General features: G+C 45.1%; 1 protein-coding gene and 1 long non-coding RNA gene across 2 annotated transcripts; one reads left to right on the plus strand and one right to left on the minus strand.

Annotated features, from left to right (window-relative positions):
* Positions 1 to 17,173: 17,173 nt before the first annotated feature.
* On the minus strand, positions 17,174 to 23,554 carry LOC144166228 (uncharacterized). The gene is made up of 5 exons (XM_077695806.1): positions 23,531 to 23,554; positions 22,155 to 22,354; positions 19,276 to 19,371; positions 17,331 to 17,409; positions 17,174 to 17,242 (listed from the first exon to the last, which is right to left on the minus strand). Exons 1-5 carry the CDS (start codon positions 23,552 to 23,554, stop codon positions 17,201 to 17,203), a joined length of 441 nt encoding a protein of 146 aa, XP_077551932.1. The 3' UTR covers positions 17,174 to 17,200.
* A 10,589-nt stretch (positions 23,555 to 34,143) lies between these two features.
* On the plus strand, positions 34,144 to 39,848 carry LOC144166116 (uncharacterized). Its single transcript, XR_013321582.1, has 3 exons — positions 34,144 to 34,201; positions 34,749 to 34,814; positions 39,741 to 39,848. It is a non-coding gene; the product is annotated as an uncharacterized LOC144166116 (long non-coding RNA).
* The last annotated feature ends 32,241 nt before the right edge of the window (positions 39,849 to 72,089 follow it).

Here is a 72,089-nt window from a genome sequence, read left to right on the forward strand (position 1 = left end):
CTATCAGAGGGCCACCTTCCGGGTGATGGGAACAGTTTCTGGCACGTTTACCGACGGTTTGCCGAGCATTCGGCAGTTGACAGAGCGCAGAATGAACTCGAATGCTACGGCACGGCATTTTCTGATTTCACGTTTCTTTTCTTTTGTCTCCCTCGTACTATCATGTCCTCATTTGCCCTATACGTTTCCTGCGCCGCGTTTTCCAGATTGAGGGGTCATATTGTAGACGCCGTAAGATCACCGTGAACTGTTAATTTGCGGGAATTCTCGTCTGATTGACTCTTAGATGCGACTGCATCTTATTCACTCGCCTTGTCCCTGCATCCGGCGTCGGCGTTGTTGTCGGCGTCCGTCCCTCCCCTATTCTCCTCGCCGGATGAGCTGCGCTCTCCGCCGCTCACCCCCTCTCCTCCCCGGTAGCGAAAACTGTCTCGCGAGGGGCATTGGATTGGTTTCGAATAAATTGGCTTGGCTTGGCTTGGCTTGGCTTGGAATAAAGTGGATTGTGTTGCGTCATAGCCGCGGCAGGCGCACTGGCGCCGGCGCGTCCCCTCACCGTTATGCGCGTTATAAAACGCGGTGCCTGCGCCGCTTCGCTCCATCGTTCCAGCGCCGTTCCTCCGCTGTCCAACGCTGCAACGTGAACCCCCTATGCGTCGTCGTTTAAGATGATTTGGTATTTTGTTTCTGGTTTATAGCCGCCTTTCAAAAGAAAACTTTTTACTCCTCAACCTGAGGTAGCGTAATTTCGCAAAAAGGAGGAAGGCGTCGGTGAGCTTACGGCTCAGAAGTTATGGATGTTCGCGTGTTTCGAAATCGCGGAAAAAATGGGTTCTGAGAAAAGCAACAAAAGCGATTTCAAGCAAGAGCAGCGCAAACATAAGATGATCAGGAAAGCTAATATTCCCCACGATTGAAGCTACTTCCTTCTTGCGTCTTGCTCGGGTCAGATTTTGTTCGTGGGGTAGCTCGGCTTTTTTTCTAGCTTGCTTTGCAGTATCAGTGCTCTGAGGGGATGCCTCTTCGATCCGCAGCTGATCATTCGTTTTGGGTATTTGGTTTTTCGCTTTGTGAGTCTTTCCTTCCCCATACGTGGGCTGCCAGTAAGAAATCGTAAGCCACAGAGGTACGTACATGCCCCAGACAATCTAAAGCTCATTTGATGTGCTCACAAAAGCTCCAGAACGTAAACATTATCTGATCTGTTCTCGTGACTTAGACCCACTGCTGTGAATCAGCGGCTGAGGCGCTGTTCTGCAGGAACCAAGTACGCTAGTTCAATCTCCGCCGCGGTGGATACTTCTCTGATGGATGGGAAAAGCAAAAATGCCCGTATAAAAACTCTCAGCTAACATAATGATATCTGTTTGTTTGGAATTAATGAAGAGTCGTCCAATAAACCGCTCCTCATAGACCAGTTTTAGCTTCGGTGATTTAAACCTCAGAATAACAACACCAAATCTTAGTTAGGTGACCCAGTGTTCGTGATCGCGTCAATACCTATCAGAGGGCCACCTTCCGGGTGATGGGAACAGTTTCTGGCACGTTTACCGACGGTTTGCCGAGCATTCGGCAGTTGACAGAGCGCAGAATGAACTCGAATGCTACGGCACGGCATTTTCTGATTTCACGTTTCTTTTCTTTTGTCTCCCTCGTACTATCATGTCCTCATTTGCCCTATACGTTTCCTGCGCCGCGTTTTCCAGATTGAGGGGTCATATTGTAGACGCCGTAAGATCACCGTGAACTGTTAATTTGCGGGAATTCTCGTCTGATTGACTCTTAGATGCGACTGCATCTTATTCACTCGCCTTGTCCCTGCATCCGGCGTCGGCGTTGTTGTCGGCGTCCGTCCCTCCCCTATTCTCCTCGCCGGATGAGCTGCGCTCTCCGCCGCTCACCCCCTCTCCTCCCCGGTAGCGAAAACTGTCTCGCGAGGGGCATTGGATTGGTTTCGAATAAATTGGCTTGGCTTGGCTTGGCTTGGCTTGGAATAAAGTGGATTGTGGATAATTCTAGGGCTGCCATGAAAACTATGCGAAGTAGAGCGGACATGATACCGTAGGCCTGTATTTTCTATTCAACAACAATAGCCCTTGTGCGTGACGCCCTCTGTGGGATTCTGAGAGAAGACTTGACCTAACAGGAGCAGTTGCCGGGAACGCTTACGTCACACATTGGCAATCTCAGCCTGCGTAAAAGCAAAAACTTCGGCGCTCGCTTCACATAGGGACCACGCGCGCCACTACAGGCGCCACCGCCGCACGAAGGTCATCCAGCCGCCGCGCGTGCGGTGTATTGGCCAGCTCTTGGCGTGCAAACGCTCGCTGCTTTTGGTGTCTGCGAGCTGATTAAGCGTGTTTGTTTTTTGTAGTAGTTAGCGATGAATAGTCCAGTTATTGTGTTTATCACCTTGCTTCACTGCGGTTTTATTTTTCAAAGTAAGTTACCGTAGACTTCGGTCGCGAATGGCAACGGCTTCTGTCTGCTCTGGCACAAGCGCTGCGCCGTCGTGTTTACGGATATTTAAATCTATATTGCTTCTTTTCATAAAGCAAAGTTGTAAATACCACACATACGGTAGCTGCGTAGTCACGGACTGCTTGGGGCCTATCGATAATACAATAAAAAAACTGAAAGAAACCAAGTACGCATTGTTCAGACTAAGCTTGATGAATCCGATGATTGCTCTGGAATGCACAGAACGCTATAAGAGATAGTCCAATAGCATTGTCGTTTTGATGAGTGGGTACATACTTGAGAACATCTAAAAACGCTGCAGAAACGCGAAGATCAAAACAGGGTGAGATGTATGTTGCACAATGTGTCTGTCTGCTTCCACGCTTTGCAATCCTTGCAAAAACAGGAAGCGAAGAAAGAACAATGAAACTGATTTTATCACACGCAACAAAAAATTTCAATGTTACGAAGGGAGACAAAAGAGTGTGGTCCAGCGTACAAAAATTTATTTTTTCGCGCTTCGATGTGCAGCACACGGAAGAACTAGAATATTGTCCCGTAGCGAAGAACGACGCAAAGCTTTTCTGAACGCATCGACCTAGCGATCTCCTGCACTACAAAAGACAAGAAAGAAACACAAACGTCGAAGAAGCAGTCCGCAATGTGACGTGAACAGATGAACGTCGATAAAGTGCGTTGCGCGGCGTTTGCTATGCATGCATTACTCTTGGAACGTTATTAATTTCAGATCTATGGAAATAGGATCGAGAACATTGTCGAAGAAACAAAAAATGAAGGTAGCGACGGGGTGGCACACTTTCATATCAAACAATATTGCCCGACGGGACGTACGAGAAAAAGAGCAAGTGGGCGCTCCGGTTGAAACGCCAGATAAAAAACCGTAGTCGGCCACGCGCGGTTATAAAACAAACAAAACAACCCTAAGGGATAATTCGCGGAAATACGAAAAGTAAAAGCACAAGGACGTCCGAAAGCTTTTTTACACGTGAGCCTGAGCGCAAGGTATTATAAGTGTGCAAACAGGTAATGAAGCACGCTACAACCGGACTGACATGACAAAAATCCGGCTTTAAGTTAGCCTTGTACAATTGTAGGTCCACGATGCTCTCAAAAGGGTACATTGCTTTTTCCATTCTCATACACACTGCATTTCCACGCACTCGAAGCTGAAATCTCCGTTGCCTCCATGGAATGGCGCCCCTCCATTTCTCAGACAGCTGCCCGTCGCTCGGTCAACAGAACAAGGAAACATTTTCTGTGGTTCGTTTTACAAGGCACGACATCCGGGGACACAACCCTTGTTCGGCATCATCGTTGCACTACTTAAGTCGGATCACAAGAGCGCGATAACCCGTTACATTTTTTCCGCGCACAGAACAAACACAACTCGCCGCGGCTCCGCCGTTCGAGCCAGCGCAACGCTGGCCGAGCCACCGCGCGGCGGCCAAACGCAGCATATGAAGCTCTCCCATTGAGTTACGGAGCAGTTTTGTGATCAGTAAAGCATTGAAGGACTCTGGTAAAAGTCACGCGATGTTACGTAAGAACTTGCAAATGGCGGCCGCCGTCGCAGTGAAATGGGGCAAATATTTCATTGACCGTCGGCGCCATGAAATACCGCTTAATTTTTAGAAGGCGCGGGTTTGCAGGTCGCGCGGTTTTAAACTGTTTTCTAGCGAAAGGAGTAATAATTATGACTCTGTCCGAGTCAGCGATAGCGGAGCATAAAAATGACGTGTCGCCTTTTGGTTTTTTTGTTTGACAACAAAATAGCAATTATTTGTTTGGCCTAAGAGTAATGTAAGACGGCAGTACAAATCTCTACATTACAAAGAACCCACTCATGGCCTTCGTTCACACTCCTCCTAGTAGGCTGGAAAGTCACATGATTAAGTTCAAGAAAAAATATGAGAATGTTACTTTTTGATTTATTTTACATCTTATGTTCGAGTTTGACGAACGAGTTAAACGGCGGCATCGGTAAGCTCGGCTTTTATCATCAGGCGTAGTGTTTTGGTGTCCTTACCGTGTTGTACAACCGCTGGTAAAGTCCGTCTTTTTTCCGTGATCACGCCATAAAGTTGTAACAGAGCAACGAACAATATTGCTGCGTTGCTCACGGCCAGAAAGGCGATAACGCAGCAAAAGTTGCGTTGAAGGAGAGAGCTGAATTCTGTTGCAAATTACGATTGAAAGAGTTAATTATATATGGTAAAAGATTGTCGTGAGGTTCTTAAGCTTAAGACCTGTAAGGTTCTTAAATGACCCGTAAGCCTAAATGTCTTTCCCTGGCTTTCGGATCAACGTTACTTGATCGCTTGTAGTGCTGACGCTGATTTCAGCCTGACCAATTGTATTTTCCTTGCCAACCTCACCTGCAGTCTCTATTTATTATTTTTGGACATATTTCATAAGCAATATTTCAGTTCTTGGCTGTAGGCTAAGGGTCAATTACACGGCATGTCGTGATAGCTTTGCGTGCATCACTTCATTGATCACTTATGTTTTACCTACGCAAAAAACATGGGTAATTGACCGTAAATTGATGCAGTCAAGAATAAGGCTCCAGGAGAGCCTTCGCTTATGCTTGCCTAAGTCGTCACTTTCTGTTGGCAGCGATCCCATACCTCCGAGGACGCTTTGATGAGCATGGCTCATAGCGGAATGGCTAACCGCTACGGAAATGTGGAAAATGAGTAACGTAAAAAACTGGGTGTGTTCGTGCATGCTCGAATCAAAACAGCGCAAAAAAGAACAAGTACCGAGAAAGAATGACAAGGCTAAGGATAAGATGAGTGCAGTCTGTGTTGTCCTCTCTCTTTTATTGTATTTTTTGCGCTGTTTTGCACTGATAATCAAAAATGAGCCTAAAAACGCGGTCGTGTTAAAACACAAAAAAACAATTGAAATCCATGGCTATTGACAAGAAATGATTACTAAACAGTGTAATTGCTGGTCACAGCAAAAAAGAAAAATGGTGCACAGTAACACTGACTTTATAGAAAACCAAAGAAGATAAAGCAGCTTGTACGCGCCTTCAGCATTTAAATATAGCGCAGAATTATTTACAGAGACGCAGCCATCAATAATAGCGCACGGCTTTGCAGCACCTAAACAAAACAGCGTATGGTGTCATGAACAAAGTAATCACAGCTGTTTCCGCACTAATGAGACTGAGTTTAAATAAAGACGTTTCAAAACAGCTCTGTGATTGCCTGGAAACATTATACCATCGCCTATGACTGAATTCAGCTTGAGGAGTCAGTTTTTTATGGACTAGGACGAGCCAGAAACCCCTACTGCGACAATTATTTTTTGCAGGAACCGTCCAACAATTCCTTTAAAACGAGGGGAATTCCTGACGCAAGATCACACTTAATTAGTATATAGAGCGAACACAACTCCCCGTAGCCATAACAAATTTTTTAGGACTTCCGACTTGTCCCTGAAACGAACGCCAGACTCTGAAAAGTTTCTTTTCCTAGTTGGAGGTCATTGGCCGCACTTCTAAATTGTTACTTTCTTTAACACAATTCTACAAAAATACTTCGTCATCACATGCGAAGCCAAGCAAATATTTTCATTCCTTTCTGCCCACCCCCTACTGGTGACTTTTTCAATATATCACCAATTCATCACCAGTGAAACACGTATGCGATTGTAAATATCTGCAAAACTGCCTGCTTCTTGTATAAAGAGTTTTTGCTCACTTCTCTTTCTCTGTTGTTTGTTAGCCCGTGTTTAGAATGAAAGATATATTTGTATATAAAAAAGACGTTGTCAACGTTATGTCGCATGAGAATTGAATCGGACCAGTCGGCCTAAGAATGATGGAGGGTGCTGCATCCTTATAATAAGATATGCGCATCTTTCGTTGAAATTAATATTCAATAATGGCAATATTATCATTGTGATTATATATTATTAAATTTCTCGATTTTCGGGTCTCAAATTATTCGTTGCAATTGATATTACCTTTCCACGCGGTTTAACAGTCTCAAGAACGTACATGAAGGCGGAGGTAATTGATGTGCACCAACTACGGCCCCAGGACAATGACCATTCAGCGGCCCCCTTTAACGACTACTTCCACGGTGCACGTAATCATTACAGTCCAGCAAATCAACATGCAGTCATGCTCAATTTTGAATGTTCTTGGAGACGGCTTAATGATGGCAACATTCAAACATTAAATTCCTCTCGTAGTATTGCGATGTTCCCTTGGTTACAGAGATCATAGCCACCTTCCAGGCGTAAAGGCGACGCACAGCCGTACGGTCAATATAATTGCATCCCAAGCCTATGAGTACCTGTGGCACACTGCGATAGATTGATTTTATTGGTGTATCAACCCCAGCTGTGTGAACCTGGCTGGCTAAAAGTAGATGTAGTAATTGCGCGGTATCCCCCTGATAAGGAAAAATTTTATTGCACGTACGAAGGCCTTCGTATACACTTACAATCTGACAGTTGCAAAGATAATATGTAGGGTAGTAGCAAAGTAGGTCTCCGCAAAATGTCTTTTTTGGTTAGCGAAGAAAGCGAGAGTATTCACCCACTCCTAGTAGCAGAGAGGTAAAAAATAGCCGAAGGGCAGAAGGGCAACAATAAGAGCACACAATCGGCAATCGGACACCAATGCTCTTGGAATCCCTACATCAACACAAGTGCTGGAGGTCCTCATTCATGGGATTTAGAAACTCCTGGTTTGCCTCAACCTCGTTCTACTATCACATGGCCACTAGTTACGTTTAACTAAGCAAAGATGGTAATTTGCATGGTGGTATGGTTGATTTGGCCTGATATCTGACCCGCGGAAAATTTCAAGAATTTCATATTAACGTGCGCTGCATATTTGGACTTCGGACAGGGACAGGGAAAAAGACAAAACCATTCGACGGTGCGCAAACCAGCAAACTGGTTTATTGAGAGCTTTATCGTTATTTATAAGCATGCGAAGGTGACTCTACATTCATAGGGTAAACATGATATCTTCGTGCGCGTGCGCTGATGTGCAATTGGACTTTTATTTTATTATTTTTGTCTCTTTTCTGTGAGCGCTACTGTGGGCACGCTAATACATTTGTCAGGTTCCACAGACAGCATACTGAAAACCTCAATCATACCCGCCGCGGTGGCTCAGTGGCTAAGGCGTTGCGCTGCTGAGCACGAGGTCGCGGGTTCGATTCCCGGCCGCGGCGGCCGCTTTTCTGATGGAGGCGAAAAGCAAAAACGCCCGTGTGTACGAGATTTCGGCGCACGTTAAAGATCCCCAGGTGGTCAAAATTAATCCGGAGCCCTCCACTACGGCGCGCCTCATCGCCTGCGTTGCGTCGGCGCGTTAAACCCTACAATCAATCAAAACCTCAATCACTTCCCGAACCCAGCCGCCCTTGGAGCGTGACAGCACATTTGCTTGCTTCAGTTTGGGTTTACATCCGCATTTTGTGCAGTGTGCTGTAAAGTGGCCTGGCGATTATAATTGATTGCAAGCATTGTTGTGTTCCCGCAATCTTTCATTTAAACAACGGCCCGTTTGTCCAATGTAGGATGCGCCGCAGGGAGATGGAAATTTGTAAACAACTCCAACTGCGCAGTCGACGCATTTGTTGATGTTCTTTGGACCACAAGGCTCCTGCCCTTGTGCGTGTTGGTTTTCGCGAATTCACCTTTTTGCGCATTGCCTCAAGTTTTGAAGGTGCTGAAAACACCATTTCAACATTGTGCTTGCTTGCAACTTTTTTCAGTCTATGCGATACGTTATGTACTGGTCGTGCGATACGTTATGTACGTTAAACTGGTCGTGTCCGACAAGACAGGTGTCTTGCTTCTTATGGACAAAGAGCAATATAATCTGGAGGGCTTAGAGGCCATTCAGAATACCTTCAAAACAGCCGGGAAAGCTGCAGAAGAGCGTCGCAACGCGAACAGGTCGCGTGCAACTAATCTCCGCGAACACAATGGCTTGTAAAAGATGGCAAGGCAGCTGCAAGGATAAAAAAAGGCACACCTGAACCCATTCTTTGCCATTACGTCACACAAAGAAGGGAAGCCATTTCGAGTCATCGTTGAAAAAAGAGAAACTTGGCAGAATTATCTAGCTACGTACCTGCAGGGCATGTTCAAAACCCTCCATATAGATGACCCCTTCCTAGTGAACAACTCTGAAGAGGCCGTAAAGTTCCCTGCGGAAGACAAGCCTGTTATGTGCATGTCAGTGGACGTCAAAGATTTGTTCTGTGAGCTTCCACGGGAAGCCATCCTTGAAGAAATAAAAGACTCCATTGACAAGTTCGGAGCCTCAAACCTCCAGAAGCAGTGCGGCATGAGCGTCCGAAGTTTTTTGGAACTATTGAAGCTCTACCTGGAGTCACTTTTCATAGAATACAAAGGGAAAATATATTGCCAGAGAGAAGGCATATGTATTGGTTGTCCAAAAGCACCGGAGCTGAGCGACATCTACTTGGCAGGAGGGGTTCGCAGACTGGAGCCAGAGCTCAGCTCACTAGGTGTGTCTCGGTGCTTCCGGTACGTGGATGACTATCTAGTATGCTTCCCGCTTGCAGAGCATTCAAGGCAAGGGGAAGAAGAAGCTCCCAAAACGTTCGCAGCGGCACACAAAGGCCTACAACTTACCTCGGAAATAGCAAAGAAAAGTCGCCTCCAGTACCTAGACCTGAAACTCCGATTTCCAGATGACCATGCATGCATGCTAAGCGCCTCGGAAAGTTTGTTAGTGCAAACTGAACGCGTAAAGTCCACTGGATACACGAAGCAGGTGTTCGTCTGGGTAACAAAATAGGCAAAGTAAAAAAAATTCAGGCCAATCCACCATGTGAATGTGGTTTGAAAGCAAAGCTGTAAACGGCACCTACAACGATTACCCATGCGGCGTCACTTAAATTCTTTCACGTCGCTCTACAAATACTCAAACAAGAGAGAAGCGAAATGCACTTAAAAACACCCGTTGTTACCTCAAAGAGATATTCTTGGTAAAGAATAAATAAATGCATGATGTATGAACGGTGGTTCTTTGAAATCTATTGGTGTAGCATATGAGTGAAAACTCTTTTTTTATAAAAAAAGGAAGCTCAAACCTGGTGTTAAACGATCTCAGTTCTTCGTTTCTGCCGCCGCGGACGAAGGCGACGAGATCGGAGGCAGAGACGGCGGCGGCGGAGGAGAAGGGGAAGGAATAACTTCTATTCAGATTTCTGAACGGCACAGAGTGTGGCCCAGGGGAGTGGTTTGTTCTTCACCGAAGCCCATATGCAATGCGTGGCGCCTGTCCATCAGCTCAAGCTGGGTAGGCGGAGAGGGGCTGGACAGCAGCATCTCCCATTACTTTTGTTAGGTAGTAGACGAAAAGAGGGGAGGGTGCTCTGTGCACACCCGGCACACCCCCGTCATGTGGCGGAGTGTTCCTACTTCAGCAAAATTTATATTCAGCATCGTAGCGATTCGGGTGAATTAAGTGAAGACGCGTGGGGTTTGGGAAGGAGAGGGATTGTATGAGCCGTAGGGTAGTTTGTTGTTCTCTGAAAAGGTCAGAGTAAGGCGAATGTAGGGTCTGTCTCTGAAGGCGATGATGCTTTTATGCACCTGAACGAGACAAGCGGACGACTGTCCTCGTGCAGCTGCATAGCACGGGGGGCAAATGCGCAGGCTTGTTGGTGGGCGTACTCGGTGCCCTCCATTGAAGCTTTAAGCGGGTGTCCAGATGAGCTGAATGAAACCGTTTGGAGAGTGTGTTTCTAGCACACGCAGTGCAGGTCGGGACACCCAACCCGACTGGTAATTTTGGTAGGCTTGTTATAAATCGGTGCCCACCTTCCGAACCCCCGGTTGAGTCAGAGCCAAGGAGATAGCTGCCTCTTCTGCTGCCGTCATGTCTTGGGTATTGAGTGAGGCACACGCAAAGAGGTTGGTTCTGGAGATAGCCAGAATGATAGCGTACCGCTGTTCTCGTTGTTGGGAGACGTCCGTGTAGACGACTTCTTGATCGCCACCTAGAATGGGGTCGAGCGCTTGAGCCCGTCCTTGTCGGCGACCCCCATCGTGTGAGGGGTTCATATTTTTAAGCAAAGGGAGAATCTTTAGTTCTTGTCGCCAAGAGCCAAGGAGTGCATCAAGCGGAGTTACATTTTGTGCGTGCCAGCAAGAAGTATTTGAATGTGTTCCTTGATTGTGTCGTTTGGTGTGAGGAGGGACGACAAGGAGCTGTGATTTTTTACGTGAACCCTGAAGGCCACAGGCTTTAGTTCATTTGCGCACTAGAAGTGAGATGCTAGGTGTAGGAGTGAGCGTGCTTTAATTTTTGTAATTTCTAGCGCACACGCAAGGCGCGCGCAGGGCCGACTGACGTGCCGTGGGCGGAGCGCACAGCGGTGCGATAGGTCGCGTGACGCCATCATGTGACATTCAGCGAGAATGTAGGGGGCAAAGCAGTATATATGCGCTCGGTGAGTACACCACCTGCCTTCCCCGTCTCTGCGTGGGCTCGTAGCAAAATTGGTAAGACGATGGGCTCTCGCTTTGCTACTCTAGTAGTTCCAGGTTCGGCTCCTAGTGGCGTCAGTAAATTGTTTTATTTGTTTGGGGGAGTTTTCTGTTGACACCAGCGGTCGCGAAAGAACCCTTGTGGGGTAGAGGTAAAAAGCTTTGGTTTAAAAAATATATGCAAGCTAATAACAAAACAAAGAAACGATATTGTGTTCAAAGAGCATGAGAACGCTACATGAAAGTGATATTTTTTGCTGAAAGTCAACAAAAAAGGGAAAGAAATGACGAGACACATACTGAAGCATACAAATTGCAAATGGTGTCAGTTTAAAAAATGCACCTGTAAACAGAAAGTGATAATAAAAAGTAGATATGAGCTACTGCATACAATAGAACAGGAATAAACCCTGCAAGAAAAATATGCATCTCACTGTGGGTAATACCAATCATGGTATTACCCACAGTGAGATGCATATTGCATTAAAACGTTACACATCGGAGAAACATTGCTAGTTATTGAAGGCCCAAAAAGTTTGATGCATAATGCATTAAAACGGTACACATGGGAAAAAAGTAATGCTAGTTATTGAAGGCCCGAAAAATTGAAGAGTAGCAAAGAAGAGAAAGAATAAAAGGAATGCCCGCGAGGAAGTGTTTTGTAAGGCAGCATTGATTGGCGCTAGCTTGGGGATAACAAGATGGGCGACGTAAAGAAAACAAAACGTCACCAGAAGGACGCTGTCAATCTACACACTTCTTTTTTGGATGTACGGGTCATCTGTATATTTCTTTTTTTTGGCGATAGAATGCCTGTTGGCATAAAAATAACTTATTTGCAAATGTACATGGGCACCCGTCTCTCGAAGGAAGTCAAGAAGGGAGCGGGGATGGGGTCCCCAGAGCCACCGCTGAAGGTCTGGGGGCCTTCCAGGACGGAGGCCTGTGCCTCTTAGGTGTCGCTTTCTTGCTGAGGCCAGTTATGGACACGCCCATTAGAGATGGTCCGCATCAGCTTGTGCGGCCGCAGCTGTGCAGAAGGGGCAGGTGTCGTCGAACGGGGCATGGTAGCGTGGTGGCCACGCCCGGGTCACAGCAGGTGAAAGCGCCACTCCAACGCGAAGTCTGCGCAGCAAAACCTCTTCCCAGCGAGCAAGTCTACTCGGGAGGTCCGTTCCACACGGGCGATGAGGGCACGTGTGGCGCGACGCAGATTGTCCTTCCGATGGAGAAAGTTTTCTTCGGAGCGGTTGTTACATTGGCAGCGGCCGAGGAATATATGTCGGGTGACAAACCATATCCACTGCACTGTGATCGGGGAGCGTATTCCCCCTAACCCACACCAGCCTGAGAGGGCAGGGGTACGTGTCTAGTAGTGTGGATGTCCCTTGAAATGGTACAATTGTTCGATACTTGGCGTAAATCCCGTATCGGCGCGGTGGAGTCCGTATAAAGATGTAGGATGGATCCCATGGGGGCGCGCTGTAGGGCCGGCGTTAGTGCCTGTAGGCAATCCTGAATGGCTGTGAGCTCCGCCAGTACAGAGGGCAGGGTGCGGATGGTTTGGTAGCGGCAAGTTTGAGAGGCGTCAGGATAAAGGAGACATTGTATCGCCGTAGATAAAACGCCATCCTGGCCACCAGCGCTCACGAAGGCCTATATCGCCTCGTACTGGGTCGCAGCCGTCACTAGTGGTCCTCTAGCACATGCTTTTCCGGTAGTTCGAGTGTGCAGTCTAGTCAGTGGTCGGTCTCCTGGTGATACCGCCATGGCGGCCTGGTTACAGGGCGATCTGGTGAAGCAGGGAGGGAACAGCCCATATAGCTAGCCAAGGTCGCTGCTTCCGCAACAAAAGTACGTCTGTGTATACGGGCTGAGCGACGTTGTTCGACGAGTTCGTCAAGCGTGTTCAGCTGAGCCTCAGCTTGGAGCGATGTTATCGGGGTCATTGCAGGAATGCAGGTGATGGTGCGCATAGCGGCTCTGTTGATAGCCTCAAGTCGGGCCCACTTCGTCTGAGTCATGTACTGGAATTGGGCCTGATAAACCAATCGAGGCTGCAGTACTGACCTCACCAGGAGGCGAGCCATCTTAGAGCAGGAACCACCAGACTTCTGTGAGATGCGGCGAATCAGGGGAAGCATCTGCCCTGCTTTTTGTCGGGCAGATCGAAACCACATGGCAGCCTACCCAGACGCAGAGATTTCCAAACCTAGCACGCAAAGAGATGCAGCGGTGCGTACGGTTTGGCCGGAAAGGTGCAGAATGAGGGGAGAAATCGCTAGTTTGCGATGGCCCAAAGCACTGGCCACAGGCAGAATGGCTGTTTTATCTACTGAAAGTGTCAGTCCAGCGTATTGACACAATGTCTGCGTGTCTCTCAAGGCTTGTTGAAGGCACACGTTTTGGCGATGCAGGTCTGGGTGGACGGCCCATACCGTTATGTTCGCCGCGTAGACGAGGAAATGCAGGTCCGGTATAGAGTCCAGATGCGAGGCAAGCGGCAACATCATAATATTAAAGTGAAGGGGTGAAATAACTGACCCCTGAGATACTCCGCGAACTGGTGTGAAGTGGCCGTAGCTTGCCCCGCCGATTCGTACAGAGAAGGATATTCCAGTAAGAAAGGTCTCGATGAAAGCGCACACCTTGTCTGGTAGACAAAGACTTCGGAGGGTTTCCAGGATTGCCCCGTGGCTGACGTTGTCGTAGGCCTTGTGGATGTCTATAGCAAGGACTGTCCACACTTTGTGTGAACGACCTCCCAGTAGCTCCATTGACGACAGATGGCCCAGCCCATCCTCTGTACCCAGACGAGGAACCGATCTGGGCTGGGTGGTACCATTGGAAGGTGTCCAACCACCATTGAAGGCGGGCTGCCAGCATGCGCTCCAGAAGCTTGCAAAGCGTGGACGTCAAGGCGATTGGGCGGAAGTAGGGAAGATGGTTGGGTGACTTCCCTGGCTTCGGTATAGGCACAATGTGTGCGTGAAGCCACGACTCTTGTATTTTGGCAGTTAGCCAAACCTCGTTAATGTAGTTGAGGAGATGGCTAAGCGCTGGCTCATTGATGTTCTTGTACACCTCATATGTAATGCAATCCGGTCCCGGAGTAGTCCGAAGTTTTGCGTGGTCAATCGCAGCTAGGAACTCAGCCATTGTAAAAGCAGATTGAATTCCATGAGCCGCGTCGTTAGAGGGCGGTGAACCAACCCGATGTGACAGAGGAAACGGGCACGGGCTACTGCTTCCAGTTTTTTCAGCCAGCGCGGTAAAGTATTATATAAAGTTTGCAGACAGTAGGATGTACGGAAGGTGGGCACGTGGCATCGTTCAGTGTTTCTGCAAGTGTACACAGGCAAATTCGGGCAAAGGCAGGCCAGCTCAGATAAAGTTTTGCAATTACTCGCTAGTTGTTTCCTAAAGCTAAGAGCTAATGTTAAATTTTAAAGATCGAAAATTTTTGTAATGCAGTATTTCTGCAATACATGACCAGTGTGGACCGAGAAGCTGAAATTCCAAATGAAACGTAAGAATTTTTTCGCTGTACATGAAGTTTATTTTTATTGGCAATTGTAGTAGTTCCCCAAACTAGGTGAGCATAATTGAAATAAGATTCAAACAAAGATTTATAAAGCAGTAACTTACTTTAGGTGAAATGAAGTGACGATGTTTGCTAGGAATTCCTGCAATGCAAGACAGTTTTATAATTACAGAATTAACGTGGTTATCTCAAGTAAGGTGACTACTAAAGTGCACTCCTAACTTCAATCATTTCACGATTTCTATTGAGTCAGAACCAAATTTAAGATACTGCGAAAGAAGGATTTGTTTATTTCGGGGTCGAAACAGTATAGCTTTAGACTTATTTGCGTGTATTTTTATTCGGTTAGTAATTGACTGACATTGAATAGACTGCAAGACAGCGTTAGTTTCCCTTCCGATCTGGTCTGATCAGTCCAAGTAAAAGGTATGTTCATATCAACGGCATACGAAATGCACTTCGGTTGTTGAGATAAGCTTAAAATATCATTAATATATAGATTAAACAAGAAAGGTCCTATTATACTACCCTTTGGGAGGCCAGCTATTATACGCTTAACAGATTTTTTGTGGGTGTCAATGCAGGCATACTGTGTACGATTCGGTGAGTAAGAGGCGAGTAAAGAGTGACCGCAACCGCAGAAACCATACCTATCAAGTTTCGATAAAAGTATGCTGCGATTAATGCAATCCAATGCCTGAGAAAAATCTATGAACACGCCTAGAACAACTTTCTTTTTTTCGAAGGACCGTAATACGTATTCTTTTTGTTGAATAGTGCTAATTCCGTAGATTTGTGTGTTACAAAACCGAATTGATCATCAGAAAGCAATTTTTGAGTTTTAAAAAATGATAATAGCCGAATTTCACTTATTGCTTTTAACCCTTAGAAAATACCGGCAATATTGACATGGTCCGATAGCTTGACACACATCTCCTGTCTCCCTTTTTGAAGAGGGCGGACCCTTTTGCCTTTTGCATTTCGGTGGTAAAAACGCGTGAATTAAGGCAAATGTTAAAATGCCTCTAAGTATTGTGATTAATATATCAAAAACGTATTTCACCGGCTTTATCCTGGACGTCATCTGCAACCCGGCTTTGAGAATTTTTTTATGTTCATAAAAACGAAATAAAGTTCAGAGCTTGTCACTGGATTCATAAACATGCAATTACTCTTATAAAAATATGAATTTTTATTTAGCGGTGTAGCACACCCTATTGAAAATGTGGAGTTGATGGAATCCATCAAAAATCAACATGGTGGATTATGGTAATGGAATTAATGATGGCATGATGGCAGATGACTGCATGCTGGCAGGGTGATGGATGATGGCAGATGACTGCATGCTGGCAGGATGATGGATGACGGCATGCGTCGATAGCTGATGGCAATGGTAGCGTCGATTCTGGCAGCTCGGGTGACAGTATGACGGCAGATATGCGAAATTGCAAAAAATGATGACGACATGAAAAGGAAAGATGCTATGCAATGCTAATTAAAAACTGGTTTCATTTCTTGCGAATAAATTTATACTGTAGAAGGATCAACATTTGGGCGAGTTGGTACTGGTTATGTATCATCTTGACTAAACAGCGTAAAAAACGGGGACACTAGGAGAGAAAGACAACAGGACGACGCTGTACTCACAACTATTTTTTAATAAACTGCACCACGCATATATATACTATGTCCCCAAAACCCACGTGCGCTCACAACATGACGCACATCGAGATTATCACTACAAAGTAACACCAAACTCTAAGTCACGGCCTTATCTAGAAATAAGAATTCTTTTTCATGTAATGCTATCGACGGCTCACTTATGCAGATATCGCCTCTTTTTCTAATGTGAAATGCTTCGATACCTTCCCTAGTGGTCTGATTAGTGTGAACCGAAAGGATGGTGGTGTCATGAAAAGAAATGCTCTGTTAAGCACAGGTCCGCTCTAGTCGAGTGTAAAACGGGGGTGGTCTATCAAATTCCGTTTAATTGTGGCCACGTTTATGTTGGGCAAACCGGTTGTTGCATTAATATAAGATTATTAGAGCACAAAAACGCACTAAAAAAACAAGAAAGATTCACACGTCACCAGACACTGTTTCGAGCATGGGTGTTTTCCGCTTTTTCATGACACCACCATCCTTTCGGTTCACACTAATCAGACCACTAGGGAAGTTATCGAAGCATTTCACATTAGAAAAAGAGGCGATATCTGCATAAGTGAGCCGTCGATAGCATTACATGAAAAAGAATTCTTATTTCTAGATAAGGCCGTGACTTAGAGTTTGGTGTTACTTTGTAGCGATAATCTCGATGTGTGTCATGTTGTGAGCGCACGTGGGTTTTGGGGACATAGTATATATATGCGTGGTGCAGTTTATTAAAAAATAGTTGTGAGTACAGCGTCGTCCTGTTGTCTTTCTCTCCTAGTGTCCCCGTTTTTTACGCTGTTTAGTCAAGATGATACAGAATAAATTTATAAAATAAGATTTGCAGCAAATAAGTAAGCTTGCATATGCGTTTTGCTCTGTCCAGTCATGTCGTGATCATTTTTCTACTATCCTGCTACAATGATCTGAAAACTTAACCATTTTATGAGAGCTTAGATGTGTGTGCTGGGGTGCTTAAAAATATTACACAAAACAAACTTGGTTTTAACGTTGAATATATTATCATTAAATATCAAATATGGTGACTATCTTCGAACAGGTGGGCAGCTGAAAAGAAAAAAAAAACTGAGTTACACACTAAAGCTTGTACAATCCATATCAACTCAAAACAAATGTATATTCACATTTCACATACCTCCTTAAACATTCTGAGATGGTCACTCCGATGTGGTCCCTTGCTTCTGCCCTTCCTCTTTGCCATAAAAATAGAAAGCCTGCAGAAAAAGAACATTTTCAACAAATTAAGTAGAAACCATCCTGCTAGGACTCCCTTCAGGTCATGGAAGGGTGCTCTTGACCGGCACTGCTCTAAAAGGCATCGCATGGTGGCAATGCCTTTCCCGGGAAAGGATTTTAGTAAGATGCAAGCGTGCATGCATGCAACCGAGAATTTCAAGAGAACATGCGTTAGCAGCAGGTTGGAAAGAAGCAAAACACCCTCGTCTAGAAGAATTCTATGCTCAAAGCGCAGCCAGCGAATACCAGGCGCAAAAAAATGTAGCTTCAGGCGAGTGTGTTGAAGGTTAGGAACACGTTAAATTGAAAAGTGAAGAAGGCCAGATGACATTAACCTGGTGGGATGCATTGAAGCGACGAAAAGAAACGCACACAGTCTTGAGATGAAAGTGCAGACTAAACGAACGCTTGCAAAAACTTCAGCAAACTTGTGATGAATTTAGAGAAAGTTCAATACTATGAGGACAACCGAGCTGTGCAAGCACTAAGGGACAAAGCTTGCGGTCACTAAAAGAACCATACTGCAGCCTGATTACTGACGAAATGTCAATACAGGAAAAAGTAATTTATGGCTGCCAAGTCGACATATTTTCGGCCTTGATATAAGCTGTGAACCTTGAACCGGTGGTGCCACTGAATTAGCCTGCAGGCTCCTTTGGTTTGTCCTGCGGGGGCTTTCCACAGCTGACGTTATCCCCTTAGGGTATTTTTTTACTGGGAACAGGAAGCATGACCGGCTCCGTAACCTGAATTTTAGTGTGCTCAACTGTGTAAGAGGTTGGGTTCTTCATTACCCGTATTGTCACAGACAGCCACCAGACAAACAGCGCCATGTTCCTAGGCATGTCGGTTGACAACACACCACAACATCAGCATGTTTTGCTACATCCAGCGCGGCAAAATGACCCATCGTTCCTTTTATTTGACCAAACCACCTCATTAAGAACCTTAGAACAAATTTTCTAGAGAGAGAGAGGGGGATGTTTGACGGAATGCAGAAAGTTAGGGACGGTTTTGTTCTCAAGGCCCTCTTTAAGATCCAATAAAAGCTGTCACTTGTGAACCCAGTTTGGCTCCTAAGCTGATCACACATTGAGCCGAACCTGGAAAAAATTAAGCTGTCCCCGCCACCTTGATATTTTCGCCTGTCATCATCAGCAGCCCCAAGTTCCTTCAGAAAAAGCCCAAAGGTCACGAATACGCTACAGAATCGAAAATTTCAGTAAAACAAGCTGAATAGTGCAATCCCATGTTAAGGACCATGCATCTACTCCACGTAAATATGTGATTGCAGCCTGTTCAGCAAGGTGTCTCAAGTGAAGCATGAAGCGCAATAACACAACAGCCCAACCAAGAACTGTAGCGCGGATGGCTGATTGTGTGGCCACTTTCCGAATTGACGCCACCGCATCACCGATAGCGTGCACCACAGGCGACGCGGCGGAAGAAAAGAGCTATCGTTCTCACAGGCGGAGAGGAGCATTCGGTGGGCTGCACGAAAAGGGGGATATCAAGCAGCTGTGTCACTTCTAAATGTTGCATCATGTGCATCCTAGTTCTCTTTTTTACTAAGAACTCCCACCTTCATGCTTGTGTTTCAGCAGTCCAATGTACAATGGCAGCAAAGGTTCATGTTAAACAATACATAAAGACGTTAAATACAATACATCCAAATTCACTGATTCCAAACTCGGAGAGCAATGAATGCCGACCAGCATATATATACAGTGCTATTGGAAGACCAAAGCACTGCACTCTCGGTCAAATTAGGCAAGTTCTGTTAACTGAATTTCACAGTGCACGTCATAGCATTGCACTACAATTGTATAGAACTAGGTGCTCACCTATTGTAACCAACCTGAAAAACAGCCAGTGACATCTGATGAGAGGTCCATCCAGATAGGTCCATCCACCAAGTAGGGCATGCCAGCTGATCTCCACTGCAAGGTGTAACAGTCAGTAGCCTGCGAAATAGGAGTGAGTGGCAAACAACAAGCAAGTTGCGTTAGCCTTAATCCTTCAAAGTTCTAAAGGCGATATTAAGGTGTCGAGCAAGGTGTTCTTCACACTCCAAGCGAAAATATGAGAACGTTAAAATACCACATTACCTGGATGTAAGGATGGCCGAAGTGACTATCACAGCATAGTGACAATGTCAACGATCAAGCTTCTAACTCAATTCTCTCTTTGGAAGTAGATGCCGTTCATTATGACCAGTTCATGTATGCGTAAAAAGGTGCCGAGATGAGCTCTCTCATTGCTATAAGGCAAATTGCTTCCACGATTCTGTGAGAAAGCGCAGACCTAAATGATGATAACGTTGCCTTAACAATTAGGGAGTGCCTAGCGTTCCGTCCAGCCGGAATGCTAAAAACTGCTAAAGTTCCGTCCAGACTGAACGCCAAATCAAAACCAGCCAATTACCCGCCATTTCTCATTCTGGGATTTGGTGTAGTGGTTCCGTGGCTGACTACGAACGTTGTAGGCCCTGGTTCGATTCTCGCACCATTTTTTTTTGTGTGTGTGTGGCCGTGGTTAGCGTTTTGTAATAGCAAAACTTCCCGCCCGCTTTACAATTCACGCGATGAGAGCAGTAGGTCTTGGTTTTTTACTCAAGCGGCCGAGCCGCTCCCGCTCACTGGAGCCAAGGCCGACGTAGCCATCGCCAGTTACACCCAATCTCCTCTAATTATTACCAGTGATTAATAATTAACAGTGACTCTGGCTAGTCAGTGAGCGGAAGCGGTTTGGCCGGTTAGGTAAAAATCAAGACCGACTGCTCTCGCTGAAATATTGTGAAGTGGGCGTCGGGTGGCGACTTGGAGATCTGTCCAGATTGAGCTAGAGTTAGTCCGATCATCTGTAATTATTAATAATGATTAATAATTATCAGTGATTCTGGCTAGTCAGTGAGCGGTAGCTGTTTTGCTGGATGGGTAAAAATCAAGAAAGACTGCTCTCAATGCGAGTTGTGTCTCCTCCGGAAGGGAACTTTAGTGACAGTTGCCGTTCCGTCTAGACGGAACGCTATACACAGCCTAACAATTCTGCCAAAGGAGGCTGGAAAGGCTGTGATGAACTGCTGAACAACAATACAAGTGAAGCAATTTTTTTTGTTTCTAAAGTCTCTTCTAGGTGATTGCAGCTTAAACCAGGTTCAATTCTTCTTCCCACGCAGTGCTTGAAGCCCACACGATGCGTCGGTGCATGTTTTCAGCTGGTACCGTCAATATCATGGCAACAATTTTTTTCCTTCAAAACATGAATCTAATTAGTCCTTAATAATGGCCGCGATGTCTTAGGGAAGCATAGGGAACAAGATTTAAGGTTGTGCTCACATTGACATCAAACCCATTGAAACGATTTTCAAAAATGATACACATTGGTATAGGCCGCAAAATTTGAAACATGACAATAATGCATTACTGCCAATAATGACAATAGCCAGTGCTTAAAAAATTATTGCGATGAGAAAGAGGTTATCCTCTTCTGAAAAATTAAGAAAAAACTTTCAGTGTGATCTAACCATCTAGAAAAGGCTGTTCTCCCATCTATTCTCTAGCGGCATATTTTCTAGAACTATATTTATTTACATCAAGTCGTGTTTTTAACAGAGTGTATTATTTGCTGTGCAATTATGAACACAAGCTACTAGAAAGAGACCTTCGGCCTTAACCAGTCCAGAGGAGACCCACTTTTTTTTTTTAAGCATTTGCTCTTGTGCGGGGTGCACTCATCCACAGAATGAGAGCCCAATACAAAATTTAACTGAGCAACACGCGTGGCCGCGAATTATTCGGAGACGGTAGTGAATGGTGCAGTGCTTAAACGCTCCCCACGTGCGGCCAGCATTGCTTATACCTCTGCACCAGACGCACGATACGCATGTAGTTTCTACGTGGTAGCAAATTCGGGTTGAATGAACGTTTTTGGTGCTACTGATGCACATGCACAAACATATATGCGATTATCGAACGATTGGAACACTCAAACATTCACTGCACATGCGGGGCTTGCGAGTGTGACGCCAATTTCAGCCATCGTACCCTCAATCTGAACGCAGAGAGCCTTGTTTGTACCAGTGCACTTTTCTGAGTGACCGCTTTGAAAAATGACAATCCCTGCAGTGTAGTGTAGACTGCTATGTGCCTCGGCTAAAAGTTACCTAAAGCGTACCACTCCACTCCAGGTACGAAAAATGATGCGAAGAACAATTTGCAATTCCTTAAAAAGAACTACCCACCAAAAAAAAAAAAAAACTTGCGAACTCAACCTGGAGCGGTCGACCGCGCGTATTGGCGATCGGTTGTTGCGAGCACCAAACCGTTTAGCCAACGTAGCAGTATGGTCCTACTTCGCTCAACAAAAAGCCTACAAACGGCACAAACAATAGGGCTCTTCGATTTACAGACTCGAATTCACCGCGGATATTCCGCCGGAGTCCGATGATTCCCCGAAGCCATAAGGATACACAAGAAAATCGAATGCCTGACTGCTTTCAGGGAATCGGCGGTGAGTCCGGGACTGTAAATCGAACAGCCCTACTGTTTCTAGTCCCGCACGCAATATCCGCGGTCGAAAGGCAGATCTACGTAACCCTCAAAATCAGTCGCTGTCAAAAAACATTAGGGCTAACCGACGACGCAAACGTCTAACACGGAACGGAAGAGCCCTGCCCTGTTAAATACACAAGTAAAGTGCAAAAAGTTGACTAGTCACTTACCTTAAATCACAGGCGACATATCTTCGTCGAAACAATAATCCGCTGTCTTCAAAACAACCACAACAAAGCCACTCGACAAGCGCGTACAACTCCACCGTCTCGGCGGCCAGGAAGAAAGGAATGCGGCGGCGTGATGGCGTGGCGATGTTGCTGGATGGAGCAGTGGAGTACTGAGGCCGGGGTTTCGGTTTCGGCTGCGCCTTGGTGTTTTCGTAACGCAGTTCATACACGGCGCGAAGTGAACAAAATGCGTCGAAACAAATTCTGGCTTGAACATAGACACATAAAGCAATGTAAATAGAAAGATAAGGTTGCCATACCCAGCAAAAAGTTGAGTTTGTTGGGCTATCCTGTATATGATCGATTGAGTTGTGGAATAAACCTCCGACATCACTTTGGGGGAAATCACTTTTGGTTAAAAACTACCAAGAACAGGCACATTTTTCGTTTAAAAAAAAATCATATCGTGCTGTCAGCAAAAAAAAAGAAAAAGACCACCGGAGGATCGAACCACCAACTTTGCAACAAAAAACGAGCGCGTTACCACTGCACCACCGCTACAATCAGAAATCAAGCCCGAACAAGTGCCATTTAGTTGGTTTGTCAATCTAAAGCGCCCATGAATGCATAAATATTGTGAGTTATGTTTACTGCTTCTCGTATATAACCCATTCCGGCAGTCATACCGCTTCTTGGGCACGCACCAGTCTCCGAAACGAGGCTGACCTTGAGAAGTGTAGCCAGCTATCTCAACCTAAAAGAGATATCGCACATCCCCGTTCTCCCCGACGAAAGCCAACGTAGCTATGAGTGAAATGGCATAGAGTGAAATGGCATGCGCGCCCGGAATTAAAATTATGTTGTGTAATAATACCGTGCTTAGATCTGTCTCAAGGCAGCTGATTACAACTAAGGAGGATCGGCGAAGCGCTAGACCCGTAGTCTGCCGCGTACAATTTAAGCCATGCCACGGACGGTTCTGTCCGTGGGCTCAGCGCAGCGAAAATGAACACGTACGGTTTGACGGTTTGACCCTGTCGCAGCGAAAAAAAGCTGCCCATGTTTTCAACGTAAGTGTCCGCACTGCCATCCTTACACCAAAAACGGCGAATAAAGGGCATACAGTTTCATACCAGCCCTCCAAGTTCTGGCTTAAAAACAAGAAGCGCTAATCAAAGTAGCTTTTCTCTAATATGCCAAGTTTTCAGCAGCACCTTATCAAAAATGCAGTTATTGTTTTTTCTTCTCGAAATTCCCAATGCCACCGCTATGTTTCTGTTATTATATCAGTCCTTCGCTATCGAATGAATTTTGGCTTGCTGCCAGCATTCGTTCGGAAAATGCCTTTCCATCATCAGTACAGCAGTCAAGCTTGCCGTCACGCGAACATCTGCCGTCATCGCGCAGCGTGTGTGCCAAGTTTTCGTCAACACCTTTTCAAAAAGGCAGCTTTTGTAATTTTCTCGCAACGGTCAATGCCAAAGCTATGTTTCTGTTATCACAAGCGCTTCGCTCTCGTATAAGTTTTGGCTTTCTGCCGTCATTCATTCAGAAAATGCCTTTCCATCGTCAATTCAGCAGTCAAGCTGGCCGTCACGCAAACATCTGCCGCCATTGCGCCGCAAGCCTGCCAGCATGGAGGAAGGTGCTGGAAGGTGCTGAAAGGTGCTGGCAGGCATGATGGCATGCCTGCCAGCACCTTCCAGCGTCTCCTTCCAGCAGCTTCCATTACAGTTTCTTACGTACATCAAGCTTTCCAAGGCGACCATCAAACGCAATCAACCTTTCCAGCAATGAATCTTGATGGTTGGTTGATGGAATTTTCAACAGGGCATTGAGTCCTGCAGCTAACAAAATATTCATTAAAGGCATCACACATGTCTGCCCACGACGCTAGCTCCATCAACAGTTATCTCAACGAGAGCTAGGACATTGTTCGAATGCAGAACTACTGTATTTTTTTGTGTCCATATTTTTTTCATTTCATCATGACAGGATTCAAACAGTGCGTAATAGTAGGCATCTCTTGCCTGCTTTAATTCTTTGTGGAGTTCGTTTCTGTATAGTTTGAACTGTGAAAATAGTCCTTGATTACGCTGTTCAACAAATTTCTTGTACATTTGACTTTTTTCGGAATTTTTTTCAATAAGCTCGACGTTATCCACCTTTTTTTTTTGCTTTTTCAGATGATAGGTTGCAATCCCGAACTGCCCACCTTTTAAATAACCTAGCCCAGAGTGGCATAGCTATAAATACAATTTCTAAGCGAGATTTAAGGAAACGTTTAATGATAAGATGGAACATTTTTAACTGAAAATCTATTAATCGTTGTCTCTCGTGGCAACCTTGGTTTGGGCACTAGCGCATCTAAAAAGTACCGTGCACTGAGTTTGCCAATATTGTGTGTATTCATTAATGTGGATACTTCTGCAGTGCAGATTTTGATGAGTGATGAGTGTATGCATACCTGTATATACAATGACTTTTTCTTCAAGTTTTTTCTTTTTGTTTTTTTTCTGTGTCTACAGAGGTTCCGTAAATACCGAATATTTCTCTTTTTATGTAGCTGTGTACCCCGTTTTGTTTTGTAACCTCTATATGCATGTATGTACCTATGAGTGTCTATATGCGTGTATGTATATCATTTAATTAGTATCTTTTACAAACTGTGAGCTACAGTGCGTTTTAATGCTTTCTTTTATCTGTGTATGTAATATCGACATGTTAAGCCGAGATTCATTTTCTTAGGACTATTTAAAACTCCTGTTTCTGCTCTGCCATGCGAACCGTAAGCGGCAAACACCTCGTCAAGCTGCAGTTTTGCAGCTTTTTGTGTTTGTCCTCGCATTTATATGTACCAAATGCTCAATAAAGTTGAAATTGAAGTTGGAAACAAGCGCAGGTTGGAAAATAAGTATTGTAGATTTCTACAAATTTTCCAAAAAAGTGATGTATGTGACGTTTGCATTCGTCATGGCAACGACGTGAGCCGAATCCCAACAAGCAACTGCCTCCCTAAAGGCCTCAAGTCTATTTCCGGTAACACCTTGTACTAGGCGCCGCCTCGGCCACCTTATTTACTTGTGTGTTAACTAAAAATTCAACTGGAAAGTGGTCGCTGATACCGTAGTCAACCACGGCACTCATATAACTGTTCGCATCAAAGTTTGTATAAAAAGGTCAATAAGAAATTCAGTGGTAGGCGTAATTCTTGTTGGTTTTGTACGGAATTCGCGCAGCCATCGGCTGAAATAACTGAAAGAAAACCTCTGGTAACGTTACTATCACAAAGCAAATATTTATTCAAATCTCCTCCTGCACCGCGGAATATTTTTTGAGATTGACATAGCTCAAAAATGACTCTAAAAATGAAAGAAAATTTATGCTAAGAGCATCAGGAGGACGGTAACAAACCGCAACGACCATACAGCCCGATAGTGTACAAAAAAAATCATAACCAGGTGTAAGTTCACAAAATTCAACCAAGGGGTCACAGTAATTGATTTTTAACCAGGACACAAACTTCACCACCGGCACCAACTGTTCTATGTAAAAAATGGGAGTTAGAATTTGGAAGCCGAATAACTTGTTCCGGACAGGTATACCAAGATTCAGCTAACATAAAAACATCCATCATGTCAATCTCGCCTAACAGTTGTTCGAGGGTGGCCGACTTATTACAGCAGTTTGCACGTTGAGTTGGAAACAGTGAAAAAATGTCTCACATAGGACTGGTTGATTTTTCAATGGATCAAAGGTGTCGTACTTAACTGTGACCATTATTGTTAAGAGTTCAGTAGCCGAAACATTCTTTGTCTTTGCTCTTGAACGCCGACTGGTTGTCGTGCTTTATTATATGTACTTGACACAGAGACCTGGGTACATACCGTAAGCACAAATATTAGAGGGTGTATATGTGCAATAAGTCGAAAAGAAACACGAAAAACAGAGCCTAATTCTAAAGTAAAGGTGCGGCATGATTTACAGGGAAATTGGGGTAATGAGGAACCGACAATCTTACAGCGCCCATCACATTCCAGAAATTATATGTATACAAAGAACAGATTCAATTATTGCGTATTTCACCGGGGTGATGTTACAGTTTTTACGTATATCACAAGCGCAGCAAAGGCACGTTTGACAAATGCAGATTTTCTCTACAAGTTCTGATGCTACCAGAAAAGGGCAAGCTATCTAGCATACATCCGGCTCACTGTAAACCACTTTGGCAAGGTCGGCATCGCAGGTGATGCGAAGTACAGGTGACGTTTTTTCCTTCCTCACAGGTAACGTTTCCGTACAGGTAAGGTTCCGTACAGGTTACGTTTCTTTCCTTCCCTGGAATACCCAAACATGCTTCCAGTCTTTATCACGCTTCGCCTCACGAGCCTTGCCAAGCAGTATTTTGTTTTTAACACAAAGGTGCTCATTTAAGTAGAGCGGGAGGTCACGGTGAAAACAGAGAAGACCCGTCTGCTGTTTCTTTTTTTAGCAGCTTCGAGCAAACTGTCTCGTGCACGTCTTGTTCGAAATTTGACTATTGCGTGGAACTGATCCTTTTTTTCGTTGGCACCCGGTGAGCGACGTCAATGTCTTGTTTGCTAACTTCGACTTCAAAGCACTTAGCAATGTCTTCAACGACTTTCTCCAAGTCTTCGTTAGGCGCTACCGGTAGACCTTGGATTTCCACGTTCATATTCCGGCTGTACTGCTTGAGTTCAATCAGTTCTTTCCTAGGCACAGCAAGCTGTTTCCTTAACTCCTGATTTTGTTTGCAGCTTTATGCATTCCGGGTCTTCACCTCAGCATTCTCACGACGAAAACCATGGACATCTTTTTTGAAGTTCTCAAAACAGTCGTTCATGAATTTCATGGATTGATGAATATCGCCCTGCTGGGTACGAATTTCGGCATTGGAAGTCGCCACTTTTGCTACCTCATTTTTTACTTCAGTCGAAAAGACGTCACGCTTGGCTTGCAAATCGCCTAAAACCTTTACGACCTCCTTAATACTGTTTGGTTTCTTTTCAGCGAGCGCCTTCGTCACGTCCACGAGGCCGCTAGTATTTTGCTCCCCCATACCTCGCGGAGGGACACCGGCAAAGCGAGAACAACTTTGAGAGGTGTAGAAAAGGACTTCAAAGCACTGCCAACAAACAGAGAGGTAGCACACTTGTGGCAGCGACAGCAACGGCAAAGAATTGCAAGCAATTTAGGCGACGTTGTCGGCATAAGCCGCCAAGCCAACCTGTAAAATTGTAGAGGAGTTGATCAGGTAGCGTTCACACGCCGCCGCGGCCACTGCCAGAATTATCCTCGCTCCGGTAGACATGGCAGCACCGCCCCCCGCGAAGCCAGCGATAGGAAGTCATAGTTTTTGGGCAGCACTGATAGATGGCAGGGCCAACAACGCAGGTTTGCAGTGAAGCCGGCTCTCGGAACGGAAAGATGCGTTGTCTATGATGCTTGGCACTTGTGATGACAGCCATGGCGCAGCATGCCTTCCCGCAGTCTGTAGAATTGTAGAGGCGTTGATCAGGTAGCGTTCACATGCCGCCGCTGCCGCTGCGAGAATGTTATCCAGAACAGACGGATATCAAGTCACACGTTATAAAACCACCCTTGGGACCATACACCACTGACACATGCAACAGATACACAGCAGTTGCCATTGCTAGGTCACGGATAGGGCACACACATGTCACACACTCGTATCTGCTCACGGGGACTCCAACACCTGTGTGTAGCAGGTGTGGAGAGGCCTTACCTGTAGTTAACATACTCATTCAATGCAAGACACTTGACACAACACGACGCAAACACTTCGCACAACTATACAGACTACACATCCCACTACACCCAGCGTTTTTCTTGTCTGACGATCCATAGGTTTCTATTAGGTGTGTTTTTAAATATTTACAAGTTAAATTTTTAGACCTAATGTCATACCACGCATGATAACTCCCTTGCCTTATGCACCAGTTATGCTCATTGCAGTTTTCTGAATTTACTTCTGTTTTGCTGAGTTATCTTAGTGTTTGCGATTTAATCACTCATATATAACCATTGTTTTGGGGCATTTACCCCAGTTGGCCTTGCGCCATTAACATCCAACCATCGTCTTGATCACAAGAAACCATGCGACATCGAGGATCACCCAGCTTGAAAAAAATGTCGTGCGTGCGCTTTCGTTTACCTAAGTGGTCCTAATTGTATCTGGCTGAATTTTGCTTCTTTTGCATCACCCTAGGGCTACTGCTGTTTTCGCTATATAAAACAACGGATGTAATTACACGGAGTCAACGCTGCAACTTCATGCTCAGTGACGCAGCTCATTATCCACTGAGCTGCTTCTGGGATACAGCAAATAAATGTGACCTGGAGATCACTGGCTTCAAGCGTGAATATTGTGTACATGCATCTGTATTACAAATTGTGAAACTGCAATAATCTGGTTACTCAACTGCGCCTTAACTCCAAGATGTCGCACAAATGGTGAACGTTCCCAGTTTTCGGCCAGTCATTGCACTCCTTGTTGACAGTTGCACCCTACGGAATGTTGCGTAATTCTTGACCACAGGGAGGAGGAAAAAAGAGTGCAAATATAAAAGGCACAGCTAGCATAATGCCTGGGATGCTAAGCTGGAGCCAACTGTTTCCGTCTGAAAACAAACGCATCGCACCAGGGGTTTTCATGCTTCAAATAAGCTGTGTTAAAGATATTCAGTTTTAAGAGATAAGACATGACGTCCACCTCATTTCTGTGCTTTTCGTTCCACTTATTTTCTCGTATAGTCTTCCACACTTATTTCTTTCCGGTTCACTTCCAAACCAAACAATATTGTTTTAAATAAAATTAGAAAAGTTTAGTTATTCCCCTAACTTTCTTGCCTGTTTTGATTCAGCCAGTTTTACCTGAAGTACAAACCTGTATGCGTACTTTTCGGTATAAAAATTTGGTGCAATCAACGTCTTCATTATAAATTGCAAGGGCATCTCAGCACTTTATGCGATGTAGGGTTGGGGAAAGCATGAGCGTCCTATTTTGCAACGTGCTAGTGTCCATTCATGTCTTTTTTGGTTTCTGTTACTGGGACAGACACCCGTATAAGCATCCCCAAGCAAATGGTTCACATTGAGCGAGGACATACGCAACTACACACAAAACGCACATTGTGTTTTTAGCATGCCCGTCTGGTGGTGCACCACGTGACCGGCCGCACTATGCGCGTTTCACCAACAAGCGGTGCAGATGTCAAGACGACGCTCCTGTAGCCCTTCAAGAAGGCAACACCGAGCCTTTCAGCCGTCGGCCATGTTTGGTGGGCCGTCTGTCGGGCGTTTCTCGCACGCCTGTACTCCATATTTTTTGCCTTAGATGAAGGGTTTTGGGCTAAACATACATGACTAGCAATTTCACACTAAAACAACATTAGTGTGGCTCCAGCGTGAAGTTACCAGTTACGGGCGACCGCCGTTGCAGGCCACAGAGATGGCGTCGTGTGCTTTGAAGAAAAACACATTTAGAGTAGCTCTGGCCGGATGTTAGTGGTAAGTAAAAAAAGCAAAATAATTTAACCAGCCCGTGTTTCATGTCCAGACATTAGATGACGTAATACTTTGCCCACTTAATTGAATGTTTGGTATAAAAAAACAAACGACTGGTCTGACACTTCTCATTATCCTGTGAGCTTCTTTCGGCTTGCTTTTCAATAAACATTGGAATTTCAATTAAACCTGTCCCGACGAGAAAAATTTGTGAACGCCCGCTTACAGCTAAGATTGAATTTTTCGAAGTCCAGTAGTCATGATGGCTTATTTCAATGCAAGCTTGAAAGTAAAAGTTACCCTGCACACTTCTCTAGAATCCGCAGTGGTGCAGTGGCAAAAAATGTTCATTACAATGCAAGGCAACACAAGCCCGGCACCGGCTGTTGCCCGGTATTTTGACATGGCGGCAACAATTGAAGCACCTGCGTGACGAGATTTTATATTCATCGGGTTATTGCGAACGATCTCCAAAAACTCCACTGTGCCTCTTTTAGTACCTAAAGTGTATATTGCCACGCAAAACCCCAACGGATTGTTTCATCGAAAAGGTGTTTCGGAAACTTTTACTTGGGTTCTAGTCACAAAACCCTGCTTTTAAATCCTGCAAACACTTCTGTGATCACAAGAACAATGTTCGCATCTCATAAAATCAGAGACAATATTTCACATTCACTGATTTCTACATATTCGCCATTTCGCATGTTTTGAAACCCTACTTTGGAACTGAAATGTGGAACTGAAATTAAGAAACAGGTCCTGAAGTGGAATTGAAGCATACAGATCCCCAAAAAACCACATCGAATGCTTCAGAAAGCCCACTCAAGGCAAGCTACACTTACATGTCCCTTAAAAAGTCCCAAACAATATACAACATTGCGCACTTATTTTCGTGGTACTCTGAGCCAGAAACATTGATTGGTAATGGAAGATTTTCACATTCAAGCCTCTTTTTAAAACTAAACATTCAAGCGATAGAACGACAGCTTAGTGCTCCATTTTCCAACACAGGTAGTATCAGTTGTAGCTACTCTCTGTTGCTCAGTTTTCGAATGTCAAGAATGCTTCGTGGTAAGCAGTTCTAGTTACAACAAACAGCTTACAGTTGGACCTCTGGTCCAGTTTTGGCTACGAATTAAGCCTTGACAACCTTTCGGGTACTCCTGCAATCGCAATATTATGCAATTAAGAACGCAATTTCCTAGAAGCGCCATGTTCCCACAAAAAACGCATAATGATTATTGTATTGGACCTGTGATATTGTAAATTTTTTAATCAGATGTGATTCACGTAAACGTCAAGTTTTATTTTTGCAACAAATATCCAGGGATCTTTTGAACCACTCAATGCTACGACGAATTTTGATGAGAAATAAAACAAATATTGAATGAATAATTGAATAAATATTGGAAACAATAAAAATAAATGATCAACGAATTCACAAATGTTTTCTGCTTCAATGCACACTTAGTGAGGTTCTTGCAATCATGTGCAAGCATGCGCTGTTGCGGTTCACCTCTTTTGATAGGAGGTTTGAAATTTCAGAAGTTCTCACTAGCGAAACACAAAGAAACGCGAATGAATTGCAAATGGAATACTTTGCGATGCACTCATTGCACGTGATAAATGTTTAACCACTACTACCGCATACTTAATTCTAACGTGATCGCACATGTCCGGAATCAACCTTTGGCATACGGTCAAGGTAATAGACAAACTGTTGATAAACATTGAAAAAACAATTACAAACGTAGTTTGGTTTCATACATTGAAGTTGTATGCTTACCAAAGCTTAGGCTATCCTCAACCTCGCGCGTGCTTTTTAAATTTATTCATTTTACACTGACTCGTAACTATAGTTCAGATTTTCTAGTTTTTTTTTGTACTCAGACGTGCGTCTTCGTATAGAACCACTTCGGTTTTTCTAATATTTATTATTTCTATAACCATGAAAACGCCATGTTAAAGATCGGGTGTCAGAATCATAAATTCGCCTGATTTCTTGTTTGCTCTCGTGATCTGACCATTAAAAGTAGATGAGGTTTATTTAAGTGAAGTTACAGTTGATCTGTCTTGTTTTATTCAACGACTACTTCGTGTAACAAGGCCGCAAATATCAGAAGACGACGCGGACGCCACATTGCAGCTGCCTACAATCGAAAACTAGAGCGCTGCAACGCTTGTGACAGCGGCCGAAATCCTCATTTTGTCAAATTCAAATAACTAGCGTAGTGTAAAGATCAACAAACTGCATTATACTTTACCCAGCCTTCGAGTTGAGATGATTATGATGTATATTACACAGCAATGTAACTGCAGTTGCCTGATGACAAAACTGGACTATGTATAAAACGTCGCATCAATCAGGTGTTCTCCGATATACTGAAAATATCAAAAAACACTAATGTATCTTTGTTCAGCAAAGCAGACGATCGTGTTCACTAGTCTATTGATTGTATATTAGTCATACCACGGTTTCTGTCACGGGGCCGTTCGGTTACTACCTCACTTTGAAATTGTCGATGTGCAAAAGTTTGCAAAATGTTTACATTCCCCTGCTCATCCAACCTTACGGGCATCTATAAACTCAGAATTGGGATGTGCAGTACAATCAATTAATGAGCCTTTCAATGGGAACCTAACTTTTCCAAACATAAGTGTCGCTGTTTAAAACGCAACCAACCTACTACGATGTTGCACACATGCAGCTTTGCTCATTTATTTTCTGAATGGTTCTCAATTCTGCGGGCACGTTTTGCAAGACCAATCACTTCCCATTCGTTTTAAAACGTCATTAGAGCTTTCGGAAGACTTCTCTATAGCATACGAGTTATAAAAAAGTCGTTTGCACTCCTTAGATTTTACAGAACTATCCGAACGTTCATACAAACCAGAAAACTGCTTAGGCTTTGAAGAAGCGTGTAATATAGCCGCAGAATATATTATGAATTCTCCCGATAACTACAATATTCTCACATGTGTAACAATTCACACATTCAGGTGTCTTGTGAAATAAAAATTGTAGCATCTTACGTGCAATGCAAAACACGGCCCCTGGTATTTCTCGCTGCTGCCAATATGCAGACAAACAGTTTCTACAAATTACTGTGCCATTAAACTCTGAAAGCATTATATCGGCCAACAGAGTAAAAGCCCGACGCTAAGAGGAGCACATAGACGCAAAATTCTACACGCTTTATAGTAAAAAATCTTCCAAACGCGAGAGCCACCCAAATTCATTCCTGCGACGCGCTTGTTGGGCTAACTCACACACTACTTTCACCAACGAAAGAAGATTACCTTATTTCGAGGTACATGTCATATAAATTTGCTTACAACTTTGACTAAGACAGACAGCCCATGAGAGTTTCCTCACGATCCTTCACTACTCGTTTGTATGTGCTATTCTGGTGTTCATCAATATATCGCAGAACAGAATTCTTTCTCCTCTTTAGAGAGTTCCGCATGATCTCCAGGCTGGCCTCCGAAATCTCTGAATAAGTTTAAACGACCTGTAATATTTTTATTCAACGAGTGAACTAGTATTTTTTCAGATAAAGCATTGCAGGTGACCAATTTTTTTGCTGAATATTCTATTTTATGGATCGGTTATGTGTGTTTGTTTAAAATCTTTCTTTCTGCGAAATCACTCATGCCATCTAATATTGTTATTTTATTCTGAAAATGTATACATTCAGCTCTTTTATCCAGGTGACGGAGTTTATATATTATTAGAGCAAGTTCCACGGGAGCCGTTTCAGCTACAGGAAGTCCTCGTGTTGCGCGTATGAAAAATAGGATCCGAATTTCAGAATTGGCGAAACAGGTTGAATAAAGATGCGAATTTTGGGAAGACGTATCTTCCTTTTTACATTATATGCCATTTGAGGAAGGAATAAAGTTCTGGTACACTGTATTGTCTTTCTGCATGTAGTGTTCTCGTAGACACTATATTAGACCCCGACGTTCCGTCTACCCAGCGAAAGCAAAAAAAAAAATAATAATTAATATATGTCATACGGTATAAATGCGAAAAGGTTCTGACCTGTGGCAGCATTACTTGGCAATACCCGAAGGGCAATTTAGTTAGAAAAACGGACATCGCAGAATGACCGTTTGAATATGATTCAGATATCAAGGATTTTTGCTGTTATACGCCGGTAATATGAACTTCTTGCAACAATGAAAGTATATTCAGCTTTTTTAATACCTTTCTGCGAAAGGTACGTCGCGTACTTCAGGCTTTTTAATTAGTCTGATAACCCTCCAATGTAGCGGAGACTGCCGGTGACATTTCAGTGTTTCGTAGCGACTATATAGAAAACTATAAATACCGTTGTTGCCCGAGTTGAGGTATGTTGCTGTCAGTCAAAATAAAAGAAAAAGACAGGTAGACATTGGTTTGTATCATATAAAAGGACGGTGAAGCGGCTCCATCTTTGCGAGAGACGAGCCTTCATTTCAAAGACGCACTAAGTCTTCTTCGTGAAGTTCTTTTGGTAAGCTATGACTTTGATACGGTACTGATATTTCCGGCTACCAAAATTGTTGATTTATGATCCTGACATCGTCCCTTCGACACTCACGTATACTATATTTCAATAAGTATCAAATTTAATATGTTAGAATTAAAGATGGCTGCTTCGTTTCGTTTGTAATATAAAATATTTATTCTGAAATTTATAGTTCCTTGTTGGTCTTATTGGTTTTATAGAATTGCGAATAAGAATATATCCCACTCGTTAACGAAATAGCTCATTGAGCCCTTGAAATACCAGCATGGGCGTAAGAAAGGCAATGTTAGCCTGGCAGGGTGAAGGGAATTCCAATCCACGGTCGTTTAAATGGCCGTAACAAAATCTGTAGTGTGCTCTAATGTTACCACGAACTCTAGTTTGACGATTTCACTGTAGAACCTTACCGGAAGACTTGAAGGCAAATATTGCGGTTTACATTGGTATGGCAGCAGCAGCTTTGAAACAGGAGTCGTTTCACAACGTCGGCATATCATGTTTTATGCCATTAAACGTTTTTTTTTTATTTCAGCAACCAGTACCGTCATGTTCCGCACCTTTGGAGTCCAGATTGTTGTCGTGGTTGCAACGATTCTGGGTAATTACACCAGTGTTTTTGTAATGTTAAATTTTTCATGTGTTTGCCCTAATACTCAGACGCGTGTCCGTGCCCACAGAGGATGAAATTAAAAAATTCGGGGGTAAACTGTTGAGTCGAGCAGCGTAGCACAGTAGCTGTTAGAGGTCATTGGGAGAGGTCGTCGTAGTGCAGTGGACCTGATTAGGCTGGTGGTGACTATGAGATTGGCACATAGACACCCAACTCAGCCAGAATGCAGTGGGCTGGTGTCTGCAAGAGTTAATTGGTCGTGAAAGTCTCGTTAGTGGGGATAAATTCAGTAGTAGATAGTCACAAGCAATAAACGACACAAAGTTGCTACTGATAGAGAACGCTGGCTTAACCTAGACGCTTCGGACCATTGAGCGGGATTGATATGTGAAGGTTACGTACTATCGGCCGAAAATATAAACGGACCACTGCTCAGGCAGCCGGAGCGATTGCTGGAGCGCATTGCGGCGCTATTATCCTGCTGCGCTCGCTCACGACGAGAGTGCCACGAGTGATGCCAAACTTCCCCTCGCCCTCAGGTGGGTGCTTATTACCCTTGATAAATTTCTAGTGCAGAGGTCGCCTTTAATCTAGCACATGAACCAGTGGCGCATCAGCGGACGGCCGCAAAGCAACAAACCGCGATGCCAGGAATCAAGGAGGACCCATTCTGCTTTTTGTAGGCGATTTATGTTCGCCTCATGTTGCGTATTAGTGCGTCTGATGCGTCTATTGCTGCTCGATTTTAGACAAGGCGTCAGAATATACCGCAGCGACGGCTACCATGACGCTCGCTTTTTCACGCCGGAGCGATATTAGTGTCGAAATGGCCTTTCCGGCATCGTGTCGAACCGTGGGTTTGTAGGCGGCCGATGAGGCGGTGCGGCCGAGCCCACGTTTATTCCGTTTGCGTTGGCTGTGCCATGGACAGGACGAGGCGCGTAGAACGAGGGTGCCGTTCCAGAGGTGTGCCGGGTGCCGAGTGTCGCGTGTCCCTCCGAGCCAGCTGACCAATCTGTTGATGATGATGGTGGCGCTTAAGAAGATGATGATGGTGGCTCTACAGGGCTCCCCCCCCCCCTAGCGTGGAGCGCGATAAAGTGACAAATGAAAATGACAAAGCACGAAAATGCTCTACGCACTATGTACAGGTATGTACAATTTGTCCGTTGTCAGGAAGAGTCCGTGGGCAGTCAGTTGTCAAGGGGTAGGGGTTGAATAACGGCACGGTCCTGGTCGTCGGCGAGGTAGCATCCGGAATGTGGGGAAACCTCTGGTGGACGAGGCTGGGTGCGGAGGATGGGACGAGCTGGTGTAGGGTGTAGCAGCCCCGGAGAAAAATTGGCGTGAACCGCGGCCATTGTGTAGACTAAATAGCAATGCTCTGAGAGTTGGCGATGCGGAAGCAGGCTCTGGCGATGCGTGCACATTGTGGTTCGGCAGCCGGTTTGACGAGGCTGACGTCCTTGACGTGGAATTGTCGAGCGCGCTTTCGGCCGCAGCATCGTTGCGGAGGTTCTTCGTGAGTCCGTGGTATGACGACTCTGCGGAGTGCGACAACAGCAAGACATGCCAGTGCCGGAGCGGCGGTGAGTATTTGAACGATTCGGAAGTCGCCGTCGACCAGACATGAGCCAAGGTTGTTGGGCAAGGCGCCAGTGACGGCTTGGGGGCGTGCACTGATGGAGCCCCTGCGACGAAACTCGCTTTGACGTCTGTTGCTTAGGACGTCGGTGGCAACGTCGGCCGCGCCGAATAACAGGCTTTGTCTGGTCGGGTGATTGTGCGGCCGCGGTCTGGTCATCCTGGACGCCGCGGTTTACGGGACGCTCTTGGAGAACGTGATGTAGAGCAGTGACCGCGGCTGTGTTGTTGGTGTCCGCGGACAGGGCCACAATGTACGATTCACCCAGGTCAGCCTGCGATTGCAGTGGAGCTGGGCATTGCGTCAACGTCGCGGTGCACTTCATGTGCAACGCTGGTGAAGCAGGCGACGGGGTTCGGAAAGATAGCACGGTCACGCAGCCAAGGCGCTCACCGGAGCCCTCGCCTGGACTAGAAGAAGCGGTCGAGGCGAGCTTGGGCAAGTGGGTTTGCGCAGCAGACGCAACAACGTGTGGGACTGCGCCATGGTGTTGCGTCGAGTTGGCTAAGTGAAACGCCAATTCGGAAGTGCCGCAAGTCGTAGTCGGGGCTCGCGCTTGTTGGTCAGGCGAGGGTGGACCTGCCGGCGACGTATAATCCACGGATGCCGTTGGAAGGCGTGGTGGTGTGGACAAAGGCGTTCTTATACCGTGTTGGTTTAGGACAGCGGCCTTCAAGTCGTCATACGCACCGGGTCCTGGGGTCGGCAGCTGGATCTGCTCAATGAGGTCAGCAGGTAGCTTCTGTAGTGTCACGAGGTACCTGATTTCCGGGGAGAAGATGTCATTTACATAAAAATGGCTCTCCAAGATGACGAACCATGCAGCGTGGTTTGAGATGGAATCAAACGGGATCAGCAATGGAAGGTCTGGGAGGGCGGAGAACGTTCTTCGCATGCCGTCGTCCGCGTTGTGGCAGGAGAAGCAGCGTTGTGGAGCCATGGCGAAGCCGCTTGTCCGGGTCACCAAATTGTAGGCGGCCGATGAGGCGGTGCGGCCGAGCCCACGTTTATTCAGGTTGCGTTTGCTGTGCCATGGACGGGACGAGGCGCGTAGAACGAGGGTGCCGTTCCAGAGGTGTGCCGGGTGCCGAGTGTCGCGTGTCCCTCCGAGCCAGCTGACCAATCTGTTGATGATGATGGTGGCACTTAAGAAGATGATGATGGTGGCGCTACAGGTTTAATATTGGTTACACCAAGTCCTCTGAAGTCTGCTTTGATTGGCTACTAAGATATGCTTTCGGTGATAAATTTTTTTACAGCCGTACCGACAGGAAGAATGATTGTGAAGCAGAATCGTGAAACCTTAGATATTCCTGAATGTTTATTCATGAAAGGTGATAACACGGCCATTCAACGGTCCTCAGTGGGACAAGAATTTTCCGGCTACTGCGTGACTGCGCCATGTGGTGGATAAAAGGTTAACGCCTCACTAGAAATTTATCGAGCGTGACAAGTACCCGTGCGAGGGCGAGGGGAAGTTTGGCGTCGTTCGTGGCACTCTCGGCCGCAGCCCCTGCGTTTGTGGAGTGGGACGGTTCAGGCCAGCGCATAGCAGACACCCCGACCCAAAGCTCAAAAACATTACTTCCGCATTTATCTTGGGAGAGCCATTAGTGGCGTTCATATGATCATTGCTGATTTGGCAACACCTTTTCCGGGTTTTGATTTCTTTTGTTCAGAAGCAGCCAATGCTTCTAGCTGGATTATAAACAGCTGCAATACTTGCTTGTACAGTACCTTCATCAGGAGTATGCCCAGGATTTCTATTTTGCAGTATTGTTGGCATCTCTGGTCGTTTCCAGAGGTTTAGTCATATAAAATGATCCTGCCACAATATACCTACTAAAAATTTATTTATTACAGTAATATCATTTATAATAATTGAACACGATGTCTAGCACGGTGATGCTCCATTATTTTACTTTTGAGCAAAAATGCTAATTCCGTAGGCGCTGTGCTGGCCAGTGGCGTTCATAGCTCACTTTATTTTCGTAGCAGTGAAATTTTACTAAACGGCTCAGATGTGAAAACAAAGTAGGCATTCATAACGTCTGGGAGCTACGAGAGAGGCATGTGAGAACCAGCGCGGCCTGTAAGCGGTATGGTGTAGGAGCTGTCGTGTTTGTTGTTTTTCGGTCGGGTGGTGGTTACAAGTTTCCAAATTTTCTGGCATTGATGCAGGAAATTTAACGGAGATCATCCTAGGAAACCTTCTGTTTTGACCGTTTTAACAGACGGGAGCATTCCCGTAGGTGGGCAAAATATTTCTTCCAATTGCAAGGAGAGGTCGTAGTGGTCGCTACGCAAAAAACCGTTGGTAGCTTCCGGAAAATTCTACTGTGCCATGGCCTTTCCGCGTTGCCGCGGACAGGAGTCCGGGGGCCTGGTTTTCAATGAATGATAATGTTTTGTCCATCGGCGCAAACAAGTTTCCGTCACCTGTTCTCGAAGGCGCAGGTGAAGTAAAATGTTTCAATGTCCGACATTGTAGTTATAATTCGACATCTATGCCATTTTAAAGCCACGTTTGATTGTTATAAACAGTTGTAAACAGACAAAGCGATTTATAGCGGGACGAATGCAGTCCATCAGACCACTGCTGTATGACGCTGAATTTATTAGATGTGAGAAGGATGCCAGTGCTCAGTCTCAGGTGTTGATGCCACAAGCTGGCCTTTTAAGTAGTTGAGAATGTCGAGCATTAGGCTATGTCAAGAAATTTTTGAGTTGTCGTGAGGAATTATACAAGTTCTGCGGTGTAACATAGGGTAGATTGGCCTTCTAGCACTGGCGAAGTTTCGTGACAGAAAACCGCAAGGTTGAATTAGAGGGTAGAAATTAAAGCTCGTCAGTGAACAGAGGTCCAGATCCGAAAACAGACGTGCCCATTCGTTAGCAAAATATGCAGGAAAGCGCACAGTCATCGGAAGGTGGAAGATTTATTCTTGATTTGGAAAACTAGCATAGCATGCAGTAGACAAACAAACTTCATCATCGTCGGCAGTTTGGTGGGATATTTTAAAGGTGAAAGCTTTGTTACATTTGCAGCAATATACGGATTCAATGATATGTAAAACAAATGTGGAATTAATCTGAAATATGAAACAACACTTTTCAAAGGGGTAAAGTAAAGATCTTGCAGGTACACATGTATGCCGATAGAAAAAAAGTAGAAACTAGAAAGCGAAAGTGTAAAACGCCAATTTCGAAGGCAAGGTATCATTGATATAAGGAGCTAACTTTCAATTTTTCTTCCCTTACCATTGCAGCCACGTTGGCAGCCCCTGGTGCTGCTCTAGGAGGAGGAGTCGGTGGTGGCCGTGCAGAAGAAGCCATGGCACGCGCCGAAGACACTGCTTCGCAGTAGCAGTGTCTTTAAAGAGCTAAAATAAAGCGTTCGGGAAAGATATGATATACTATGAACGAGATACAATAAAAATTTTTGCATCTGAAAATTATAGCGGAAGTTATTTTATTTCATGTTTTCCTCGAATGACCCAGTGCGTTATAAGGCCTTAGCGCTATTTGCTTAGTACAGAAACGTTTTCTTTTCGATACACAATGCCGTGTTTTAGAACTTCACGCAGTTGACTTCACGCAATCACTGCTGAGTAAACATTGGGAGCAGTCGGACGGTCAAAATGCCGAGACACACTATTGCACACTTGACCTAAATGGTTTATATGCTCTAGTATTGTGCCGTGAAAGGTGAACATGTTTGGATAAAGTCATACCAGAGTGCACAATTGTTTTCTACCGTAATCAGATTGAGACCGAGTAGTTCCCCCTTTAGCCTGATTCCTCTGGACTTACAGGTAGCTGTCATCATTCGAACGCTAGAGAACGTTGGAAATTTCCATACGAGAACAAATAATCAGCTCCTGGGATCAAGAATTTGCGTGTTATAATAGGATCTCAGAACTTTTCTTAGTCAACACCTGTCGAAATGGTCGTTTAAGATGATTTGGTATTTTGTTTCTGGTTTATAGCCGCCTTTCAAAAGAAAACTTTTTACTCCTCAACCTGAGGTAGCGTAATTTCGCAAAAAGGAGGAAGGCGTCGGTGAGCTTACGGCTCAAAATCTCGAAATAAATAGACTCGATGACAGAGTGGCTCGATAATGGAGTTACGGTTACGGCGTTAGAGGAAGTGTTGAGAGGATAGGGCAGGGCGTGAAGAGTGGACCGCTTGAGAGAACGCATTGATTAAGGTTTGAGGCCAAGTGCTGGGGAATTTATAAAAAGAAGATAAACTATGCAGATGTTAGGTATACTTCATAAAGCGAACTTTCTTGGGCCATGGGAGCGTTGTAAAGAACGCCATCTCTTTGTTTTAATTTTTTATTTGAAAGTTGTATTTAATGTGGGTCTCACGCCAAGACTCATATCTATGATTTAACTCCATGACAACACATAAAGTGTGGTAGTAAATAGGTGAGGCTTTGGACTGTGAAATGAACCAAAATTATTGAGGTTGGATGAATACTCGAAGCATAGTGATTAAGTAAACAAAAAAATTGAACGATTTATTTTGGTCCGCTTTTGGTGTAAAAGATGGGCGTATCAAATCCTCTGTCTCGATTTTATGTCTTCAGGTTCGTGCACACCCAATGATGTGAGAAAGAATTGTGCCAAGTTGCAGTCAAAAATCGTTGTTTGGAAAGAAGTTATGGATGTTCGCGTGTTTCGAAATCGCGGAAAAAATGGGTTCTGCGAAAAGCAACAAAAGCGATTTCAAGCAAGAGCAGCGCCCCCATAAGATAATCAGAAACGCTAATATTCCCCACGATTGAAGCTACTTCCTTCTTGCGTATTGCTCTGGTCAGATTTTGTTCGTGGGGTAGCTCGGCTTTTTTTCTAGCTTGCTTTGCAGTATCAGTGCTCTGAGGGGATGCCTCTGCGATCCGCAGCTGATCATTCGTTTTTGGTATTTGGTTTTTCGTTTTGTGAGTCTTTCCTTCCCCATACTTGTGCTGCCAGTAAGAAATCGTAAGCCACAGAGGTAAGTACTTGCCCCAGACAATCTGAAGCTCCTTTGATGCGCTCACGAAGGCTCCAGAACGTAAACATCATCTGATCTGATCTCGTGACTTAGACCCACTGCTGTGAATCAGCGGCTGAGGCGTTGTGCTGCAGGAACCAAGTACGCTAGTTCAATCTCCGCCGCGGTGGATACTTCTCTGATGGATGGAAAAAGCAAAAAGGCCGGTATAAAAACTCTCAGCTAACGTAATGATATCTGTTTGTTTGGAATTAATGAAGAGTCGTCCAATAAACCGCTCCTCATAGACCAGTTCTAGCTTCGGTGCTTTAAACCTCAGAATAACAACACCAAATCTTAAGTTAGGTGACCCAGTGTTCGTGATCGCGTCAATACCTATCAGAGGGCCACCTTCCGGGTGATGGGAACAGTTTCTGGCACGGTTACCGACGGTCTGCCAAGCATTCGGCAGTTGACAGAGCCCAGAATGAACTCGAATGCTCAGGCACGGCATTTTCTCATTTCACGTTTCTTTTCTTTTGTCTCCTTCGTACTATAATGTCCTCATTTGCCCTATACGTTTGCTGCGCCGCGTTTGCCAGATTGAGGGGTCATATTGTAGATGCCGTAAGATCAGCGTGAACTGTTAATTTGCCGGAATTCTCCTCTGATTGACTTTTAGATGCGACTGCATCTCATTCACTCGCCTTGTCCCTGCATCCGGCGTCGGCGTTGTTGTCGGCGTCCGTCCCTCCCCTATTCTCCTCGCCGAATGAGCTGCGCTCTCCGCCGCTCACCCCCTCTCCTCTCCGGTAGCGAAAACTGTCCCGCGAGGGGCATTGGATTGGATTCGAATGAATTGGCTTGGCGTGGCGTGGCTTGGCTTGGCTTGGCTTGGATTGGATAAAAGTGGATTGTGTTTCGTCATAGCCGCGGCAGGCCCACTGGGGCCGGCGCGTCCCCTCACCGTTATGCGCGTTATGAAACGCGGTGCCTGCGGCGCTTCGCTCCATCGTTCCAGCGCCGTTCCTCCGCTGTCCAACGCTGCAACGTGAACCCCCTATGCGTCGCATCCACACAGGGGTTCCCGCTAGGGGAGGTGGGAGTTTTTTACTTTTGCTCACGTGCTTGCTGGCTGACAAAGCGGTTGTGCGTGCTTTCTTTATTTTGACGTTTTATGGTGTTTACAGGTACCAGTTTTAGAGTTTGCCTTATTTCTCTCTAGTGAAAGCGCATAATTCTAGGGCGGCCATGAAAACTATGCGAAGTAGAGCGGACATGATACCGTAGGCCTGTATTTTCTATTAAACAACAATAGCCCTTGCGTGACGCCCTCTGTGGGATTCTAAGAGAAGACTTGACCTAACATGAGCAGTTGCCGGGAACGCTTACGTCACACATTGGGAATTTCAGCCTGCGTAAAAGGAGAAACTTCGGCGCTCGCTTCATATAGGGACCGCGCGCGCCACTAAAGGCGCCACCGCCGCACGAAGGTCGTCCAGCCGCCGCGCGTGCGGTATATTGGCCAGCTCTTGGCGTGCAAACGCTCGCTGCTTTTGGTGTCTGGGAGCTGATTAAGTGTGTTTGTTTTTCGTAGCAGTTAGCGATGAATAGTCCAGTTATTGTGTTTATCACCTTCCTTCACTGGGGTTTTATTTTTCGAAGTAAGTTACCGTAGACTTCGGCCGCGAATGGCAACGGCTTCTGTGTGCTCTGGCACAAGCGCTGCGCCGTGGTGTTTACAGATTTTTAAATCTATATTGCTTCTTTTGTTAAAGCAATGTTGTAAATACCACACATACGGTAGCTCCGTAGTCACGGACTGCTTCGGGCCTATCGGTAATACAATAAAAAAACTGAAAGAAACCTAGTACGCATCGTTCAGACTACGCCTAAAGAATCCGATAATTGCTCTGGAATGCACAGAACGCTAAAAGAGATAGCCCAATAGCATTGCTGTTTTGATGAGTGGGTACATACTTGAGAACATCTAAAAACGCTGCAGAAACGCGAAGGATCAAAACAGGAAGAGATGTATGTTGCACAATGTGTCTTTCTGCTTCCACGCTTTGCAATCCTTGCAAAAACAGGAAGCGAAAAAAGAACAATAAAACTGATTTTATCACACGCAACAAAAAATTTCAATGTTACGAAGGGAGACAAAAGAGTGTGGTCCAGCGTAGAAAAATTTATTTTTTCGCGCTTCGATGTGCAGCACACGGAGGAAATAGAATATTGTCACGTAGCGAAGAACGACGCAAAGCTTTTCTGAACGCACGGACCTAGCGATCTCCTGCACTACAAAAGACTAGAAAGAAACACAAACGTCGAAGAAGCAGTCCGCAGTGTGACGTGAACAGATGAACGTCGATAAAGTGAGTTGCGCGGCGTTTGCTATGCATGCATTGCTCTTGGAACGTTATTAATTTCTGATCTATGAAAATAGGATCGAGAACATTGTCGAAGAAACAAAAAATGAAGGTAGCGACGGGGTGGCACCCTTTCCATATCAAACAATATTGCCCGACTGGACGTACGAGAAAAAGAGCAAATGGGCGCTCCGGTTGAAACGCCAGATAAGAAACCGTAATCGGCCACGCGCGGTTACAAAACAAACAAAATAACCCTGAGGGATAATTTGCGGAAATACGAAAAGTAAAAGCACAAGGACGTCCGAAAGCTTTTTTACACGTGAGCCTGAGCGCTCACGTAAAGGTCAGTAAACCATTGAAGGACTCTGGTAAAAGTCACGCGATGTTATGTAAGAACTTGCAAATGGCGGCTTCCGTCGCTGTGAAATGGGGCAAATATTTCATCGACCTTCGGCGCCATAAAATACCGGTTAATTTTCAGGAGGCGCGGGTTTGCATGTCGCGCGGTTTTAAACTGTTTTGTCGCGAAAGGAGTAATAAATATGACTCTTTCCGCGTCAGCGATAACGGAGCACAACCATGATGTGTCGGCTTTTGGTTTTTTTTGTTTGACAACAAAATAGCAATTATTTGTTTGGCCTAAGAGTAAAGTAAGACGGCAGTACAGATATCTACATTACAAAGAACCCACTCATGCATTCGTTCACACTCCTCCTAGTAGGCTAGAAAGTGAAATGATTAAGCTCAAGAAAAAATATCAGAATGTTACTGTTTGATTTATTTTACATCTTATGTTCGAGCTTGACGAACGAGTTAAACGGCGGCATCGGTAAGCTCCGCCTTTATCATCAGGCGTAGTGTTTCAGCGTCCTTACCGCATTGTACAACCGTTGGTCAGGTCCGTCTTTGTTCTGTGATCACGCCATAAAGTTGTAACACGGGCATCAAACAATAATGCTGCGGTGATGACAGCAAGGAAGGCGATAGCGCAGCAAAAGTTGCGTTGAAGGAGAGAGCTGAATTCTGTTGCAAAGAACGATTGAAAGAGAAAATTATATATGGTAAAAGATTGTCGGGAGCTTCTTAAGCTTAAGACCCGTAAGGTTCTTTAGCCTTTCCCTGGCTTTCGGTTCAACGCTACTTGATCGCTTGTTGTGTTGACGCTGATTTCAGCCTGACCAATTGTATTTCTCTTGCCAACCTCACCTGCAGTCCTTATTTCTTATTTTTGGACATATTTCAAGAGCAATACTTCAGTTGCTGGCTGTAGGCTAAGGTTCAATTACACGGCATGTCGTCATAGCTTTACGTGCATGACTTCACTGATCACTTATGTTTTACCTACGCGAAAAACATGGGTAATTGACCGTGAGTTGATGCAGTCGAGAATAAGGCTCCAGGAGAGACTTCGCTTATGCCTGCCTAAGTCGTCGCTTTCTGTTGGCAGCGATCCCATATTTACGAGGACGCTTTGATGAGCATGGCTCATAGCGGAATGGCTAACCGCTACGGAAATGTGGAAAATGAGTAACGTAAAAAACTGGGTGTGTTCGTGCATGCTCGAATCAAAACAGCGCAAAAAAAAACAAGGACAGAGAAAGAATGACAAGGATAAGGATAAGATCAGTGCAGTCCTTCTTGTCTTCTCTCTTTTATTGTCTCTTTTGCGCTGTTTCGCACTTATAATCAAAAATGAGCCTAAAAACGCGGTCGTATAAAACACAAAGAAAGAATTGAAATCCATGGCTATTGACATGAAATGATTACTAAACCGCTGTAATTGCTGGACACAGCAAAAAGGGAAATGGTGCGTAGTAACAATGACTTTATAGAAAACCAAAGAAGATGAAGCAGCTTGTACGCGCCTTCAGCATTTAAATACAGCGCGGAATTATTTACAGAGACGCAGCCATCAATAATAGCGCACAGCTTTGCAGCAACTAAACAAAAATGCGTATGGTGTCATGAACAAAGTAACCACAGCTGTTTGCGCACTAATGAGGCTGGGTTTAAATAAAGACTTTTCAAAACAACTCTCATTGCCTGGAAACATTATACCATCGCCTATTACTGAATTCAGCTTGAATAGTCAGTTTTTATTTGGACTAGGACGAGCCAGAAACCCCTACCACGACAATTGTTCTTGTGTAGGAACCTTCGAACAATTCTATTAAGAGGAGGGGAATTCCTGACGCAAGATCACACTTAATTGTTAATAGAGCGAACACAAGTGCTCGTAGCCATAATGAATTTTTTAGGACTTCGGACTTGTCTCTGAAACGAACGCCAGACTCTGAATTGTTTCTTTTCCTAGTTGGAGGTCAGTGGCCGCATTTCCAAATTGTTACTTTCTTTAAAGCAATTGTACAAGCCAAGCAAATATTTTCATTCCTTTCTCCCCACCCTCTACTGGTGTCTTTTTCTATATATCCCAAATTCCTCACCAGTGAAACACGTAGGCGATTGTAAATATCTGCAAAGCTGCCTGCTTCTTGTATAAAGAGTTTTTGCTCTCTTCTCTTTCTCTGTTATTTGTTAGCCCGTGTTTAGAATGAAACATATATTTGTATATAAAAAAGACGTGTTTTCAACGTTATGTCGCATAAAGAATTGAATCGGACCAGTCGGCCTAAGAATGATGGGGGATGTTGCATCGTTATAATAAGATATGCGGGTATTTTTTTTAAAATTAAAATTCAATACTGGCAATATTATCATTGTCATTATATATTATTAAATTTCTCGATTTTCGGGTCTCAAATTATTTGTTGCAATTGATATTACCTTGCCACGTGGTTTAACTGTCTCAAGAACGTACGTGAAGGCCGAGGTAATTGATGTGCACCAACTACGGCCCCAGGACAATGACCATTCAGCGGCCCCCTTTAACCACTACTTCCACCGTGCACGCAACCATAACAGTCCAGCAAGTCACCATGCAGTCATGCGCATTTTTGAATAATATTGGAGACGGCGTGATGTTGGCAACATTCAAACATTTAATTCCTCTCGTAGTACTGCGATGTTCCCATGGTGACAGAGATCATAGCCACCTTTCCGGATTATAATTGCATCCCAAGCCTAGTGGGTATCTTGGGCACATTGCGACAGATTGATTTTATTGGCGTATCAACCCCAGCTGTGCGAACCTGGCTGGCCAAAAATAGATGTAGTAATTGCGCGGTATCCCCCTTATAAGGAAAGTTTTATTACACGTACGAAGGCCTTCGTATATACTTAAAATCTACCAGTTGCAAAGATAATATGTAGGGTAGTAGCAAAGTAGGTCTCCGCAAAATCTTATGTTTGGTTAGCGAAGATAGCGAGGGTATGCACCCAGTCCTAGTAGAAGAGAGGTAAAAAATAGCCAAAGGGCAGAAGGGCAATAATCAGAGCACACAATCGGCAATCGGACACCAATGCTCTTGGAATCCCTACATCAACACAAGTGCTGGAGGTCCTCATTTGTGGGATTTAGAAACTCGTGGTTTGCCTCAACGTCGCAATACTATCACATGGCCACTAGTTATGTTGAACTAAGCAAAGATGGGAATTTGCATGGTGGTATGGTTGATTTGGCCTGATATCTGACCCGCGGAAGATTTCAAGAATTCGATATTAACTTGCGATGCATATTTGGACTTGGGACAGGGCCAGTGAAAAAAACAAAACCATACGACGGTGCGCAAACCAGCAAATGGTTAATTGAAAGCTTTATCGTTATTTATAAGCATGCGATGGCGACTGTACATTCATAGGGCAAACATGATATCTTCGTGCGCGTGCGCTCATGTGCAATTGAACTTTTATTTTATTATTTTTATCTCTTTTCTGTGAGCGCTACTATGGGCACGCTAATACATTTGTCAGATTCCACAGACAGCATACGTATGGCCTCAATCACTTCCCGAACCCATCCGCCCTTGGAGCGTGACAGCACATTTGCTTGCTTCAGTTTGGATTTACATCCGCATTTTGTGCAGCGTGTTGCAAAGGGGCCTGGCGATTATAATTGATTGCAAGAATGGTTGTGCTCCCGCAATCTTTCATTTAAACAACGACCCGTTTGACCAATGTAGGATGCGCCGCACGGAGATGGAATTCTGTAGACAACTCCAACTGCGCAGTCGACACAATTGTTGACGTTCTTTGCGCCACAAGGTTCCTGCCCTTGTGCGTGTAGGTTTTTGCGAATTCAATTTTTTCCGCATTGTCTTTAGTTTTAAAGGCGCTGAAATCGCCATTTTAACATTGTGCTTGCTTGCAACTTTTTTCAATTTATGCGATACGTTATGTACGTTAGGCTCGTAGTGTCGGCAAGACAGGTGTCTTGCTTCTTATGGACAAAGAGCAATATAATCTGGACGGCTTAGAGGCCATTCAGAATACCTTCAAAACAGCCGGGGAAGCTGCAGAAGAGCGTCGCAACGCGAACAGGTCGCGTGCAACTAATCTCCGCGAACACAATGGCTTGTAAAAGATGGCAAGGCAGCTGCAAGGATAAAAAAAGGCACACCTGAACGCATTCTTTGCCATTACGTCACACAAAGAAGGGAAGCCATTTCGAGTCATCGTTGAAAGAAGAGAAACTTGGCAGAATTATCTAGCTACGTACCTGCAGGGCATCTTCAAAACCCTCCCTATAGATGACCCCTTCCTAGTGAACAGCTCTGAAGAGGCCGTAAAGTTCCTTGCTGAAGACAAGCCTGTTATGTGCATGTCAGTGGACGTCAAAGATGTGTTCTGTAAGCTTCCACGGGAAGCCATCCTTGAAGAAGTAAAAGGCTCCAGTGACAAGTTCGGACCCTCAAAGCTACAAAACCAGTGCGGCATGAGCGTCCGAGGTTTTTTCGTACTATTGAAGCTCTAGGTGGAGTCACTTTTCATAGAATACAAAGGGAAAATTTATTGCCAGAGAGAAGGCATATGTATTGGTTGTCCAAAAGCACCGGAGCTGAGTGACATCTACTTGGCAGGAGGGGATCGCAGACTGGAGTCAGAGCTCTGCTCACTAGGTGTGTCTCGGTGCTTCCGGTACGTGGATGACTATCTAGTATACTTCCCGTGTGCAGAGCATTCAAGACAAGGGGAAGTAGAAGCTCTCAAAACGTTCGTAGCGGCACACAAACGCCTACAATTTACCTCGGACATAGCAAAGAAAAGTCGCCTCCAGTACCTAGAATTGAAACTCCGATTTCAAGACGACTATCAATGCTGGGCTTATAAAGCGAAAAGTGAGAAAGGTGTTCTACCATTTGACTCATGTCATTCAAAGCTTACAAAATTAGGTCTTGCTACGTCAAGCATGATGCAAGCTGGGAAAAATCGTGCCCACACTGCGCCTCGGAAAGTTTGTTAGTGCAAACTGAACGTCTAAGTCCACCGGATACACCTAGGAGGTGTTGGTCTCGGTGGCCGAGAAATGCATAAAAAAAATTAACGAAATGCCAAAAGAGAAAGCAGAACCAGACAAACAGAATCTCGTAGTGCGGACTTATCGCATAGATAACATAACGTATCGCATAGATTGAAAAGAGTTGCAAGCAAGCACAATGTTGATGTGGTGTTTTCAGCGCCTTCAAAACTAAAGGCAATGTGCAAAAAAGCGAATTCGCAAAACCAACACGCACAGGATCTTGTGGCCTAAAGCACGTCAACAAATTTGTCGACTGCGCAGTTGGAGTTGGTTACAAAATTCCGTTTCCTTGCGGCACTTCCTACATTGGACAAACGTGCCGCGGTTTAATTGAAAGATCGCGGGACCACAACAATGCTTGCAATAAATTACAATTGCCAGGCCACCTTGCAACCCACTGCTCAAAATGCGGATGCAAACCCAAGCTAAAGCAAGCAAATGTGCTGTCACGCTACAATGGCGGATGGGTTCGGGAAGTTATTGAGGCCTTTAGTATGCTGTCTGTGGAACCTCACAAATGTATTAGCGTGCCCACAGTAGCGCTCACAGAAAAAGAGGTAAAAATGATAAAATAAAAGTAAAATTGCACATGCGCGCACGTGCACGAAGGTATTATGTTTACCCTATGAATGTACACTCACCATATCGTGCTTATAAATAATGATAAAGCTTTCAATAAAGCAGTGGCTAGTTTGCGCACCACCGTATGGTTTTTTTCTTTTTCAGTGTACCTGTCCCTCGTCCAAATATGCAGCGCATGTTAATATCAAAATTGAGGTTGTACCAACTAGCCCCTTAACAAGCCTGTGTTGGCTTCATTTGAAGATTTCAACATTGTAGGATATTAAAAAAACACTTTTCTTAGACAGCGCAGTGCGATCATCAAAATACAACACAACATCGCAATATTCAAGATAATATCAACCATGACCAAGTGGCGCCATGACACTAACAGCGTAAGGGTTCAAAACGTTGATGTATACTTTGTAGAAACCAGGAAATTTATTTGAAATGGATAAATGGTTTTAGCCATCATCGCTTTAGCTTTTTTCATCGCAGCGTGGCAAAGGGCTGCACTTAAGCCGGGTCATGCAGGTCCAGGGTAGTGCTCAGACTCAGGGTTGCTTGCATGGAGACGATAGAACATACTGGGAAAGCAAAAAACTCTAATTTTTAAGGCATAGTTTTTGTTTTAGACTGTGTTGTGTCGATATATGTGGGCGTGTTGGGCATTCTAAAAATTTGTCATTCACATTTTCAAATCTAGTATGGCACGGTTCATTGAAAACCATCTGACCATTTCTGAAAGATCAACATCCCTGTCTTTAGCCACAAGAGTTCCCTTGCACCACTGTTAAACTAAGTGCCCATAAAATAGGTGGCCAAGTAAACAAAAGTGCATAAGATAATTTTTTGTGGTGTATTAGTAGAGATACGGTATCGTGTAAGGTGGTTTCATCATACGTAAACGCAGATTTTTGTGTGTGACAAATATACAGATATTTATTTTATAGTATTTTCATATGTTAATTGCTTGCACATTATCCTTTCTCTTTTCTAATTTATCAAGAAGGTAACACTATACATTGAGTACTTGATATTAGGGGATACCAATTTATTTTGGCTGGATACGATCTTGTATCCCTTATACTTCCCATAGCCCCTCAGCAAGGCTTGTTAACATGTGAATTACGGTCATTCTTAGTTGGGCAGCTATTCAATTTTCGGATACTTGGTGCACGTGAGCCTAATCAAGGCATTGAATATTTTTATTTTTTCCTAAGGGTTTGGGACGTTTGTCAGAAATTCAGCTTATTTACAACGGAGACAATGTTTACGAATATTTATGTATTGCGGTTGTGGGTTAACAGACAACTGTATGAAGCCTGGCGCTTATAGAAATTTGCGATGTTGTCTGTGGCCAAAGATAGAAAACAATGCAGAATTACCTAGCATGACTGCAAACATGAAGAAAAAAAGTGAGTCTCAAGACAGGAACATGATGCTGTTGCTGAAGTAAAAGCACAGTATTTTTGAAAGGTAATACAATATGCTCCTAAGTTGATGAACCGCTGCACGGAAGTTTTGTTTCCATAAATACAAATACTCAGCACCATACCTGAAATGAAAATGAAATAATTATAAACAACATCAAAATATTCACTGGAAAAATTGTTATTCTGACAATTGCAATTGTGAAGCACACAACGCCGATATTCAAGGCACCAGTTCATTTACTGTGAAAACAAATTGTCCGTTCACCCAGTAACACTTTGCTTTTCTTGTCTATTAGTATAATTTAGGTGCTAAAGGACTGTTTTTCGCAGAGGGTATGACAGTTTTATGCCGCAACACTGAACTGTACGCCAATACACTCCTCTATTGAGCGTAAATTTCTGCAAACATAGTTTTACATGCTTCCTGTTGCCCCGAAGAAGGCATTCGGTTTGTTTGCTTATGTTTTGTTTTTACTGCCCACCCGTGCCCGGTTATATTGTCTGTATCCCAAGCGAAGCAAGTGTTCCATTCGTTATTTTTATACCGCACGGGTTATCTAATTCTGATACGGGGTGCGTTTCGCCCTAAGGTCACTAGCCTGAAATAATCTCCTTTAAACTACTACGTTCCAAATGTAAATCGACGGTTCAAGAAACACTCGCGCCGAAAGGTAAAAGCCAGCAGAGCAGACACTGCGGGATTCCGATTGCCGACGCTTGCTTGCGTACGTCACTCTGCTGACTGCTGCTTCGCCGCCTGTATATTCTTTGATTTGTTAGGGCAGCACAACTTCACTCCAATAAGCTTGTTTTTCTTGAAGACGTCGTGACATCTGGTGGAGGTGCTGGGTGCGCACTTTTTATGCTCCCAACAACATCTGGAAGCCGCCAACCCAGCTCAACTCGTGTCAGCCGTCGACAGCAAGGCCTTCAGCCAGAGTCGGGACTGCTTCCGGATAAAGTTAAGAAAGAAGACGTGAAAACCATCATGATCAACGCAGGCACTATGACCAGCGCTACCAATCCTGCCCTCGTCCTTCAGCAACCCAGGGAGCCCCCATCTTTCCATGGGTCACCTTCTGAGGATCCCGAAGACTGGTTGGATGAAGTCCAACGGGTCAGGCTGTTTAACCGATGGGACGATGCGGACACACAAAGGCAAGTGTTCTACCTTGAAGATTCAGCACGGATCTGGTTCGAAAACCTTGAGAGCTCCCTTGAGTCTTGGAACGATTTCAGAACGCAATTTGTAGCGACGTTCAGCATGGTTGTGCGAAAAGAGCGGGCCGAAGTATTGCTGCAGACGCGGACACAACACTCTAACGAAAGTATTGTTGTCTTCGTCGAGGAGTTGAGGCTTTTCAGGCATGCTGACCCTTGCATATTGGAAGAAAAATGTTACGCTTCTTGATGCATGGTATGAAGGAGGAAATCTTTGCTGGACTTGTCCGCAACCCGCCAACAACCGTCGCCGTATTTGTGACCGAAGCTAGCACTATTGAGAAGGCCCTCGAAATGCATGCTAAGCAGTATAACCATAACTTTGTTGGCGCGGCCAATGCGAACTACGACGACAGCATTCGGATTTCCGCACACAGCGTACGCGAGACTTTCCGCGCAGTAGTGAGAGATGAGCTGAGGAAACTTCTCCCAACGCCGCCGCAGCCCCAATTCGCTTCCCTTACCGACGTCATTAGGGAAGAAGTGCAGCAACCCCTGGGAACATCAACAAAACCACAAGCACCCCGCGAGCCACAAGCCATGACCTACAAAGCTGCTGCCCGTCGACCTCGCCCACCTGCACCCTATCGTCGCGAAGCTCCATACCGTCGTCCCCTGTCACCGGCGCGACCACCTGTGGTGCAACCTCCCGCCCCGAGGAAGACCGCACTCTGGCGAACACCAGATAATCATCTGCTGTGCTACCACTGCGGACAGGCCGACCACATCTACCGTCGCTGCCCCTACAAGAGGCTCGGTCTGCGAGGGTTCTCCTTTGACGCACCACGCCCCTGACCCAGCCCGCGCCCTACTGAGATCGACGAATACCTTTCGAACACCAATCGCGGACCAGTCCGCTTCAACCGATCGCTGTCACCCTACCCATACTAGTCACCCAACCATCGTAGCAATGCTAATTTTGCACGTGGAAGGTCCCCCAGCCCACGCGGGGGAAACTAAAAGCAGCAACCTCTCGAGGTAAAGTTGCACGATCGCGGAAAAATAAAAACCCTCCAACGACGCAACTACTCGCGGAAGACGATGATTCCCGACATGCCCTCAGCCCGGCGACCCGATCTAAACCGGATGTTACTCTCGAACAGCAAGTTGTGCTGCGAAATGGAGCCCCGGAAGTCCTAATCACGGACCGCGGAACGGCCTTTACTGCGGAGCTGATGCAAGGAATATTACGCTACAGCAACACAGATCACCGAAGAACGACGGCGTGCCACCACAAACGAACGGACTAACGGAACGTCTGAACAAGACAATCGCAGATATGCTGTCAATGTAGGTTGACGTTGAACATAAGACTTGGGACGAATTCCTCCGTATGTAACGTTTGCGTACAACACGGCTATCCAAGAAACTACGTAGATGATACCGTTCGAGCTTGTCTGCGGAAGACGGCCGACTACGATGCTCGACGCCATGCTCCCGCACGTAGAAGACGACGACCTCAACGCCGTGCGGGGGAGGCCTGCCAGCTCGCTCGATTTCGTAAACGGACCAGCAGCTGGTGGATGCCGGACGCTACAATCTCTGACGCCGAGACGCCGAATACCACGCTGGTGATCATCTGTGGGTTTGGACTCGCATCCGATGACGCGGACTCAGTGAGAAGCTTCTGCGACCGTATTTCGGAACCTACCGGATTATACGACGTGTTGGCCAACTTACCTACGAGGTGGTCCCCGATGGTGATTCCGGCACATCACGACGATGCACGCGGCCCGAAGTCGTCCTCCTGGTTCGCCTCAAACCATACTGCGCAAAATGATGGACTTTTTTGTTGGTTCTTGTTTGTTCTGACTTTCGTTTTATTTTAGCATCGGGTCGATGCACTCTTAGAGGGGTAGTAATTCTGTGAACTATGTATTGGGTTTTTGTTTTTGTTTTTACTGCCCGGACGCGCCCGGCTATTTTATCTGTCCCAAGTGAAGGGCGTGTTCCATTCTTTATTTTTATGCCGCACGGGTTATGTCATTCTGATACACAGAGCGTTTCGCCCTAACGTCACTAAAATAATCTTCTTTTGGTCTACGACGTTCTAGATGTAAATCGACGGTTCGAGAAACACTCGCGCGTAAAGATAAAAGCCTACAGAGCAGACACCTCGGCGTTCCAATCACCGACGCTCGCTTGCGTACGTCACTTTTCTGACTGCTGCTTCGCTGCCTTAGTATTCTTTGAGTTGTTAGGGGAACACATGTTCGCTCCAATAAACTTGTTTGCCTTGAAGACAACTGCGTCGTCTTTGGCATCGTGACAATATGGAACGCAAGAAATAAGGGTACTCTGCCGGTGTGCATTGCAACAGCCGAATTTGGCAAATAAATAACGCTAAAAGCCTACAAAATTCTCTCCAAAGATACCTTTGGTGCAAATATAAGTAGCGCAGTAAGCCAATCCTTACCGGAAGCAGTTGACGAAGCTCCGCAGTGAGTCTAAACGCTGTCTGACATTGTGCCTGGTGCTCTACCATGCATTTTAATACTGTAACCAGCAACGCTGTTTTTTTTCTTTCCCGCAAATATATTCACAAGAAAGAGAGACAGGAAGTATATTTTTTGTATTTTCTCGCCATGAAAAATGGTACGTCACGAGAGTGTTCACAGTCGTAGACAAAAAATGCTAATTGAAAATACCATGGCTCTGCCGTATGCCTTTCGGGTAAATCACTTTTATACCATTGTAGAATCCGAATGACACATTAGCTGTTTTGAAATTATCGCAAAACCGTCCGAAATATTATACAGCCGGCACACTTACCTTTCGTTGTCTTTGGGAATGGCTGGTCACTTGTGACCTAAATGTTAGTCCCAGAACAGAACACCCATACGAATACTTTCGTATGGCGTATGAATTTTTTTTCTGTTTTCTTTGATCTTACGTGTTGTCGCTATGCCGACAACAAAAGGCCCGGTAGACAAATATAAATTTCGCAGGCAGCACCATTGCAGCACCAAAGAATATAGCGTATTCAAATTGCGCATTCGTATGCATTCTAGCTTTGGGGAAATTGAGTTTTTGTCTCCGCAATTTTTAAGGCTTAAGTTGTTTTGTTTATACGCAGTATAGGATGATGGCACAAAAGTCTAAGATGTGTGCGAGAAAACGTATGTAAAAGACATCAGACACCAGTATAGAGAAAGACAGAAAGTATTTTGGAATAAATGAATAATGAAACTTGTTTGTTTTCTATCGACATGTTCCTAAATAGAAAGGCTTAGAACAAAATAGCAAAAGTTACCATACCAAAAATGGCATGCCAAATAATCTGTACATTCGTCCAGTATAAACTGGATGCATGACTAACTGGCTTCTAATGACTCAAAGTGAACTCAAAGAAATCGTGTGTTGTGGGAGTCATAAAAATTCCGAACTTAGAGGGAAATGGCAATTTATACAGCGTAACACGTAAATGTAGACTGTATATTTAATATAAAAAGGTAAAATGTAAATATAATTATAATGGGGCACGACACCGAGCCTAGAATGGCGGATTGACTGTCTGTACCCTTTCAGGCTTTCCTGCTGCTCTGCCCCTGAGCGCCTGCTCCTGTCATAGACCCACTTCCCGGAGGTCCAGCGACAAAGGCGGCACCCACCCACCGCTGCACACTAGCGCCTGTTTTGGACCGGGAGCAGTTCCCCGTCTGGCAACGTGTCAGTGATACCGGAACTGGCACCGCTATCCTCAACGAGCGCTCTCGATATAAGGTGCTTCCTGTCGACTGCACTCTGGGGCACAACACAGACTAGAATGGAGAAATCACCGTCTCTGCTCTTTTAGGTTGGTTACCTGTCTCTTTGTGGTGTCGTGTTTTTGTGGTGCGGGGCCCCGTGCGACTCGTTAGAAACGATGGGAAGTTGTGAAAGCTACGTTTGTTCTTGTGTCTGAAGTCTATTGCAGTTGCTATCCGGCGATATTGAATTCAAACCTGGCCCTGTTATTGATGTTGTTCTCGCTGATGTATTAGCATCCGTCCAGAGAATCGAAAAGGGAGAGGCTGAGCTTCGTAGCGAACTTGTTGCTTTGGGGCAGTGGAGGGCGTCAGTCGACGTAGAACTGAAGCAATTGTCTGACTAGCCATATCGAAGTAGATAGAGCATCTGTAAAAAGCGACCACGCCCGCGCAGTCACACTACCATTCGTACCGGACACTAACACACTACAGATAAAGAAAATAGAATCGCGCTGCGATGATGCAGGAAACAGGCAGCGCCGATCCAAATTACTTTTTTTTCGACATCTCCGATGACGCTAGAAAAACATGGGCGAATTCAGAAAAACAAGTTGTCAAGTTGTGCTCTGAGGTTCTGGGTGTTTCCCCCGTTTCATCCCGAATAGAACGTGCGCATCGTCTTGGACGACATCAACAAAAAAAGGCCTATTATTGTAAAATTTCCTCGCTTCAAAGACAAAGAAACTGTTATGGCTGTGGGTAAAAACTTTAGGACACTGACTACGCTGTCCGTGAGGATCTTTTGCTGCAGACGCGTATCGCCCGGAAACAGTTGCGGGATTCCGCTCATTGATTAATGCACCCATTGAGTTAAACGTTGACTAATTGCGCGAGGACGGCTCCTAGTATCGTAACGATGCTATATTCGACACTGTCAATAAATTACTGAGATTTTGCAAACGTGGACCGAGTTGAAATACTACTCCCAATTTCTCTCGCACTTTCGCTGCAGTCTCAGTTTCCACTTCCTTTATCTGTTTCATTTACAAACATTAAAAGCCTGCTTCCCAAACGTGACGTTCCTTGTTCCTTTCTCGATGATACTAACTCTGACGTCGTTGTCTTCACGGAAACTAGGGTTGCGCCCAAAATTGGGGATACTGAAGTACTTCCGGATAACAATTTTTATAACATTTACCGACATGAAAGTAGATCTAGAAGGGGTGGTGGTGTCCTGTTAGGTGTACAGAAAAGGCTTTCCTGCTTTGTTATTGACACTAAATGTGATCTCGAAATAGTTTGGTGTGCAGGCGCATCCGCGTCAACTAAGGTACTTTCAGTTGTGGGCTGTCGGCCCCCTGACTATCGGCAATCCTTTGTGGGCGAACTTCGCAAAAGTATAGGAACAGCTACCGAAATGTTTTCTTTTGACTTCATGTACAATTTAGGAAACTCCAAATATTCGTTAATCGATTTGGCCTCATTGTTTTCTCCCTGTCGTACCTTTATAGAGTTTGTTAACTTAGCTTTAGATTTTAATTTATTGCAGGTAGTTAACAAAACATCTCGTGGTCAAAATTTGTTAGACTTAGTTCTTACCTCTGCTCCTCATTCAAAAGCGTAAATCCTAACACTTCACAAATTAAGTGACTATAAAATATTACAAATAGGCTACCACTTTGCATACCACTCGGTAATACCACCTTAACTTCAAAGAAAATACGAGATCACAATATAGGTAACTATAAAGATATCAACTCGAATCTGGAACCTTTTTAGATGCGAACCATCTCATGCTCGGGGCTGTATCCCTCGCGCCCTTGTTGTCCTTGTTTTCCGCCGTCCGCACTCTACTGCTCATGCGCGTCTCACCAGCCCCGTCAGCGTTTTGGCCTGACGTCAGCGCAGTCCACTATAAATAAAAGAAATAGTTAGCCGACGCCCGGTTTCGAACCCACGACTGTCTGTCTGGCCTCAACGGGAGGCACGTGGTGCTCTTCTAACTGAGCTACAAATCAAGACGAGAGCATGTGCACGAACGCGCCTTATGTCGTTCACTCATTCAAACTACGTCAAGAATCTACTAATACAACAAAGGCACGCGAAGCTGAACGTCAACGAAAACGACGAACTGAAAACAACTTAGGAGGAGAATGTTGAATTTCCAATGGGAAAGCTGTGGCGGGAAGCGCCACGCGCCTTGCAGCTCAACTAGAGAAGACGACGAGGAGGGCGGGCCGCGGGGTAGGAGCGTGAGCACGCAATGAAGTAAGACGAGAACCAGGAGGTGTTCGATCAGGTAACGCGGGTGTCGGTCTCTACGCTGTCTCTACATTTCTCTACATTTCTATAGATTTTTCTGTCTCTACATGGGGGTTCACACTACGTTTCCATTAGTGCTCCGATAAATTAAACAACATAACGGCAACACAATGGAACCTACACGGAACCCCCATGATGCTTCGCATCCTCCTCATGGTTCCCCACGGAAAGACGGTGTAATTTTTTTCTATCAAGAATTTATGCCCTCTTTCTACATCATTCAAATGACGGAAACTGGGTTTTGTTCATAAAAAAATATCTTCCCTAGTTGACAAGTATGTTCCTTTGTTTACCACGTTTAATTGCAAGACTCAGCAACGGTACAATAAATTACCCTGAGTTTAAGAAATAAAAAGAAACGCTTATACCAGAAAGCCAAGCGTGATCCCGCTGCTTTGGGCGAATATAAGGATTTCTTTAAAAGCTACTGTTCTGCAATATCGGTTTCCAAAGAAACGTATTTCAAACATGATCTACTCTCACTCCTTAGGTCAGATCCAAAAAATTTGGAAAACAATATCTCCTGATAATGGCTCAACTTGCAATTCCCCTCACTCAGCTAATTGCCTTCCTCGTGCCGACCGCGATTGCCTGATAGCTTTTAACAAATTTTTTTCATCAATATTCACCACGGAGGACCAGTCCACGGTAGCCTTTGTTCCTGATCCTGACCACCCTTACATGCAACCAATTAACACCACCTCTGAAAGTATTTCTTAGCTAATAAGCGACCTAAAAGTATCTACGTCTGCAGGTACTGATAACATTTTTCCAAAATACTGAAAAACACTGTTTTTATTTCCAGGCAAATGCTGCTCCTCATTTTTAGTCAGTCGTTGTCATCCGGACGGCCGCCTACTGACTCTAAAATTGCAGAATTAGTTCCTGCATTTAAAGCTGGGGACAGAAATCCGTCGTCATCACTCTCGTCGTCACCATCATCATCATCATCACTAACCTATCTGCCCCCACTGCATGGCCAAAGGCCTTTCCTATTATTCTCCCATTAGCCTGATCATGTGCAAACTGCGACCAACTTATCCCCGCAAACGTATTGATCTCACCTGCCCATTTAACTTTCTGCCGCACCTCGCCACGCTTGCCTTCATTATCTGAGAATGCTTGCTGAATGGACTCCACGCCATTCTTATCCTTCTGATTATCTCTGCCTCATGGTTGCGACCCGGGGTCACAAGTTGGCCTAAGTAGATATATTCGCTAACTACTTCCGCTGCCTCGCCAACTATCTCAAACCGCTTTGCTGTCCCGAGATTATTGATGATTTCTTAAGTTTTCTATAAAATAATTTTCGGGCCCGCGGCTCTACTCGGTTTCTCCAGTGCGGTAAGCATGCTTTGCAATTCGTCCTCCGTGTTGCTTAGCAAGGCAGCGTCATCAGTGAATCTGAGGTTACTGAGGTATTCTCCTTTAACGTTTACACCTACCGGTTCCCAATCTAGTGTTGTGAATATTTCTGGTAAATATGCTGTGAATAACATTGAAGAGATTGTGTCTTTTTGTCTGACGTGCTTCCTTATAGGTATTTTACTGCTTTTCTTATCGAGGATGATGGTAGCTGTGAACCCATTGTAAATATCCTCTAGTATTCTCACATAATACTCGTCTGCGCCCTGGTTCCGTAATGTCTGAATGACTGCTGAGGTTTCGACCGAGTCAAATGCTTTTTCATTATCTATGAAGGCGATATATAAAGGTTCAGTATACTTCGCGCATTTCTCTATCCCCTGATTGATCGTAGTAATATGGCCCATTGTTAAATTAAATAGCCTTTACAAATCCCTGCTTGTTCTTTCGGTAAAAATCTAAGTTGGCAGAAATGACACCTGTGTCAGCGACAGCAATTTAGCTGGTAACTTCGGTCCAATCTCGTTAACTTGTATCTCTTGCAAATTACTGGAACACATCATTGTTTCACATGTGTACGATCACCTCGAGTTCCATAAGTCCTTTTTTACTAACGAACATGGGTTCAGAAAGAGTTTTCATTTCGATTCACAACTTTTTGAATTTACAAACGTCCTGCATTTTAACAGGAATAATAAAGAAACCTATCGCATTTTTTTGATGTCTCTAAAGTGTTTGACCGGGTCCCTCACTGTCGCCTAATCTCGAAACTATCATTCCTCAAACTGGATTCTGTGACCCCTTTCTGGCTGTGTAATTTTTAGTCTCTACAGCAACAGTCCACAGTTGTAAACAATTTACCTTCTCCCCCTTTTTATGTTTCTTCGGGTTTTCCAAAAGGCAGCGTTTTAGAACCCGTGCTATTTTTAATATTTTTAATTTTTTAATATGTGCCTACAAACTATTCATCTTCCATTCATCTTTTGCTGACGATTGCATGTTATATCGTAACATTACCTGTACTGATGGCCACATCGCTCTTCCCTCTGACCTTATAACGGTTTCAAGTTGGTGCAAGACCTGTCAAATCCATCTTAACGAATCTAAATATAAATGTATCTCTTTCAGCAGCAAGCTACTCCCAAATCACAATTTCCCAGTTCACTTAAACATACTGGTCCCACTTCATATACTCTTTAAACAACTGTCCTTTCTCTGAAGCAACTTCATATAAATATCTCGGTGCTCACTTCACTTCAAACCTATCATGGGCTTCCCATATAACTGCCATTTTCCACCAAGGCCTCGGGATTGTTGGGGTATTTACGAAGAAACTTAAAAAATGCCCTTAAAAGCTTTCGAAAGCTGGCCTACGTTACTTTTGTCCGTCCTCAACTGGAATAAAGCAGCAGGCATTATTTTCTCAGATTATAAGAATTCTCATAGCGTCACTCTGATTACTCATATGACATCACCCCACTTGATAAACGGCGTTCAATTGCGCTTCTGTGCATGATTCACAGTACATATATGGTAACAGGCTTTCGCCCTTCCTCTTCAAAGAACATTGCGCATGTGAAAACGTTTACATAACAACCTCAGTTACTCGCGAAGTTCCGGTAATACATTGACTTTGAATAGGGCCAGATTTGATTATGCGTGATAGGAAATGAGGTTTAAAAACTTAATGTCTCACAAATAATCAAATAATCAAACACACGTTTCACAGAAACACTGGCATCGTCACCTAGAAACAGCGATGGATGTAGGGGGATCTGTTGTCTGTAGAGTTCTCTGAAGTGTTTGTGTCGTGTTGTGTGAAGTTCCTTGCATGTGATTAGTATGTGCACCACGGATAGGGCCTCTCCGCATCTGCTGCACTGGGGTCTCGAAGATCCCGTCAGCAGATACGAGTGCGTTGCATGGGTGTGCCCTATCCGTAATCTGGCCAAGGCGACTTCAGAGTATCTATTGCGTGTGTCGGTGGTGTATGGTCCCAAGTGAGGTTTTATTACGTGTAACTTGGTGTCTGTTTGTTCACTGCTGTGTGTTTGCCATGTTTTGTGAAGTTGTTGTCTGATGTGTGGTTTCACGTCGGTGTAGGGTAATGTGGTTATGTCTACTGTGTTCAAGAGTGTAACAGCAGCAGCCATTCGGTCCGCTGCCTCGTTCCCGGCTATACCACAGTGGCCAGGGACCCAGCAAAGAAACAGTTCAAATTTGCGTACATACACAGACATAATACCCTTGGCTATTTTTTGAAGACTTTGTTGACGACAACGCCCCACAACACTGAGAGAGTTTGTATATATAATGGATTGTGGGATGTGGCTTTGAAGGATATGATTAACAACCAGAAGTACACCATAAGCCTCTGCCATAATGATACTTGTATTACTGTTAAGAGTTCTCGTGACACTAAGGAAGGGCCCATGCGCCGCGCAGGACACCGTGGTGGAAGTTTTAGAGGCGTCCGTATAAAATTCAGAACATTGGTACTTCTGCTTCAAATACAAGACGTGCTGCAGAATCGCACATGTGGGAGCTCGGTTTTTATCTACATGTGTGAAAGATGTGTCGCATAAGACAGGGCGGAGATGCCATGGTGCTATAAAATCTGAGAACTTTGTATGGTGTCTAAAAAGGAGACAGAAAGCTCTGACGCTTCCCCTCTAACTCTGTAAGAAAAGGGCGCAGAGAACGATGGTCGGTTTAGAAGTAGTGCAGTCATAGACGTATCATAACAAGCTGATTTAAAAGGATGGTGTGGCATAGATGAAATTTTAAAAGCAAAAAGGAGATCTGTGTATGCTCGCTGACGTTGTAGGTTCCACTTATTACACTCCACATAGAGGCTTTCGACCGGGCTAGTCCGGAAAGCGCCACATGCCAGCCGGAGCCCCAGATGAAGCACAGGGTCCAGCATTTTGAGGGATATCTTACTTGCTGACCCATAAACAACACTTCCATAGTCCAATCGTGAACCTGTCAGGCTAGTAAAAACACGTAAAAGAAGTTGTTTGTCAGCACCATATGAAGAGTGGGAGAGAACCTTCAGTATATTCATAGCCTTTAAGCATTTATGTTTAAGTTGTTTTATACGTGGAATGAACGAGAGCTTTTCGTCAAGGACTACACCTAAAAACTTGTGTTCATTTCTGACTGGAATTGAGACAGCATTGAGTTTGATGTCTGGATCCGGCCGAACGCCACGTCTTTTCGAAAACAAAACACAAGTACACTTCACTGGATTAAATTTAAAACCGTTGCTATCTGCGCAGCCAGCTAGCTTGTTAACACCAAGCTGGACTTGGCGCTCGCAGATAGACAGGTTACAGGACTTAAAAGATAATTGCACGTCATCTACATAGATTGAGCAGGAAATGGTTGGTGGCAGCGCCTTCCAAAGAGAGTTCATTTTTACAATAAACAAAGTGGAACTCAAAACTCCACCCTGCGGCACACCGTTTTCCCTGCACATGAACTCTAGAGAGTGCAGTTCCAACTCGCACGCGGAACGTTCTTTCTGAGAGGTAACTGGCAAGCGTGTTCCGCGTGTTACCCAACATACCAAAGGACTTCAAATCGCTGAGGATGCCCTTCCGCCAAGCAGTGTCGTACGCCTTTTCAAGATCAAAGAATACTGTTATACAGTACTGCTTGTGGAGGAAAGCATCTTTAATTATGACTCTAACGTAACGAGTTGAGCGTTAGTAGATCGCCGCGCCCTGAAGCCTGCCTGGCAGCTCTCGAGAAGCCCATGGTACTCTAAGAAGCACACGAGTCTCCTGTTTATCATCTTCTCAAAGAGCTTACACAGGCAGCTTGTCAGGGCAATGGGACGATAACTGGCGGGAGAGGAAGGGTCCTTCCCTTCTTTTATTAAAGCCACTAGAATGGTTTCCTTCCAAGAGCGTGGATTGTGCCCCGAAAGCCATATTTTGTTGTATAGGTGTAGGAGTGTTTCAAGTGTGTCTGAATGTAAGAATTATATCATTGTGTAAGTAATCTTATCTGCCCCTGGAGCTGAAGGTTTACATGTGGTCAAAGCAGCCTTCAGCTCATAAATTGAAAAAGGAGAATCGTATGAAGTGTGCGACTTGTTGCTATCACGCAGTGACTTCTTCTCTGCAGATGTTTTGTGTTTCGTGAAAGTGTTTGTGTAGTGTGCTGAACTGGACACGTGTTCGAAGTGTTGTGCAAGTGTGTTAGCCTGGTCTTCCAGTGTGTCCCCTGTTGTACTAACCAGGGGCAGGCTGTGTGTCTGTTGTCCTTTTAGTTTTCGTATTCGTGTCCAGACTTTGTGTGTATCGGTGTATGAGTTGACGGAAGTGAGGAAGGTGCGCCAACTCTCCCTTTTCGCCTCACGACGCACTCGCTTCCCAAAAGCCTTTGCCCGTTTAAAAGAAATGAGGTTATCTGACATGGGGTACCGGCGAAGGACACCCCACACCTTGTTCTGGGCCTCTCGCGCCCGCCTGCAGTCCTCGTTCCACCAGGGCCTCCTTGGGGTGCGGGACCCACTGGAGGCCTGGGGGATGGGCTTTTCGGCAGCGTCGAGGATGTGCGCCGTGACGAGTTGGGCGGCTTCTTCCACGTGTGGGTGTTTTATGGATGTGTGGTGTAGTTGAGATGTTTGTGAGAATGTGCTCCATTTGCTTGCGATTCATCAAACCTTTTATGGGAAATGGACTGCTCGGGCCTATACCTATATACGTTAATGAAGTGGGGAAATGGTCACCACCATATGAGTCTGTGCCCACACCCCACTCAAGACATGGAAAGAGAACTGCGGAACCAATAGCCAAGTCAAGATGCGAGTATGTATTGTGTCCTAAGTTACGGTATGTAGGCTGTTTTTTGTTGAAAATGCATGCTGCTTAGGATGTAAGAAACTTCTCTATCAGGCGACCTCGGGCATCCGTTCTGGAGGAGCCCCAAAGAGAGTTGTGCGCATTAAGGTCGCCTGTTAGTATGTATGGTTCGGGCAGCTGGTCAACCAGTGCCTCGAAATCAGAGCTCAGAAGTGCATGATCAGGAGGAATGTAAATGGAGCATACCGTTACCAACCTATTAAATATTATTGTTCGAATTGCTAGAGCCTCGAGGAATGTGTTCAGAGTGACAGGGGGGCATGCGAATGATTTCCGGGCGATAATGGCCACACCTCCTGAAGAGTGGGTGCAGCCAACCCTGTCCTTTCTGAATACCATGTACCTATTTAAGAAATTTGTCTGTTTAGAATTGAGGTGGGTTTCCTGGAGGCACATGATACTTGGCTGACTGGCATGCAGAATTTCATACACATCGTCAAAATTTTTAAGGAGGCCTCTGCAGTTCCATTGGATGATGTTTTCTGGTCCCATTATTTAAATTTAGGAATGACTGGAGTGTGTGTGTTCGTGTGTGTTCATGTGTCGTCTTTCGGGGCTGACACTCTTGGATTTCGGGGCTGTTACTCTAGGCCTTTGCACTGGCTTGTCCGCCGGAGGCCGCTCCTTGCGCTGCGTTGCAGGCAGGAACGGCGCGACGTCCATTTCGTCATCAGATGTCCTGGGGGTGCCCGTCGAACCGGGCCCCCCGGACATGGTCCCCCTTCGGGAGCCCTTCGTTTGATCCGGCACCGCCGCAGGCGTCGGGGACGCCAGAAGTAGCACGGGCGGTGCGGTGACGGTGGGAGCCGATGCGGGGCCCCCGATGTCCATCCCCCCGACACCATCCAACGCACTGGAGGACGGGGAGGAAGCGGCGGGAGCGGCACCGGTCCCAACGAAAGAGGTTGGCACCACAACCACTGCTGCCTCAGCAAGCGGCGTGGTGGCGGGTTGGGCTGCCTGAGGCAACCCAGGGGGGGGGGGGGGGCGGGGCAGGGACCAGGTCAGACTCGCTGAACTGGGTTCCTGTGGAAACCAGACGCCGCTCCGCGCCCCGGCGAGCTGCGTCGGCGTACCTCCCCAGGGGGAAAAATCGAACCTCTTTCGCGCCTCTGGGAAGGTGATGTTCTCAGTTACCTTGATGTCGATTATCTTTTTTACAGTTTCAAATTTTTCGCACTTGCGGGAGTAGGTTACACAAGAGAGGGTGTCGGATGGACAGTTGTCGCTCAGATGGTCATGCGACGCGCATTTTGCACACGTCGTTCGGCCACGGCAAGAGTTTGTACCATGCCCGAACCGCTGGCACTTAAAACAGCGCCGGGTTCGGGATGTAGGGACGGATGGAGCAACGGATAAAACCTGCATTTATGTGTTGTGGAAGAACAGCGCGGTCGAAAGTCAAGATAATGTGTTTGGTGGGAATCCCCTTGTCGTCTTTGCGGATAGTGATGCGTCTCACAGCAGTGACGCCCTGATCCTTCAAGCCGGCACGGAGATCCGCATCCGTTTCGTTCAAGAGATCCGTCTCGGATATCACACCTTGCGAGCTGTTGAGGCTCCGATGGGGTGTCACCCTGATGTCCAGATCAGCCAGTCTAGTCTGAGCTAGAAGCTTCGTGGACTGCTGCGTGTCATTTACCTCGATTAGTAGTTCACCAGACCTTTGTTTTTTGCACTTATATGATTTTCCTATTACGGCTTCAAGATATTTTGCGATCAAGAAGACTGACTGAGATGCAAGAGGGTGGGTTGGATTGAGGGACTTCATGACAAGAAATCGAGAGTAATGATCTGGTTCGGGAAATGTCAAAGATGGCAATGAAGGAAAAGATACTTCGGAAAAGATACTTCAGGGACCGATCACGTTTGGGGGGGGGTTTGTAATTACCATAGGGCATAGTATAAAAGCAGGGAGACTGGGGTACTTTCTTCTTTGACCTTACCCTGGTAGTCAAAGAGGTCCAGGAGCTCCCTGCCTGGTAGACAGGCAGGGAGCCCATCGGCCGGAGCTTGACCACGGCTCCGACGGCCACCGTTCACGGCTTCTAACCCTTAACCTTTCAACTTCTAGCCACGGTAGGTGACAACTTAAGTATGGGGGGCTCGGGGTACGCGGTGTCGCCACTCACCGTCCCCAAGATTACCCAAGCTTCCCCGTGAGGGGAGGAAATGTTTCTGAAATATGGTATCAGATTTTACGCATTGCCGGCTGTCACTCTAATCGAGATTTTTAATAAAGGCAATGGGCTTTCTTGCGCTGTTGGAACCCTACAATTTCCGTCGCTTCGTCTGTGTGTATGATCAGGGATTCTGCCAATCGGCCATAAGACCCCAATTGTGAAACGAGAAATGTATACAAGTAAAACTTTCAAGGCCACTAAATCTGCTATTATACGTCATACATAGAAATATTGTAGAGCACGAAGAAAGCATTCGGCACTGTTGAGGCGAAAAAATCGATAGATAAGTGTGAATAAATCGCGTTCTTTTATTTAAACATAGGTAGGCGCTTGATATTTGGAATAGAAAAGAAAAACTATGCATAGGACACAATATTGTGGCCAAAAAATACAGGGACAGCTTGCTACCGAGCCTACACCACGTGGTGCATTTCAAGTCGCCGAGTAGCCGAAGGTTCTAATAAATGGCAAGAGAGAAACGGAATGCCATGAAATGTAATTCACTCAAGGAATTCTCCACTCTGTTTATGGTGGAAAGAGCGCGACCAAAGGAAAAGAGCGTGAGGGAATGTCGGGTGTCTGAAGATAGGGATTTATTTGGCCGGGAAACACAATGCCATCGTCTTTCGACGATATTTGCAATGAATTGACCACCAGTTCTTCACCATTGGTATTTGGCTTCCGACATCTCTGAATCAATTATGTTCTTCGTTGTCGTCGTTCGCGGCGGTAGGCGTACTTTCTCTCGTGAGTACATAGTATACACAGCCTCCGCACTACAAGAGAACAAAAGCCGACTTTAAGCGTAAGAAGAGCAGCTGGTCGAGTTATGGCAAGGGTGTAGCGAACAAGAAGGAAGCAGGCGAACTACAAAAACATACAAAATAGTACACTGGGACGCTTAAAACATTGACTCTCCTCGTAAATTATGGTTAGAACGGCATGCGACTTTAATAGTGCCCATGTGACCCTAGCGCATGCACTGAGACAATTACAAACAAATGAATATTGAAAAACAGCGCTAAAACGGGACAAAGAACGTAACAAGACTGAGCGCTGCGAATACCACTGTCGACGGCTCTCACTGGAAATACTAGTCGAGCGCCGGCAGCATTTCTTCGCAGACACGAAAAGAATGTTGAACTATAGCATATAAGTTTAGCCCAATCCCAGTTCTTCTGCGACTTCCAACACAAGGGGAATTTATTCGTTTTTGTTGTAGCACACGAAACATCGCCTTAACATAAAAGGAAAAAAATTGGGCAGCCATATCAAAAATACCCATTGAAAAGTTTCCATTAGAGCTAAAACATGTTCAATTGAACCTATTTCTGCTAATTTGCAGTTTGTTATTTGTGCAAAGCAACCATGCCTTCCTTTTGCTAGAACAGGATTCTCGAGCAATCGAGGTTGTTGTCGCTCCGTACAAAAAAACAAAACTTGGTTGGCATAATACAGCTTGCGAAAGTGGTATCTGGTCCATAAATTATACATTTTTATTGTCGGTAAGGAATCTCAACTGCCGCTTACTAAAATTCTCTCAGTGGAAGGAGGCATTGCTCTGCAAGAATCAAAGGTAAATTATTGAAAATTGCTAGCGAGTTAAGTAAACATTATTTAATAGTTGCGTTGTTATGCACATCATCGTCATCATCCTAATTAGGTCCACTGCAGGGCGAGGGCTTCTACCACTGACCTCCAACTACTCCTGTCCTGCACTAATCGAGTCCACAGTTTGCCCCCGAAGTTTCGTATTTCAGCCTTCCATTGTGTAACAGGCGCTAGCCTTCTTCTAACCCATCTATTGGTATCCACTCTGTTACCTTAATTGTTCACCGATTCTGGATTCGTCTGACAACATGGCCAGCCCAAGTCCACTTTTTTCCAATATTTGAACTTTAATACCGTCAACTGGAGTTTGTTCACTGATCCAGTCAGCTCGTTTTCGGTATCTGACTATTACGTGTAACACTATTCATTCCTTCGCCTGTTAAGCCGACGTAAGGTTGCTTGCTAGTTGTTTAGTAAGGCGCCCAGTTTCAGCTTCATATGTCAAAACCGATAGTAGGCGCTGGTCGTAGATTTTTCTTTTAAGTGACAAAGGTAGGTTCATCATCATCATCATCATGACCAGCCTTTCTACGCCCACTGCAGGGCAAAGGCCTCTCCCATTATTCTCTAATTACCCCGGTCCTGTGCCAGCTGTGACGATACACATACACATACCGTACACATACCCACAGAGGTTGAAATAAAGAATTTGGGGCGGAAACCGTGGAGTCGAGCAGAGCAGCACAGGAGCTATTGGAGGTTAATGGGAGAGGCCTTCGTCGAGCAGTGTACGTGAGTAGGCTGGTGGTGACAATGAAACAAGGACAGAGCCATAATTATGCATATATGTATATGCTATTCCGTACTGGAATGTTACTGGCTAACTAAGCGAGAATGCAGGTGGTGGGGTCCGCAAGAACAAATTGGTCTTGAAACATCTAGTTGGTTGGGATGAATTCGTTAGTAGATAGTCATCAGCGATGAAAGAAATACAATTTCGACCAATAGACAGCGTTGGCTTCACCTAAACGCTTCAGAGGCACCAACGAGCTTGATTCCTTTGTGAAGTATTGCGTACATTACCGCTCAGAAGTATAAAGCATCTATATCTCATCTAGTGGGACCGGTCTATAAAGCATCTGGTGGGACCGTTCAGGCCACCGCTTAGGAGACAGCCCGCCGCGAAGCTCAAAAGCATTACCTACGCATTTATCTCGCCAGAAACATTGGTGGCGTTAAGGTGACCATTATTGATCCGGCAATACTTTTTCCCGGTATCCATTTTTGGTCAGTATCGGTCCACGCTTCTAGTTCGACTATAAACAGCTGCAATACGTGTTTGTGTAGTACTTTTGTGGGGACGAGGTCGCGGGTTCGATTCCCGGCCGCGGCGGCCGCTTTTCTGATGGAGGCGAAAAGCAAAAACGCCCGTGTGTACGAGATTTCGGCGCACGTTAAAGATCCCCAGGTGGTCAAAATTAATCCGGAGCCCTCCACTACGGCGCGCCTCATCGCCTGCGTTGCGTCGGCGCGGTAAACCCCACAATCAAATCAAAATCAAAATGCCCAAGATTTCCATTTTACAGTATTGGTGCATTTTTGAGTTGTTCCAAGGTATTTGACTTTTAAATTTATGCTGCCATAAATACGTATCAAAACTTCCTTTAAAACCGTAATAATAGCTGTTAATATAAAGTCATGTTATGTCTAGCGTGGTGAGGGACAATATTTTATTGGTGAGCAACAATGCTTATGCCGTTGGTCGCAGTGATGACTAGTGGCGTTCGTGGCACATTTCATTTTCGTAGCAGTGAAACATTAGGAAACGGCTTAGCGGTGAAAACAAAATAAAATGGCATTCTTGACGTCTGGGAGCGGCGGGAGAGGGACGTGAAAACTATTGTGGCTGGTCAGCAATGTGGTGCAGGAGCTGTTGGGCTATTCTTATTGAGTCAGGTGCTATTTACATGTTTCCAAAGTGTTCAGGCATTTACCCAGGAAATTTAACGAAGGTCATCCTCAGAAAACTTCTGTTCTGGGCATTTTAACAGACAGGGGCATTTCCGTACCGGGCTACACATTTGTTCCAATTGCAAGAAGAGGTCCGATAAATCGCCGCCGAAACAACCGTGAGTATCTTTTGGGAAATCTTAGGGTACGATGGCGTTTGTGCGTTGCCGCGCACACAAATCCGGGGGATGTGGTTTTCAATCAGTGGTAATTCTTGAGCTTGAACAGAAAGAAGTTTCGGCCACCTGTTCTCGAAGGCGCAGACGGACTATAATATTTCAAACAATGTCCTAGTTTGGGGTCGTTAGTCGACAAGTATGGCGTTTTAAAACCACGTATGATTGTTATAAGCAGTAAAATTCGACAAAGCGACTTACAGCGAGAATAACGCAGTCCGTCAAACCACGACTGCATCACGCTGAATTTTGTAGATATGCGAACGATGCCAGTGCTCAATCTGAGGTGTTGGTGCCACGAGCTGGCATTTTCAGGGTCTGCGAAGGTTGAGCATCAGGCCATGTGTAAAAATGTTTGAGTTGTCGTCAAGAACTACACAAGTTTTCCATGTTACCATGCGGGTAATTGGCCTCCTGGCGCAGATAGAGTTTCGGGACAGAAGAGCGCGATGTTAAATTAGATGGGAGAATTCTATGCTCGTCAGTGAAAACTGGTCGAGGTCCCAAATAATACGTGGCCGCTGGTTAGTGATGTATGAAGGAAAAGGCCACATCCCCGGAAGACCGAAGAGTTTTTCTTGATCGCCAAAGGTAGCACAACATGCGTTAGACACACATACTTTATGATCGTGAGTAATTTTCGGGCGTATATTTTAAAAGTGAAGGCTTTGTTACAATTGCAACAAAATATGGCTCCAAATACAATTAAAACAAATGTGTAACTAATCTTAAACACGAAAACACAATTTTCAAAAGGGTAAAAGTAAAGCGTTTCCAGTTACGCATCTATGCCTTTACAAAAAAGTACAAACTACAAAGCGAAAGTGTAAAACGCAAATTGCAAAAGCAAATTATGCTTGCTATAACGAGCTGACTCAACTTTTGCTCTTCAGATTGCAGCCATGTTGGCAGGCCCTGGTGCTGCTCTGGGAAGTGCAGTCGGTGGTGGCCGTGCAGAAGAAACCATGGCACGCGCCGAAGATGCTGCCTCGCAATAGCAGTATACGCTTGGCTCACTGCTTAAATAAAAAGTTCGACAATGATAAAACATGCTATGAACGAGATACAATAAAAATTGTTGCATCTAAAAATTGCAACGAAAATGTTTTTATTCAAATGTTGCCCAGAATAACAGAGTATGTGTAAGTCCCTTGCGCTATTTGTCGAGTACAAAAACGTTTTATTTTTTTTCGGTATACAATGCCGCCTTTTAGAACTTCAGCAGTTGGCTTCACGCAATCACTCCGGAGTATGCACTTGGAGCAATCAGAGCGTCGCAATGCCGAGACGCACTAATTCACCGTTGTATAAAATTTTTTAAACCGCGCCTGTTCAAAATAGATCAATTTGATCGATAATTTGGGAGCGCCTTTTCACAGCATTCGAGGCGTTGCTCAAACAAGTAAAGCTGTTTGAAGTTAGATCAGAAAATGGCCCTTCAAAATCTGTTTTACTTTCATTT

Source organism: Haemaphysalis longicornis, unplaced genomic scaffold, assembly GCF_048455015.1.
Source record: "Haemaphysalis longicornis isolate Haplotype H1 unplaced genomic scaffold, Haemaphysalis longicornis Haplotype H1 scaffold_16, whole genome shotgun sequence".
Taxonomy (NCBI): domain Eukaryota; kingdom Metazoa; phylum Arthropoda; class Arachnida; order Ixodida; family Ixodidae; genus Haemaphysalis; species Haemaphysalis longicornis.

Bases quoted from the DNA above. Each gene is read 5' to 3' on its own strand.
- LOC144166228 (XM_077695806.1), bottom strand. From the start codon at position 23,554: ATGACGGCAGATGTTCGCGTGACG. The intron at 17,410-19,275 runs GTGAGCACCTAG...CTTTTTCTGCAG, and splicing joins TTTCAGGTTGGTTACAATAG to GCTTTCTATTTTTATGGCAA. The intron at 17,243-17,330 runs GTATGTGAAATG...TTTTCTTTTCAG, and splicing joins ATCTCAGAATGTTTAAGGAG to CTGCCCACCTGTTCGAAGAT.